Below are 72,089 nucleotides of genomic sequence, written 5' to 3'. Positions count from 1 at the left end.
TCTAGGGTATCTGGGATTTGGAGTTTGGCAGGGATGAGGTTGGTGTCGGCCTCCTTGTGGGAGTGGCCGATTTATAAAACTGTTAGTTGTGAGATCAGCATGGCACACTGTTAGTGTCAATTTGCTGGTGGACAAGACCTAGTTTTGGAGCAGCTGACTGTGGGTCCTTGGGGGCTCATGGTTAGTGTCAGCCCCTGTTTTAAAGACTAGTGGCGGAGGTAAAAGAAGACATTTTCCTACTCAATTGTTCTTGTGGTAGAATGAGCTCCCCAACGTGGCTTTGGCCATCTACTATGCCTCCATAAGAAGTCTCAGTTGCTTTCTTCCTGTCTAGGGGGCTCTCCAAGATCAGCAGTTGGGTCTGAAAGGCTTCTTTTTTTGTTACTTTTTTTTTTTTGATTGGAGGCTAATTACTTTACAATATTATATTGGTTTTGGCTTTTTTTTTTTTTAATTACTACTTCTTCACTAGGACTCAGGGCATGTGAGATTTTGCACATGTCCTTTAAGAGTAGAGTATCTGTTTCCTAAAATCCTCTTACTCTGTATATGGAAGCCCTGCTCATCTTCAAAGTTAAGCATTCTGGCGGCTCATATTTATGTTTCAGGTCCTCATGCAGGTGTAGAGAACCTGACATGGATCTCCAATCTCTCATTCCTTAGAGAGAACCTCTGCAGTTGTGATTATTCTCCAGTTTGTGAGTCTCTTATCTGGAAGTCTAGTCTGGACTATACATTGTCTCTGCCTTCTTTTGTCTGTCTCATTGTGGTTACTTGATCTTTAACTGTGGAAATATTTTCTGTTAGTCTTCTAGTCATTCTCCTAAATATTTACTTTATAAATATTTGTAATTTTAATGTGTTCATGGGGAAGGAGGTAGGCTCGGGCTCTTTCTACTCTTCTGTCTTGGCCACACATGTTTATGATTTCTTCTGACTTTAACAGAGAAATTGAAATTCAAAGTTTGCACATTATACTTTTGACATTAAAAGTTGTTTCTAAACTTAAATAAATTTATTCCAGTATTAGTCAGCCTGGTGACACATCATACTCATTTCTCAACATTCCTTTTCCTCAAACCATGCATTCTGTCTTCCTTATCTACTTTTAATATACAGTTGTTTTCTTTTACCCTTATTTCAGTAATTTTATTTTTACATATTGTTTCCAAATTATGAAAATAGTGAAAGTGAAAGTCACTCAGTTGTATCTGACTCTTTGCAACCACATGGGCTATATTGTCCATGAAATCCTCCAGGCCAGAATACTGGATTGGGTAGTCTTTCCCTTCTCCAAGGGATATTTCCAACCCAGGGATCCAACCCAGTTCTCCCATATGGCAGGCAGATTCTTTACCAGTTGAGCCACCAGGAAAGCCCAAGAATCCTGGAATGGGTAGCCTATCTCTTCTCCATCTTATCTTCCCCACCTAGGAATTGAACCAGGGTCTCCTGAATTGCAGGCAGATTCTTTACCAGCTAAGCTACAGAGGAGTATAACTGATAGTAAATAATATTTGCTTTTTGATTAAAGCTAGAAGTAGGTCCTTGTGAAATGTCTACCATATAATAACATTTTTAGTAAATTATTGAATTTATAAATATATTTTATAATATTGCAAGTATATTATTTCAAAGTGCATATCTATGTTGCCGCAAAGTCACTTCAGTCGTGTCCGACTCTGTGCGACCTCGCAGACGGCAGCCCACCAGGCTCCCCCATCCCTGGGATTCTCCAGGCAAGAATACTGGAGTGGGCGGCCATTTCCTTCTCCAATGCATGAAAGTGAAAAGTGAAAGTGAAGTGAAGTCGCTCAGTCATGTCCAACTCTTAGCAACCCCATGGATTGCAGCCTACCAGGCTCCTCCATCCATGGGATTTTCCAGGCAAGAGTACTGGAGTGCGGTGCCATTGCCTTCTCTGGCATATCTATGTTACACGAGTATATTTTTAGTAGATTAAAATGTTTTATCTCTATATAATATGTTAAAAATCCTAAAGTAGATAAATTTGTTTGGCATTTAAAGTTTACCTTATTTGGAAATAGTTTAAATATTCAATGAATATAAATTTTCAATTTATCTTGTTTTAAACATTTATATTATTTACATTTATTTAGCTTACTTGCTTTTAATAATTATGCTTCATTTAGACAGCAAACAGCTAGCTAACATTTTAAATTATTATTTTGCTAAAAAATTCTCATGACATTTTTGCTTTTATTAAACCAGCAAACTTAAATTATCTCTCATTTATCAAAGTTTGTCCTAGATGATATTAACTTGATAAAACACTTGGGTTAGTTTCTATATTTCTGAGAATATGCCTAATTTATACAAATACTTAATTTTCTTGAAGTTAATTAAATAAAAGTCTTTAAAAATTAATTTTGGCCAAGCTATTTGAGGTAAAATGATACCAAATATCTATAATATACATTTGTAAACATATACAAACATAGAGACACACACAGAGATCTGTTAGCTTTTCTCCTAAAATTGCAGCCATGTGTCAATTATAAAACTCATAATAGTTGCTTCAAAAGTGTGATTCTGGCACATCAACTAAGTTAATGTTATCTGCTCAGTTGGCTCAGACATTAACAAATTTTTATTAAAGATTTTTTTTTGTTGGTTGGTTTTTTAAATTTACTTTCATGCTGCAAAGATTCTTTTAGAGCTGTGTTAGACTGTGTGTATATATATATATATATATATATATATATATATATATATATATCATGCATAATAGCCAAGCATGTGTTCCATTGTCTCTGGAGTTTGGTAAATCTATTTTGCATTGGTACCAATTAAGGTGGACTTATCTAAATTAAAGTTTCATAGAAATACAAGTTTGCATCAAGAAACAAGAGACATATCAAATAAATAACCTACTTTTACACATAAAGCAGATAGAAAAACAAGAAATGTAGAACCCCAAAGTTAGTAGAAGGAAAGAAATCATAAAACGTTTCTCCAAAGTGGCTACTATAATTCTAAAATTTCATCCGTTTCCCAAAAAGGCATAGGATTCTACTCAGACCACCAAGAACCCATATTTTCCTTTAGATTTCCAAAGGCATCTTAACTATGAGTGGTCCTTTTTTCAACATTTCTTCCTAAATGAAAGGAATCACATATCTCCCCCTTTTGGAGCAGAATAGGGAGATTAAAAAGAACTTTTAGCAAAGAAAATACAGGTAGAGATAATAATATTAGAGATCTCAAAATCCAAAGACAGAAAAGCTCACATCTAAGATAGACTTACACTTAGAGTCCAGGGTCAGTGAGCACAATGATCCCTTTGGGTACCAGTATCTGTTTGCTCAGTGGACTTGAAATTATTGGGGGTCTTTTATTGGATCCCACTTCTTATAACATATAATGTCAAAGTTTATAAATAACATAAGTATACCAAACAACCATCGAAGTGCTAATTACTGAAATTTGTCATGCACACACCAAAAAGAGAGTTTGCAAGCCAGGAGCACTCAAACCAAAATGTAAATGAAGCTAAAGTATATATCCTTATGAAGCAGCTTATGCAGTGAGAAATTAATGACAGTTTATCCTTCATGATTATTCATCATAATTTTTTTTTCTAAAATGATAGGGAATTGATCAGTGAATAACTCATACTAATTTTGGAAAACTTCAAGATTTGGTTATAATTTCCAGAGGTATAAACACGAAATGAACCAGGTCATGTTTGTTTGGCAAGCTAAATCAAGTTTTGCTTGTATTACTGAACGGATATTGTCTGCTCAGGGAATTTTCAAGTTTTGCCTTTATGGACTTTTGATTTTAACAGTGTTAATGTCTAAAATACATCAATAACTCATATAACCCATTAAAAACCTGATTAAAAATATGTAGAGGACAATTTCCAAAATAAGACATCCTTATGGCTAACGGATTCATGAAAAGATGCACAATATTACTAATCATCACAAAAATTCAAATAAAAACTTTAGTGAGATATGACCTCATATCATTTAGAATTACAATAATAAAAAGGCAAGAGATAACAAGTTGGTGAGAATGTGGAGTAAAGGGAACCACTGTAACCTGTTCGGGGAAATTTAAATTGGTTCACCCACTGTGGAAAACATTTTGGAGATTCCTCAAAAAATTAAAAATGGAATCAAAACATGCTATGCTCTACAGAGAAACAAAATCAATATTTAATACCAAAGGCAGTGTGATGACAGAATTTCTTTTTTCTCTGGATATATATATCTTATTCTGTTAAGGACATTGACAGATTGGATGAGATCCATCCACATTTGGAGTGTAATCTGCTTTAGTAAAAAGTTTCTATTTCATTGTTATTAAAAATTAGCAAAGCATCTAGAATAATGTTTGAACAATTATCTGTGCATTAAGACTTTGCAATTTGATTCATAATTTTAAGAAAAGAGAATAACAGGATATTATAAACCATATAAAACAAGCAGACATATATAGACCGCCTCATTTAGAAACAGCACAATACATATTTTTCTCAAGTGCATGTAAATTATTCTCCATAATAGACCACATATCAGGTCACAAAACAAGTATTAATATATTTAAATCTTGAAAATGTAAAAAAAACAAAAACAAAAAAAAACACCTTTTTCAAATTATAAGAGAATGAAGCTCTGATAACGAGGTAAATTTGAAAATACACAGGTATGTGGAAATTAAATGACATCTTCTCAATCAACAAATGGATTATAAAAAAAAAGTGGGGATTTTTTTTAAAAGTATTTATTTATTTATTTAAAATTTATTTATTTATTTTAATTGGAGGCTAAACACTTTACAATATTGTAGTGGTTTTTGCCATATATTGACATGAATCAGCTATGGTTGTACATGTGTCCCCCATCCTGAGTCCCCCTCCCACCGCTCTCCCCATCCCATCCTTCAGGGTTGTCCCAGTGCACCAGTTTTGAGTGCCCTATTTCACGCATTGAACTTGGACTGGTGGTCTATTTCACATATGGTAATATACATGTTTCAATGATATTCTCTCAAATCATCCCACCTTTGCTTTCTCCCAGAGAGTCCAAAAGTCAGTTCTTTATATCTGTGTCTCTTCTGCTGTCTTGCATATAGGGTCATTGTTATGATCTGTCTAAATTCCATATATATGCATTAATATACTGTATTGGTGTCTTTCTTTCTGACTTACTTCACTCTGAATAATAGTCTCCAGTTTCATCCACTTCATTAGAACTGATTCAAATGCATTCTTTTTTAATAGCTGAGTAATATTCCATTATGTATTTGTACTACAGCTTTCTTATCCATTCGTCTGCTGATGGACATCTAGGTTGCTTCCATGTCCTAGCTATTGTCAACGGTGCTGCAATGAACATTGGGGTACAGGTTTCTCTTTCAATTCTGGTTTCCTTGTTGTGTATGCCCAGCAGTGGAATTGCTGGGTCATATGGAAGTTCTATTTCCAGCTTTTAAAGGAATATCCACACTGTTCTCCATAGTGGCTGCACTAGTTTACATTCCCACCAACAGTGTAAGAGGGTTCCCTTTTCTCCATATCCTTTCTACCATTTATAGTTTAAAGACTTTTGGATAGCATCCATTCTGACCAGCATGAGGTGGTACCTCATTGTGGTTTTGATTTGCATTTCTCAAATAATGAGTGATGATGAACATCTTTTCATGTGTTTGTTAGCCATCTGTATGTCTTCTTTGGAGAAATGTCTGTTTAGTTTTTTGGCCCATTTTTTTGATTGGGTCGTTTATTTTTCTGGTATTGAGCTACATGAGCTCCTTGTATATTTTTGAGACTAATTATTTGTTAGATGCTTCGTTTGCTATTCTTTTCTCCCATTCTGAAGGCTGTATTTTCACCTTGCTGATAGTTTCCTTTCTTATTAAAAAGCTTTTAAGTTTAACTAGGTCCAGTTTGTTTATTTTTGCTTTTATTTCCATTACTCTGGGAGTTGGGTCATAGAAGATTTTACTGTGATTTATGTCAGAGAGTGTTTTGCTTACGTTTTACTCTAGAAGTTGTATAGCTTCCGGGCATGCATTTAGATCTTTAATCCATTTTGAGTTTATTTTTGTATATGGTGGTAGAAAATATTCTAGTTTCATTCTTTTACAGGTCGCTGACCAGTTTTCCCAGAATCACTAGTTTAAGAAATTGTCTTTTCTCCATTGTATAGTCTTGCCTCCTTTATCAAAGATACACTGTTCATAGGTGCATGGATTTACCTCTGGGCTTTCTATTTTGTTCCATTGATCTATATTTATGTATTTGTGCCAGAACCATACTGTCTTGATGACTGTAGCTTGGTAGTATAGTCTGAAGTCAGGCAGGTTGATTCCTCCTGTTCCATTCTTCTTTCTCAAGATCACTTTGGCTATTCAGGGTTTTTTGTATTTCCATATAAATTGTGAACTTCTGTGAAAAATACCATTAGTAGATTGATAGGAGGAGAAGGAAATGGCAATCCACTCCAGTATTCTTGCCTGGAGAGTTCTGTGGACAGAGGAGTCTGGTGGGTTGCTATCCATGGGGTCGCATAGCGTTGGACAGGACTGAAGTGACTTAGCATTCATGCATGCATTAGAGAAGGAAATGCAACCCAATCCAGTATTCTTACACAGAGAATCCCAGGGACAGAGGAGCCTGGTCGGCTGCCATCAGTGGGCTTGCACAGAGTGGGACACAACTGAAACAACTTAGCAGCAGCAGCAGCAGCAGCTTGATAGGTATTGGTATTGAATCTATAGATTGTTTTGGGTAGTATACTCACTTTAACTATATGATTTTTCCAATCCATGGACATGGTATATTTCTCCATCTATTTTTGTCATCTTTGATTTCTTTCATCAGTGTTTTATAGTTTTCTATATATAGGTATTTCATTTCTTTTTCTGTTTTGTTTTTTAATATAAATATATTTATTTTAATTGAAGGTTAATTATTTCACAATATTGTATTGTTTCTTTAGGTAGATTTATTCCTAATTATTTTACCCGATAACTGGAACCTGAGCAGCTTAGACCTAGAAAGTGCACCAATTGCAGGGCCCACTTTTGACAGTACCCTTGCAGAGGAACCTGGAGCCTAAGCAGTGTAGACATGAAAATCACATCCTGCCCTGAGCTGGGGCAAACCCAGTGTGGTCCATACAGTGCAGAGCAATCCCCACATATGCCAGTGATATTTGTTTGCAGTGTTCCTCCCTCCCCACAACACAACTGAACAAGTGAGCCTAAATAAGTGACCACCTTCACCCCCTTGTGTCAGGGCAGCAATTAGACACTGAAAAGACTTGAAAACAGAGGAAGACAAAATAAAAAAAGAAGAGGGAACCACTCTGAAAGTGACAGGGGCAACAGATTAAAACCATGTATGTAATGTTGACTAAGCATTGGAAGGGGCCTATAGACCTTGAAAAAACGTATATGCTGGATCAGGAAACTATCTGAAACTGAACTGACTCCATAATGCTCATAACAGCTCCACAGAAATTTCTAGATACATTGTTATATATATATATATATATATATATATATATATATATATATATGTATATATACACATATATTTTATTTTAAAGTTCTTTATTTTTAATTGAAGGATACTTGCTTTACAGTATTATCTTGGTTTCTGCCATCAGTTTAGTTCAGTTCAGTTTCTCAGTCGTGTCTGACTCTTTGTGGCCTCATGAATCGCTGCATACCAGGCCTCCCTGCCCATCACCAACACCCAGAGTTCACTCAAACTCACATCCATCGAGTTGGTGATGCCATCCAGCCATCTCATCCTCTGTCGTCCCCTTCTCCTCCTGCCCCCAATCCCTCCCAGCATCAGAGTCTTTTCCAATGAGTCAACTCTTCGCATGAGGTGGCCAAAGTATTGGAGTTTCAGCTTTAGCATCATTCCTTCCAAAGAAATCCCAGGGCTGATCTCTTTCAGAATGGACTGGTTGGATCTCCTTGCAGTCTGCAGTCCAAGGGACTCTCAAGAGTCTTCTCCAATACCACAAACACAGTTCAAAAGCATCAATTCTTTGGCACTCAGTTATCTTCACAGTCCAAATCTCACATCCATACATGACTACTGGAAAAACCATAGCCTTGACTGGACGGACCTTTGTTGGCAAAGTAATGTCCCTGCTTTTGAATATGCTATCTAGGTTGCTCAAAACTTTCCTTCCAAGGAGTAAGTGTCTTTTAATTTCATGGCTGCAATCACCATATGCAGTGATTTTTGAGCCTACCAAAAAATAAAAGTCTGACACTGTTTCCACTGTTTCCCCATCTACTTCCCATGAAGTGATGGGACCAGATGCCATGATCTTCATTTTCTGAATGTTGAGCTTTAAGCCAACTTTTTCACTCTCCTCTTTCACTTTCATCAAGAGGCTTTTTAGTTCCTCTTCACTTTCTGCCATAAGAGTGGTGTCATCTGCATATCTGAGGTTATTGATATTTCTCCTGGCAATCTTGATTCCAGCTTGTGCTTCTTCCAGTCCAGCATTTCTCATTATATACACTACATGTAAGTTAAATAAACAGGGTGACAATATACAGCCTTGACATACCCCTTTTCCTATTTGAAACCAGTCTGTTGTTCCACGTCCAGTTCTAACTTTTGATTCCTGACCTGCTTTGTTTCTGCCACACATAAACATAAATCATCCATAATCCATAAGTATACATATGTCACCTCTCTCTTAAACCTCCCTCCCACCGCATCCCATCTCTCCAGGTTGTCACAGAACCCCAGTGTGAGTTTCCTGAGTCATAGAGAAAATTCTCATTGACTATTTTACATATATTAGTCCATTGAATCCACAAGAGAGTCACGTATGACTTAAAGACTAAACAACAATAAGTTCAAGAAGCAAAGCCCTCATGAATTGAATCAGTGTCCTTTTAAAAGAGATCCTGCAGAGCTTCCTCATCCATTCTATCATGCAAAGAAACACTGAAAAGAGCGCTCTTGATGAGTCATGAAACTGGATCTTTTCAGACATGGGAACTGGCTCACAATTTGATTTTGGGCTTCATAACCTTTGTTACTGCGAGAAATAATTTGATATTGCTTATCAGCCACCCAGATATGGTATTCTAAAGTAGCAGTTCAAATTGACTAAGGAATTAGTGGGGGGAAAGACAAAACTAAACTCACATCTGTGGCTCAGTGGTAAAAAAGCCACCTGTCAATGCAGGAGATGTGGGTTCAATCCCTGGGTTGGGAAGATCCCCTGGAGTAGGAAATGGCAATCTGTTCCTGTATTCTTGCCTAGAAAATTCCATGGCACAGGACTCCATGGTGTCATGAAGAGACAGACACTACTGAATAACTCAGCACACATACACACAAACTCAAATCTAGCGGAAGGAAATAATAGATATGTGATGGAAAATAACAAGAAAAAAAATCAACAAAACAGCATATTGTTTTTTGAAAGGATCAATAAAATTTTCCAAATGTTAGCTAGGTTGAATAAGAAAAATGAGAGCAAAATCATTACCTGAAATCAGAAATTAATGTGGTGTTATCACCACCAATTTGAAAAAATAAAATATATTACAAAATAATTCTTTGGACAATTGTATCTCAATGATTTGGATAACCTAGATCAAAGGGACAAATTCTTCAAAACAACCTATCAAGACTGAATCATGAATGGAAAATCTGAATAGATGTATAACTGACAAGGAGTTTGGATAAATAATAATAATAAAAGCCTAGGACCAGATAACTAAAAAGGTGAATGATGCCAAATATATGTTGTTGCTGTTCCGTTGCCCAGTTGTGTTTGACTCTTTGAGACCCCATGGACCACAGCATGCCAAACATATAAAATAAACAATATGAATTAGTCTGAAACTCTTCCAAAACTTGAAGAGAGAACAAGTCTTAACTCAATCTATGAGGCCAGTTTTACCCTAAACCTAAAGCAAGACAGACACTACAAGAAAAGTTGAGACCAATATCCTTGTTCAATATTAAGGCCAAGACAATAAAAAATTACTAGAAAAAATAATCCATAAAAATTAAAAGTTTCATATCCTGTGTCCAAGTGGGATTAATTCCTGGAACACAGAGATAGTGTCAATATATAAAAACTAATCAAAGAAATATACAGAATTAGCAGAACTGAGAAAAAACACAGCTCTTTAAGATGACGCATAAAAGCATTTGACAAAAGTTGACACTCATTCATGACAAAAGTACTTAATAACAGAAACATAGTAAGACATTTTCTCAACATATGAAAAATTGCATAAGAAATTTCTCAAATAATAAAATGCTCGGTGGTGGAAGATTGAAAGCTGTTACCCTGAATCAAGATTAAAACAAGAATGTTCACCTATACAACCCCTGTCCAACATTTTTTTAGAAGTTTTAATTAGGGCATTTAAGTAAGAAAATAAATTAAAGGACAGTTTAGAAAGAAAGAAGCTAAATTATCTTAAAAAAAAAAAAAAAGAATATACGATTGATATATAGAAGACACTAAAAACTTGGGTGGAACATGGCTATTAGACCTAAGAAACATTCAGTAAACTAACAGAACACAAATGTAACTGTCAGAAATCAGTTGTGTTTTTGTATAGTAAAAATCATCATTCCAAAAGGGAAGCCAAAAAAATAATTTCACTTTTGGTTGGATTAAAAAGAAAAAACACCATTTATTAGAGAATAGTTTATTTAAAATGTTGTTTCAGTTCTAGCTATACAGCTAAGCTAAATAGTTATATGTATACATATATCAACACATTTTTTTATATTATTTCCCGTATATGTCATTACAGAGAATGATTTCACTTTCTTTATTAGTTAATTAATTTATTTTTGTCTGCACTGGATCTTTGTTGGTTCATGTGGACTTTCTCTAATTGTGGCTACCAGGGCTATTCTTTGTTTCAATGTGTGGGCTTCTCACTGTGGTGGCTTCTCTTATTGTGGTGCACAGGCTAAGTGTGGGGATTTCAGTATGTGTAGCATGTGGACTCAGTAGTTCTGGCTCATTTGCTCTAGAATATAGGATCAGTAGCTTTGGAACATGGACTTAGATTGCTTCATGACATATGGGAACCTCCTGGATCAGGGTTAAACTCACACCCCGAACACTGGCAGGTAGATTCTTAATTTCTAGACCATCAGGGAGAACCTTGTTTCACTTTTGATTAAAAAAAAAAGAAGAAGAAGAAAAGAATACACTGTTTAGGAGCAAATTTAACCAAAGCAGCAAATAATATATATTATGAACAGAAAAAAAAAGGAAACCTCTGAAAGAAATGATCAAAAACATGAATGGAAATATATTGCACATTCATACATGGAAGACTATATTCTTACGATGCCAATAGTACTCAGATGATCTACAGCTTAATGCAACTGCAACCAAAATCCTACTATTTTTGATGGAAATAGGGAAAACAAATCCTAAAATTCACATGTAACCCCAAAAGAGTTTTATCAGCTATAAAAATCTGGAAGAAGGAAAGTTGTTGAACTCACACTTATTTCAACTCTTGCTACAAATATGCAGTAATCAAAACAACCTAGCAAAGGAATGAGGAAAGACATAAAGATCGTTTGGAAATTACAGTTAAGACATATATATATATATATATATATATATATATATATATATATATGGTTAAATAATATCTTCCAAGAGTGTTTAGACAATTCAATAGGAAAAGGACCATCTTCTCAAATAGTGCTCAGAAAATTGCCTACATGCAAAACACAGAAGTTGGGTTCTTTTCTTATACTTTATACAAAAATTAAGTCAAAATAAGTCAAAGACCAAAACATAAAAGGGAAATCACTTGGAGGAAAAAGTTAACGAATTTGAATTAAGCAGTGGTTTCTACAATGTAACAATAAAAGCATATACAACAAAAAAGAATAGTTTAACAAAATTTTAAAATTTGATGCAATAAGAGACACTAGCAAGAGAGTAAAAGACAATATGGGAGACACTATTTGTTATGGAAAGAATTGTGTTCCTTTGAAATTCATATATTGAAGGTCTGAATCTCAGTGCCTCAGTGCCTCAGTGAAAATAGGGTCTTTAAAGAGGCAATTAAAGTTAAATGATTGCCTTTGAGGGGTCTGTTGGTAGAAATGTGAACTTTATAGGTGATTCTAGAAAAGAATAAGAAAGAAAAGAGATTTATAGAAAAAGGTTCTATCTTCATAAATAATCATGAAGAAAATGTTGGTAGATACAGGAATGTTAAAAGTGCCTCTGATGAGATCTCAGAATGAAATGAAAAGCATGTTAATGGAAACTGTGGGAAAGTTGACACTTTTTATGAAGTGGCAAATATAACTTGCCCAAACTGTGTTCTATTTTATGGAAAATAGGTTTTTTTTTTTTAAATGATAAACTTAGACATAAGTCTGAAAAACTTTGGAACAAAGTATTAGAAGTATGGCCTAATTTCTCACTTCTTAGATTGAAGTGCAAGAAAAAATAGCCAAAGTGAAGAGTAAGTTGTTAAGAAAGGGAGAGGAGAAAAGATGGCAAATTAGAAGGGTATGAACTCACCTCTTTGATGTAAAAAACAAAATCCAAATTAACTGTTAAATAACCATCAATAAAAGCAAACACTGGAACTTAAAAAAAAAATTCCTATATCCAAATAAAAATAAGCCAAAAGGAGATGGTAGGATGGGTTCAACTGTGATAAATCAAATCCCATACACAATAGGCGAGCAACTCACAAACTGGAAAATAGTTATAACACAGAAGTTCTCCTAAAGGAGTGAAATGTCTGAACCCCATATCTAGCTTTCTAGGTTGGGGATATGGCAATGGGAAGAGGAGACAATAGAGAGTCTGATTTTGAAGGACAGTGAAGTTATATCACAGGAATTTCATAGAACTGTGGAAAACAGAAAATATACTCCTACAGGATGTTCACAGGGTCTCATATGAACTAAGACCCAGGAAAAATAATTGTTGTTGTTCAATTACTAAGTTATATCTAACTCTTTTGTGACACCATCAACTACAGCAGCCAGGTTTTCCTGTCCTTCACCATTTCCTAGAATTTACTCAGACTCATGTCCATTGAGTTGGTGATGCCATCCAACCATCTCATCCTCTGTCATCCCCTTTTCCTTCTGCCTTAAATATTTCCCAGCATCAGAAGAGTGGTGGTCTCATGAGAGACTGGGCCAAAATTACCTGTAAATATTGAAGGGACTCCTGTGGAGGTGGGAGACAGCTGAGGCTCACTGAAGAGACAAAGACATTTGAAGAAATAGTTCTGGAATGTATTCACTGGAAAGAGCCCTCTTGGAGGGCCCTCCTGACAGCCCATGTGAAAAGGGCTGGGATGCCTCAGGCCAAGCAACCAACAGGATGGGAACACATCCCCACCCATCAACAGAGAGCTGACTAAAGTCATCCTTAGTACATGGCTGTCAAGTCTACACACTTCTTACATGATCCTGTTCACCATTAGGACATGACCCACCTTCACCCATCAATGATAGGTATCAGTCCCTCCAAGCAGGAAGCCTGAAAAAGCCTTTTAGAGAGTCTCATCCACCAGGGAGCAAGGAACAGAAGCTAAAACCACAACACAGCAGCCTGCAGAATAAAAATTACCCACCACAGAAAGTTAGACAAAATGAGATGTCCAAAAAGAATATGTCTTACATGAAGGAACAAGAAACATATCCAGAAGAACAATTAAGAAAAATGGATATTAACAATATACATGGAAAAGTATTCAGAGTAATGAAAGCAAAGATGATGCGAGATCTTGGAAAAATAATGGAGGAACAGATAAAGAAGATACAAGAAATGATGTTTAACAAAGACCTAGAAGAAGTAAAGAACAAACAGAACTGAACAATACAATAAATGAAATGAAAAATACACAAGAAGGAACCAATAGCAGAATAACTGAAGCATAAGAAATGAGCTAGAAGGTACAATGGTGAAAATAACTGCTGTAGGACAGAATAAAGAAAAAATGAAATAATAACAACAAATGAGGACAATCTAACAGTCATACAGGAAAATATGAACTGCACCAAAATGTATATTATAGGGTTCTCACAAAGAGAAAGGAACTGAGAAGATACTTCAAAAGATTATAGTCAAAAACATTCCTAACATGGTAAAGGAAACAGTCATCCAAGTCCAGGAAGTGAAGTGTCCCAGACAGGAAACTCAAGGAGGAACATGCTGAGACACATAGAAATAAAACTGACAAATAAAGACAGAGAAAAAATATTAACAACAACAAGGTAACAGTAACAAATAACATAAAGGGAATCTGCACAAGGTTATCAGCTGATTTCTTCATGGAACGTCTGTAGAATAGAAGAGGCATGATATATTTAAAGTGATAAAAGAAAAATCCACGACAGTTAATACTTTACCCAGCAAGGCTCTCATTCCCATTCAATGGAGAAATAAAAAACTTTACAGACAAGAAAAAGTTAAGAGAAGTAAAGGAAAAGTGCAGACCAGCTTTGCATCAAATGCTGAAAAGAGCCTGAGCAGAAAAGAAAAAGCCACAACTAGAAATAAGAAAATTACTACCAGAAAAGCTCATCAGTAAAGGCAAATAAACCATAAATATTGGAAATCATCCACACAAAGATATTACATCAAAACCAACAAATGTGAGCAGCATACAATGCTTGATATTGTAAGTGAATTTGAAATTAAGAGACCAGCAGCTTAAAACAAACTTGTAAATATGTAAACTACTATATAAAAACCTCATGAAAATCACAAACCAAAAATCTTTAATAGATATACACATGAAAAGGGAGAAAAGAGAATCTAAACATAACACTAAAGAGAGTCATCAAATCACAAGAGAGGAAAACAAGAGGAACTGAAGAAAAACAGCAACAAAACAAATTCAAAACAATTAACAAAATGGCAATAAAATTGTATCTATTGATAATTACCAAACCATAAATGGATTAAAAGCCCCAACTATAAAACATAGTCTGGCTCAAAGAATACAGCAGCAAGACATGTATGTATGCTAAGAGATCCACTTCAGATCTAGAGCCAAACACAAATCTAACTGAGGGAATGGAAAATATATTTCACTTAAATGGAAATCAAAAGAAAATCACAATACTCATACCATACAAAATAGACTTTAAAATAAAAACTGTTGCAGGCTTTATCCCAGGGATGCAAGGATTCTTCAATATCTGCAAATCAATCAATGTAATTCACCACATTAACAAATTGAAAAATTATTATCTCAATAGATGCAGAGAAGGCCTTTGACAAAATTCAACATCCATTTATGATAAAAACTCTCCAGAAAGAAGGAATAGAAGGAACATACCTCAACATAATAAAAGCTATCTATGACAAACCCACAGCAAACATTATCCTCAGTGGTGAAAAATCAAAAGCATTTCCCCTAAAGTCAGGAACAAGACAAGGGTGCCCACTTTCACCGCTACTATTCAACATAGTTCTGGAGGTATTGGCCACAGCAATCAGAGCAGAAAAAGAAATAAAAGGAATCCAAATTGGAAAAGAAGAAGTAAAACTCTCACTGTTTGCAGATGACATGATCCTCTACATGGAAAACCCTAAAGACTCCACTAGAAAAATACTACAGCTAAGCAAGGAATATAGTAAAGTTGCAGGATATAAAATCAACACACAGAAATCCCTTGCATTCCTATACACGAATAATGAGAAAGTAGAAAAAGAAATTAAGGAAACAATTCCATTCACCATTGCAATGAAAAGAATAAAATACTTAGGAATATATCTACCTAAAGAAACTAAAGACCTATATATAGAAAACTATAAAACACTGATGAAAGAAATCAAAGAGGACACTAATAGATGGAGAAATAGACCATGTTCATGGATTGGAAGAATCAATATAGTGAAAATGAGTATACTACCCAAAGCAATTTACAAATTAAATGCAATCCCTATCAAGCTACCAGCCACATTTTTCACAGAACTAGAACAAATAATTTCAAGATTTGTATGGAAATACAAAAAACCTCGAATAGCCAAAGCAATCTTGAGAAAGAAGAATGGAACTGGAGGAATCAACTTGCCTGACTTCAGGCTCTACTACAAAGCCACAGTCATCAAGACAGTATGGTACTGGCACAAAGACAGACATATAGATCCATGGAACAAAATAGAAAGCCCAGAGATAAATCCACACACATATGGACACCTTATCTTTGACAAAGGAGGCAAGAATATACAATGGAGTAAAGACAATCTCTTTAACAAGTGGTGCTGGGAAAACTGGTCAACCACTTGTAAAAGAATGAAACTAGATCACTTTCTAACACCGCACACAAAAATAAACTCAAAATGGATTAAAGATCTAAATGTAAGATCAGAAACTATAAAACTCCTAGAGGAGAACATAGGCAAAACACTTTCAGACATAAATCACAGCAGGATCCTCTATGATCCACCTCCCAGAATTCTGGAAATAAAAGCCAAAATAAACAAATGGGATCTAATTAAAATTAAAAGCTTCTGCACAACAAAGGAAAATATAAGCAAGGTGAAAAGACAGCCTTCTGAATGGGAGAAAATAATAGCAAATGAAGCAACTGACAAACAACTCATCTCAAAAATATACAAGCAACTTCTGCAGCTCAATTCAGAAAAATAAACGACCCAATCAAAAAATGGGCCAAAGAACTAAATAGACATTTCTCCAAAGAAGACATATGGATGGCTAACAAACACATGAAAAGATGCTCAACATCACTCATTATTAGAGAAATGCAAATCAAAACCACCATGAGGTACCACTTCACACCAGTCAGAATGGCTGCGATCCAAAAATCTGCAAGCAATAAATGCTGGAGAGGGTGTGGAGAAAAGGGAACCCTCCTACACTGTTGGTGGGAATGCAAACTAGTACAGCCACTATGGAGAACAGTGTGGAGATTCCTTAAAAAATTGCAAATAGAACTACCTTATGACCCAGCAATCCCACTGCTGGGCATACACACCGAGGAAACCAGAATTGAAAGAGACACATGTACCCCAATGTTCATCGCAGCACTGTTTATAATAGCCAGGACATGGAAACAACCTAGATGTCCATCAGCAGATGAATGGATAAGAAAGCTGTGGTACATATACACAATGAAGTATTACTCAGCTGTAAAAAAGAATTCATTTGAATCAGTTCTGATGAGATGGATGAAACTGGAGCCGATTAGACAGAGTGAAGTAAGCCAGAAAGAAAAACACCAATACAGTATACTAACACATATATATGGAATTTAGAAAGATGGCAATGACGACCCTGTATGCAAGACAGGGAAAGAGACACAGATGTGTATAACGGACTTTTGGACTCAGAGGGAGAGGGAGAGGGTGGGATGATTTGGGAGAATGACATTCTAACATGTATACTATCATGTAAGAATTGAATCGCCAGTCTATGTCTGACGCAGGGTGCAGCATGCTTGGGGCTGGTGCATGGGGATGACCCACAGAGATGTTATGGGGAGGTAGGTGGGAGGGGGGTTCATGTTTGGGAACGCATGTAAGAATTAAAGATTTTAAAATTTAAAAAATAAAAAACTAAAATTAAAAAAAACAAAAACAAAATGTTACTGTGAACTACCCCCCCCCCAAAAAAAATCACTTTCTTTTAAAATAAAAATAAAAAAAAACAAACAAACAAAAACTGTTGCAGGAGACAAAGTCATTGCATAATTATCAATTCAATAAGATAGAACAATTGTAAATATATAGTTACCCAACATAGGAGCACTACAATATGCAAAGCAAATACTAACAACCATGAAAGGAGAAATCAATAGTAACACAATAATTGTGGGAGACTTTAGAACTTCACTTTCTTGAACGAACAGATCATCCAGACAGAAAATTAACAAGGAAGCACAGGTCTTAAGTGACACAGGTCAGATGTACTTAATGGATATTTATAGAACATTCCATTCAAAAGAGACAGAATACACATTCTTCACAAGTGCATATGGAACATCCTCCAGGACAGATTTCCTATTAGGCCAGATAGCTAGCCGTCACAATTTTAAGAGAATTGAAATCATATCAAGCATCTTTTCCAAACAGAATGCTATGAGATTAGAAATTGATTACAAGTCAAAGAAAACAATGTTAAAACCCACAAACAGTTGAAGGCTCAATAATAGGCTATTAAATAACTAATGAATCACTGAATAAATCAAAGAGAAGAGGAAGAAGAAAAAAAAAAGACATGAATTGGGTTTCCCAGGTGCCTCTAGTAGTAAAGAACCTGCCTACCAATACAAGAGATACAAGGGATGTGCTTTTGATCCCTGGATCAGGAAGATTCCCAGGAATTGAGCATTGCAATCCACTGCAGTGTCCTTGCCTGGAGAATCCCATAGACAGAAGGGCCAGGCAGGTTATGGTCCATAGGGTTACAAAAGAGTCAGACATGACTAAAGTGACTTAACACACAACAGATATGAACTAACAGAAAACACAATCATCCCAAACTTATGGGATACAGCAAAAAAAAAAAAAAAAAGGAAAGAAAAAAATTTCTAAGAGGGACGTTCATAACAATGCAACCTTACTTCAGGAAGCAAGAAAATTTTCAACTAAACAACATTTTATATGTAGCTGTCAAGTTTTCCCAGCCACATTTATTAAAAAGGCTTTTGTATTCTATTGCTTATATTGTTGTTTCTTTTGTCATAGGATTAGGTGATCATATATATGTGGGTTTGTCTCTGGGATTTCTACCTTGTACCTGGTCAATATTTCTGTTTTTGTGGCAGTGCCATATTGTCTTGATTGATATAGCTTTGTAGTAATGTCTAAATTTAAGGAGTCTGATTCCTCCAGCTCCATTTTTCTTTCTCAAGATTGCTTTGACTATTCAGGGTCTTTTGTGCTTCCATAGAAATAAGATTTTCTATTCTAGTTCTGTTAAAATTGAGATTAGTAATTTAATAGAGATTGCAATGTATCTGTAGAGTGCCTGTGGTAATATAGTCATCTTCACAATATTAATTCTTCCAATCTAAGAATATGGTATATCGATCTGTCTGTTTGTATCATGTTTGATTTCTCTCAACAGTATCTTGCAGTTTTCTGCATACAGGTATTTTGCCTCCTTATGTAGATTTATCCCTTGGTATTTTATTTGTTTTTGTTGCAATGGTAAATGGGATTGTTTCCTTAATTTCTCTTTCTCATCTTTCATTGTTAGTGTCATTGTTAGTGTGTAGGAATCTAAGAGGATTTTGTAGATTAATTTTACTTCCTGCAATATTACCAAATTCATTAACTCTAGTAGTTTTCTGATGGCAGACAGCTTTAGGATTTTCCATGTATAGTATCATGTCATCTGCAAGCAGTGACATTTTTTACTCCTTTATCAATTTGCATTCCATTTATTTTGTATTTTTCAGTGATTGCTGTGACTGGGGCTTTCAAGACTTTGTTGAATAATAGTGGTGAGGATGGACACCCTTGTCTTGTTACAGATATTAAAAGAAATGCTTTCAGTTTTTCACAATTGAGAATAAGGTGTGCTGTTGATTTGTCATATATGGGCTTTATTATGTTGAGATAGGTTCCCTCTTTGCCTACATTCTGGAGAGTTTTATCACAAATGGGTTTTGAATTTTGTCAAAAGTTTTCTCTTCATCTACTGAGATAATTAAGTGTTTTTTCTTCAATTTTTAAATATGTTGCATCCCATTGATTGATTTGTCTATACTGACGAATCTTTGCATCAATGGAATAAATCCCATTTGACCATGTTGTGTGATGATTTTAACAGCTACATTCATAAGAATGAAATTAGAATAATCCCTAACACCATACAAAAGTAAACCAAAAATGGATTAAAGACCTGAATGGAAGGCCAGACACTATAAAACTCTTAGAGGAGAACATATGCAGTTGATTCTTTGACACAAATCACATCAGGATCTTTTTTGACCCAATTCCAAGAGTAATGAAAATGAAAACAAAAATAAACAAATGGTAACTAAGCAAACTTAAAGCTTTTGCCCAGCAAAGGAAACCATAAACAAGATGAAAACACAACCCTTATAATGGGGAAAATGGTATTTGCAAAGAAAGAAATTGACAATAGATTAATCTCCAAAAGATACAAATAGCTTATGCAGGTTAATTAAAAAAAAAAAAAAAAGCTCAATCTAAAAATGGTCCAAAAGCCTAAATAGACAGTTCTCAAAGAAGACATACAGGTGACCAACAAATACAGGGAAAGATGCACAAGGTCAGCAATTATTTTTAAAATGCAAAGTAAAACCACAAAAAGGTATCACCTCACACCTGTCAGAATGATCATCATTTTAAAAAAAATCTGCAACAATAAATGCTAGAGAGGATGTGGAGAAAAGGGAACCTGCTTGCACTGTTGGTGGGAGTTTAAGTTGATACAACCACTATGGAGAACAATATGAAGGTTCCTTGACTCAAAAAAAAAAAAAAAAAGTAGAACTAACATATTGCCCAGAAGTGCCACTACTGGGTATATACCCAGAGAAAATTAATTAAAAAAAAATTCACCACCCCAATGTTCATTGTAACACTATTTGCAAGAGTCAAGATAAGGAAATACTTAATGTTATCAACAGAGGAGTGGTTAAATAAGGTGTGTGGTGTGGTGCACGTATATTACTCAGCCAAAAAAAAAAAAAAAAGGAACAAAATTTGATTATTTGTAGAGATATAGATGGACCTAGATACTACTATAGAGAATGAAGTGAGTCAAAGAGAGCAAACCAAATGCTGTGTATAAACACATATATATGCAGTCTATAGGGGTTTTCCCAGTGGCTCAGCAGTAAAGAATCCACCGGCAATGCAGGTCAAGAAGACACTGCAGGAGGGCATGGCAGCACACTCCAGTATTCTTGTCTGGAGAATCCCATGGATTGAGAAGCATGGCAGGCTATAGTCCATACAGTTGCAAAGAGCCAGACAAGACTGAAGTGACTGAGTGTGCACGCACAGGCAACCTAGGGAAAAAAATGATATAGAGGTTCTTGTTTTCAAAGGAGAAATATAAACACAGGCATAGAGATCAAATTTAAGGTTACCAAGTGGGTAGGGTGTGGGGTGTGAAGAATTGGTAGACTGAGATTGACATATACACACTATTGATGCTGTATATAAAATAGATTACTAATGAATATCTACTGTAAACCTCAGTGAATCCTACTCAGTTCTCTATGTTGACCTAAATGGGAAGGAAACTCACAAAATAAGGGATATATGTGTAGATAACGGTGATTCAAATGGCTGTACAGTAGAAATTCACTCTACATTGTAAAGCTACTATATTTCAGCAAAATTTCACTAAAATACCATAATCTTATACCTAAAGCAACTATTAAAAAAAAGACAGACAAAATCTAAAATTAGGAAAAGGAAAGAAATCATAAAGATCATAGTAGAAATAAATGAAGTAGAGACAAAGAAGCCAATAGAAAACATCAATGAAATGAAAGGCTGGTTCTGTTAAAAGATAAACAAAATTGATGAACCTTTAGCCAGACTAATTAAGGAAAAGAGAAAGAACACTCAAATCATTAAACTTAAAAATGAAAAGGAGAAGTAACAACAGAAACCACAGGGAAAAAAAAAAAAGGATCATGTGACTACTACATGCAAACACATGTCAAAAAAAATGGACAAATTGGAGGAAATGAACACATTCTTAGAAAATTGCAATCTCCAAGGAATGAACCAGGAAGATCACTGGTTTGATGGTTCACTAAAAGAACCATCAAAATCACTGGTGAAATGGAAAATATAAAAAAAAAATTAATCACAGGTACCAAAATTGAAATTATTATTAAGAAACTCCAACAAACAAGAGTCCAGGAACAGATTGCTTCATAGGTAGATTTTATCAAACATTTAGAGAGGAGTTAATGCTTAGTCTTCTGAAACTATTCCAAAAATTGCAGAGTAAGGGGCATTCCCTTACTCATTATATGAAGCCACCATAATCCTGATACCAAAATCAGACAGATACACCAAAAAAAAAAAAAATCAAACGCCAAAATCACTGATGAACATATACTCATTGATCAAGCAACAGTCATCTCAGTGATGGAACAGCTTTTCAACATTCTCAAATCAATTAGGGTGATACACCATATCAACAAATTGAAGAATAAACACCACATGATCATTTCAATAGATGCAGAAAAAGCTTCTGACAAAATTTAACACACATTTATTATAAAAGCTCTCCAGAATGTGAATAGAGAGGGAATCTACCTCAACATAATAAAGATCATATAACAATAAATTCACGGCAAATTTCATTGTCAATAGTGAAAAACTGAAAGCATTTTCTCTAAGATCTGGAAAAAGTGAGAACTGTTCACGCTAGATGAATTCAGTTAGGTTCAGTGACTCATTCATGTCTGACTCTTTGTGATCTCATGGACTACAGCACTCCAGGCTTTCCTGTCTATCACCAACTCTTGGAGCTTGCTCAAATGCATGTCCATCAAGTTGGTGATGTGGTCCAACAATCTCATCCTCTGTTATCCCCTTTTCCTACTTCCATCAATCTTTCTGAGCATCAGGGTCGGGTCTTTTTCCAATGAGCGAGTTCTTCACATCAGGAGGCCAAAGTATTGAGCTTCAACTTCAGGATCAGTCCTTCCAATAAATATTCAGGGTTTATTTCCTTTAAAATTGACTGCTTTGATCTCCTTAGAGTCCAAGGGACTCTCAAGAATCTTCTCCAATACCACAGTTCAAAAGTATCAGTTCTTCCATGCTCAGCTTTCTTTATGGTCCAACTCTCACATCTACACATGACTACTGGAAAAGCCAGAGCTTTGACGATATGGACTTTTGTTGGTAAAGTAATGTCTTTGCTTTTTAATATGGCCTCTAGGTTTCTCAAAGCTTTTCTTCCAAGGAGCAAGTGTCTTTTACTTTCAAGGCTGCAGTCACCATCTGCAGTGATTTTGGAGCCCCAAAAGTAAAGTCTGTCATTGTTTCCATTGTTTTCCCATCTATTTGCCATTAAGTGATGGGACCACATGCCATGATCTTAGTTTATTGAATTTTGAGTTTTAAGCCAGCTTTTTCACTCTTCTTTTTCATTTTCATCAAGAGGCTTTTAGTTCCTCTTTGCTTTCTGCCATAAGTGTTGTGTCATTTGCATATCTGAGGTTATTGGTAATTCTCCCTGCAATCTTGATTCCAGCTTGTGCTTCATCCAGCCTGGCATTTCACATGATGTAACCTGCATATAAGTTAAATAAGCAAGGAGACAATATTCAGCCTAGAAGTACTCCTTCCCAATTTGGAACCAGTCCAGGTTCCACATCCAGTTCTAAATGTTGCCTCTTGACCTGCATACAGATTTCTCTGGCGGCAGGTACAATCTGTTGTGATCCACCCAGTCAAAGACTTTAGCATAGTCAGTGAAGCAGAGGTAGATGTTTTTCTGGAATTCTCTCTCTCTTTTTTTTTTTTTTTTAATCATCCAGCAAATGTTGGCAATCTGATCTTTGCTTCCTCTGCTTTTTCTAAATCCAGCTTGAATATCTGGAAGTTCCCAGTTCATGTACTGTTTAATCCTAGCTTGGAGAATTTTGAGCATTACTTTGCTAGTGTGTGAGATGAGTGCAAACTTTCAATAGCATGAATAATCTTTGACAATGACTTTGTTTGAGAATAGAATGAAATTTGATCTTCTCCATTCCTGTGGCCACGACTGAGTTTTCCAAATTTACTGTCATATTGAGTGCAGCACTTTTGCAAAATCATCTTCTAGGTTTTGAAATAGTTTAACTGGAATTTCATCACCTCCACTCACTTTGCTCATAGTGATGTTTCCTAAGTCCCACTTGACTTTGCATTCCAGGATGTGTGGCTCTAGGTGAGTGATCACACCATCCTGGTTATCTTGGTCATTAAGATCCTTTGTGTATAGTTCTTCTCTGTATTCTTCCCACATCTTCTTAATATCTTTTGTTTCTGTTAGGGCCATACTATTTCTATCCTTTATTGTTCCCATTGCTGCATGAAATGTTCCCTTGGTATCTCTAATTTTCTTGAAGAAATCTCTAGTCTTTCCCATGCTATTGTTTTCCTCTATTTCTTTCCACTGATCCCTAAGGAAGGCTTTCTTATCTCTTCTTGCCATTCTTTGGAACTCTGCATGCCTTTGACTTCTCTTCTTTTCTCAGTTATTCGTAAGGCCTCCTCAGACAACCATTTTGCCTTTTTGTATTTATTCCTGGGAATGGCTTTGATCATAGCCTCCTGTACACTGTTATGAACCTCCAGAGTTCTTCAGACACTCTATCAGATTTAATCCCTTGAATCTGTTTGTCACTGCCACTGTATAATCATAAGGGATTTGATTTAAGGCATACCTAAATGGACTACCAGTTTCCTCTACTTTCTTCCATTTAAGTCTGTATTTTGCAATATGCTGTTCATAATCTGAGCCACAGTCAGCTCCTGGTCTTCTTTTGCTGACAGCATAGAGCTTCTCCATGTTCACCGCAAGCAGTATAATCAATCTGATTCCTGATTAATCTTCTGGTAATATCCATGTGGTTGTCACCCTGCTTATTTAACTTATATGCAGAGTACATCATGAGAAACGCTGGACTGGAAGAAACACAAGCTGGAATCAAGATTGCCGGGAGAAATATCATTAATCTCAGATATGCAGATGACACCACCCTTATGGCAGAAAGTGAAGAGGAGCTAAAAAGCCCCTTGATGAAAGTGAAAGAGGAGAGTGAAAAAGTTGGCTTAAAGCTCAACATAAAAAAAATGAAGATCATGGCATCTGGTCTCATCACTTCATGGGAAATAGATGGGGAAACAGTGGAAACAGTGTCAGACATTATTTTGGGGGGCTCCAAAATCACTGCAGATGATGACTGCAGCCATGAAATTAAAAGACGCTTACTCCTTGGAAGAAAAGCTATGATCAACCTAGATAGCATATTCAAAAGCAGAGACATTACTTTGCTGACTAAGGTCCGTCCAGTCAAGGCTATGGTTTTTCCTGTGGTCATGTATGGATGTGAGAGTTGGACTGTGAAGAAGGCCGAGAGCCGAAGAGTTGATGCTTTTGAACTGTGGTGTTGGAGAAGACTCTTGAGAGTCCCTTGGACTGCAAGGAGATCCAGCCAGTCCATTCTGAAGGAGATCAACCCTGGGATTTCTTTGGAAGGACTGATGCTAAAGCTGAAGCTCCAGTACTTTGGCCACCTCATGCGAAGTGTTGACTCATTGGAAAAGACTCTGATGCTGGGAGGGATTGAGGGCAGGAGGAGAAGGGGACGACAGAGGATGAGATGGCTGGATGGCATCATGGACTCGATGCACGTGAGTCTGAGTGAACTCCCGGAGATGGTGATGGACAGGGAGGCCTGGGGTGCTGCGATTCTTGGGGTCACAAAGAGTCGGACACGACTGAGTGACTGAACTGAGAGTCATCTCTTGTGTTGTTTGAAGAGTTTGTTTGCTATGACCAATGCGTTCTCTTGTCAAGACTCTGTTAGCCTTTACCCTGCTTCATTCTGTACTCCAAGGCCAAATTGGCCTCTTATTCCACGTATCTCTTGAATTTTTATTTTTGCATGCCAGTCCCTTGTGACAAAAAATACATCTTTTTGTGGTGTTGATTCTAGAGATCTTATAGGTCTTCATAGAACTATTTGACTTCAGCTTCTTCAGCCTTAGTGTTTGAGGTATAGACTTGGATTATTGTGATATTGAATGGTTTGCCTTGGAAACGAACAGAGATCATTCTGTTGTTTTTGAGAGTGCACCCAAGTACTGCATTTCAGACTCTTTTGTTGACTAAAAAGGTGACTCCATTTTTCCTAACAGATTATTTCCCACATTAGTAGATATAATGTTCATCTGAGGTTAAATGTGCTTGTTTCAGTCCATTTTACTGCACTGATTCCTAAAATGTTGTTGTGCATTCTTGCCATCTTTTTGACCACTTCCAATTTACCTTGATTCATGGACCTAACATTCCAGGTTCCTATGCGATATTGTTCTTTACAGCATCGGACTTTTCTTCCATCACCAGTCACATATATAACTGGGCATTGTTTTTGCTTTGGCCCAGCCTCTTCATTCTTTCTGAAGCTATTTCTCCAGTCCTCTCCAGTTGCATATTTGGCACTTACCGACCTAGGGAGCTCATCTTTTTCTGTAATAACTTCTTGCCTTTCAGTGGCACATCTTTTTGCCTTTTCACTCTAAATACTTTTATTCAACATAAATTTGGATTTTCAGTCATTGTAACCAGAAAAGGAATATAAACAAAGGGAATCCAACTTGGAAAGGAAGTAAAACTGTTCCTATGTGCAGATGACATGTTACTATATATAGAAAACTTTAAGGATGCTACCTGAAAGATACCAGTGCTAATCTTTGAATATAATAAAGTTGAAGAAGACAACATTCATACTTAGGAATCTGTTTCATTTCTACGCATCTAAAAGAAAATTTCAGAAAAAGAAATTAAAGAAACTAACCCTTTTACTATCACACCAAAAGGAATAAACCTACCTGAGGAGGCATAAAACCTGTACTCTGAATGCTATAAGATGCTGGTGCAAGTAATCAAATACAACACAAATGGATGGAAAAATATGCTATGTTCTTGATTGGAGGAATCAATATTGTCTAAATGATTGCACTATCCCAGGCAACATATGATATCAATGCAATTCTTATCAAATTAACAATGACATTTTGCTGGATACCTAGAAGAAAACTTCCTAAAATTTGTATTTAAATACAAAGAGCCCAAATAGCAAAAGCATCTTGAGAAAGGAAAACAACTGGAGGAAGCAGACTCCCTGACTTTAGACTATACTGCAAGGTACATTCATGTAAACAGTATAGTATGGCATAAAAACAAAAATATAGATTGATAGAACAGAATAAAATCCCAGAAATAAACCCAAAACCCCATGGTCAATTGATCTATGACAAAGGAGACAAAGCTGTACAATAGAGAAATTATATTCTCTTCAATAATGAAATTTGAAGATTTAAATCATACATAAAAATAAACTCAAAATGTATTAAATACCTAAATGTAATTCTAGATACTATAAAACTGTTAGAGGGAAAGTTAGGCAGTATATTTTTTAACATAAATTGCAGCAGTGATTTTTGTGGATCCATCTCCTTGAATAATGGAATGAAAAACAAAATTAGGCACATGGGACATAATTAAATTCAAAAAGCTTTGCACAGCAAGAGAAATGATAAACAAAGTAAAAAGACCACCCACAGAATGGGAGAATGTATCTTCAAATGATACAAAAGACAAGAGTTTAATCTCAAAAATTTACAACAGTTCATGTGGCACAATGTAAAACAAACAAATTAAAAATGGGCAGAAGACCTAAATAGATATTTCTTAAAAAAAATTACATATGATCATGAGGCACATGAAAATATGCTCAATATCATTAATTATTAGAGAAAAGGACATCAAAACTATAATGAGATATCACTTCACAAGAGTCAGAACAGCCATCATCAAAAATTTTACAAAAAAAAAAAATACTGGTGCGGGTGTGGAGAAAATAGAACTAATCTACAGTGTTGGGGAAATGAATGTTGGTACAGTCATTATTGAAAATGGTATGGAGGCTCCTTAAGAAACTAAAAATGGAGCTCCCACATGATCCAGAGAGCCTAGTGGGCCCCAGGGCATTTATCCAGAGAAAAATTTGATTCAAAAGTATACACGCACCTCATTGTTCACTGCAGTGCTGTTTACAATGGCCAAGACATGGAAGAAACCTTAATGTCCATCAACAGATGAATGGATAAAGAAGATATGTACATATAAACCATGGAAGTTAACTGAGCCATTAAAAAGAATGAAATAGCAGCATTTGTAACAACATGGGTGGATCTGAAGATTATCACACTAGTGAAGTATGTCAGACAGACAAATTTCAAATTATATCAGGTATATGAAGAATCGAAAATAAAAGTGATACTAATGAACTTTCAAAACAGAAACAGACTCAACATTTTAGAGAACAAATTTATGATTATCAGAGTGCATGGATAAGGGGAGGGACATATTGGGACTTTGGTATTCATATGTGTATGTTTCTACATTTAAAATAAATAACCAAGAAAAACCTATGGTATAATACAGGGAACTCTGCTCAATATTCAATAAATAGGAAAACAATTTGAAAATGAATAAACACATATTTTCCTGTATACCCCAAACTAACACACTGTTGTTAATAAAATATATTCCAACATAAAATAAAAATGAAACAAAAAAGGAAAAACTAAAATAAAATTGAAAAATGTTAAGAAAAGGGAACAAAAATGAAGATTTGGTAAATTGTCATTCTACTTGTATTGCAGAAAATAAAAGAAAAGCCATGCTTTAGAGAGAACACTAAGGTTATAGCAGAAAAACATTTGCTGAACAGATAATAGCCTTGTGACTTATGGATCCAAGCATCCATTTCATCCGAAGCAACAAACAGAAATGGTGTTATAATAGTACATCACTTCCAGCTTGAACTGAAGAGGAGAAAGCTAAAATAAAATAAACATAACTGTTAGACTTGTATACATATAAAACAAGAAGATTAAGACAAAGACACACAGAATGAAAGGAGCATATAATGGCAGTAAGATACTGTGTCCAACTAAAAACCAAGGAGAGAAGCCTCAAATAAATTATCCCTACTGGCACCTTGATCTTGGACTTCTAGGCTCTAGAACAGTGAACAAAATATATTTTTGTTTTTTAAGTCACCCAGTCTGTGGTACTATAATGTTAGCCTTAGTAAACTAGTACACAACATTTTTTGTTTGTTTGTTTGTTTTAAACGTGGCACATTTCTTTTGGGGTAAAAAATCAGCAAAATTTAATAATTTCAATATTCCAAAACAAAATTTTGGCTATGCTTTTCCCCCAAATATGTTTAGATTTTTTTTTTTTTGAAGTATCAGTTCAGTGCAGTTGCTCAGTCGTGTCTGACTCTGAAACCCCACGGACTTCAGCACACTGAGCTTCTCTGTCCATCACCAACAGTTGGAGTTTGCTCAAATTTATGTCTATCGAGTTGGTGATGCCATCCTACCATCTCATCCTCTGTCGACCCCTTCACCTCCCGCCTTCAATCTTTGCCAGTATCAGGGTCTTTTCCAATGAGTCAGTCCTTCATATCAGGTAGCCAAAGTATTGGAGCTTCAGCATCAATCCTTTCAATGAATATCCAGGACTGAATTCTTTCAAGATTGACTGGTTTGATCTCCTTGCAGTCCAAGGGACTCTCAAGAGTCTTCTCCAAAACCAAAGTTTAAAAGCATGGATTCTTCGGCATTCAGTTTTCTTTAGGGTCCAACTCTCACATGACTACTGGGAGAACCATAGCTTTGATTCTAAAGACCTTTGTTGGTAAAGTAATATCTCTGCTTTTTAATATTCTGGTAGGTTGGTGATAGTTTTTCTTCCAAGGAGCGAGAGTCTTTTAATTTCATGGCTGCAGTCAGTATTGGCAGTGATTTTTGGCGCCCCCCCCCCAAAAAAAAGTCTCTCACTGTTTCATTGTTTCCCCATCTATTTTTCATGAAGTGATGATCTTAGTTTTCTGAATGTTGAGTTTTAAGCCAACTTTGGCAATCTCCTCTTTCACTTTCGTCAAGAGACCCTTTAGTTTTAGTTGTTCACTTTCTGCCATAAGGGACATGTCATCTGTATATCTGAAGTTATTGGTGTTTCTCTCAGCAATCTTGATTCCAGTTTGTGATTCATTCAGCCTGGTATTTTGCATGATATCTTCTGCATATAAGTTAATGAGCAGGGTGACAATATACAACCTTGATGTACTCCTTTCTCAACTTGGAACCAGTCTGTTGTTCCATGTCCAGTCCTAACTGCTGCTTCTTGGCCTGCATAAAGATTTCTCAAGAGACAAGTCAGGTGGTGTGGTGTAGCTTCTGTTTAAGAATTTTCCACATTTTGTTGTAATCTATATAGTCAAAGGCTTTGGCATCATCAATAAAGTAGAATTAGATGTTATTTTGTGAAACTCTCTTGATTATTTGATGATCCAACAAATGTTGGAAATTTAATCTCTGGTACCTCTGCCTTTTCTAAATCCAGCTTGAACATCTGGAAGCTCTCGGTTCATGAACTGTTGAAGCCTGGCTGGGAGACTTTTGAGCATCACATTTCTAACATGCATGATGAGTGCAGCTGTGTAGTAGTTTGAACATTCTTTGGCGTGGCCTTTCTTTGAGGTTTGAATGAAAACTGTCGTTTTCCTGTCCTATGGCCACCGATGAGTTTTCAAATTTTACTAGCATATTGAGTGCAGCACTTTCACAGCATCATCTTTTAGGATTTGAAATAGTTCAACTGGAATTTTTTCACCCCCACTAACTTTCTTCTTAGTGATGCTTAGTATTGCCCACTTAAATTCGCATTCTAGGATGTCTAACTATAAGTGAGTGATCACATCATCATGGTTATCTAGGTCGTGAAGATCTTTTGTGTATCAGTTCAGTTCAGTTCAGTACCTCAGTCGTGTCTGACTCTTTGTGACCCCATGAATCGCAGCATGCCAGGCCTCCCTGTCCATCACCAACTCCTGGAGTTCACTCAGATTCACGTCTGTTGAGTCAGTGATGCCATCCAGCCATCTCATCCTCTGTTGTCCCCTTCTCCTCCTGTCCCCAATCCCTCCCAGCATCAGAGTCTTTTCCAATGAGTCAACACTTCGCATGAGGTGGCCAAAGTACTGGAGCTTCAGCTTTGGCATCATTCCTTCCAAAGAAATCCCAGGGCTGATCTCCTTCAGAATGGACTGGTTGGATCTCCTTGCAGTCCAAGGGACCCTCAAGAGTCTTCTCCAACACCACAGTTCAATAGCATCAATTCTTTGGCACTCAGTTTCCTTCACAGCCCAACTCTCACATCTATACATGACCACTGGAAAAACCATAGCCTTGACAAGACAGACTTTTGTTGGCAAAGTAATGTCTCTGCTTTTCAATATGGTATCGATATTGGTCGTAAATTTTCTTTCAAGGAGTTAGAGTCTTTTAATTTCATGGCCGCAGTCACCATCTGCAGTGATATTGGAGCCCAAAAAAATAAAGTCAGCCACTGTTTCCACTGTTTCCCCCATCTAGTTCCCATGAGGTGATGGGACCAGATGCTGTGATCTTCGTTTTCTGAATGTTGAGCTTTAAGCCAACTTTTTCACTCTCCTCTTTCACTTTCATCAAGAGGGTTTTTAGTTCCTCTTCACTTTCTGCCATAAGGGTGGTATCATCTGCACATCTGAGGTTATTGATATTTTTCCCAGCAATCTTGATTCCAGCTTGTGCTTCTTCCAGCCCAGCGTTTCTCATGATGTACACTGCATATCAGTTAAATGGCAGGGTGACAATATACAGCCTTGACATACTCCTTTTCCTATTTGGAACCAGTCTGTTGTTGCATGTCGAGTTCTAACTGTTGCTTCCTGACCTGCATATAGGTTTCTCAAGAGGCAGGTCAGGTGGTCTGGTATTCCCATCTCCTGAAGAATTTTCCACAGTTTATTGTGATCCACACAGTCAAAGGTTTTGGCATAGTCAATAAAGCAAAAATAGATGTTTTTCTGGAACTCCCTTGCTTCTTCCATGATTCAGCAGAAGTTGGCAATTTGATCTCTTGTTCCTCTGCCTTTTTCAAAACCTGCTTGAACATATGGAAGTTACAGTTCACATATTGCTGAAGCCTGGCTTGGAGAATTTTGAGCATCTCACACGCTTACTTTACTAGTATGTGAGATGAGTGTAATTGTGCGCTAGTTTGAGCACTCTTTGGCATTGCCTTTCTTTGGGATTGCAATGAAAACTGACCTTTTCCAGTCCTGTGGCTACTGCTGAGTTTTCCAAATTTGTTCCCATGTTGAGTGCAGCACTTTCACAGCATCATCTTTCAGGATTTGAAAGAGCTCAACCGGAATTCCATCACCTCCACTAGCTTTGTTTGTAGTGATGCTTTCTAAGGCCCACTTGACTTCACATTCCAGGATGTCTGGCTGTAGATGAGTGATCACACCATCATAATTATCTTGGTCTTGAAGCTCTTTTGTGTACAGTTATTCTGTGTGGTCTTGCCACCTCTTCTTAGTATCTTCTGCTTCTGTTTGGTCCAGACCATTTCTGTGTTTTATCGAGCCCAACTTTGCATGAAATGTTCCCTTGGTATCTCTAATTTTCTTGAAGACATCTTTAGTCTTTCCCATTCTCTTATTTTCCTCTATTTCTTTGCATTGATCACTGAGGAAGGCTTTTTTTTTTTCTCTCCTTGATATTCTTTAGAACTCTTCATTCAGATGCTTGTATCTTTCCTTTGGTTCTTTGCTTTTTTCTTATTTTCTTTTCACAGCTATTTGTAAGGCCTCCACAGACAGCCATTTTGCTTTTTTTGCATTTCTTTTCCATGGGGATGTTCTTAATCCCTGTTTCCTGTACAATGTCACAAACCTCATTCCACAGTTCATCAGGCATTCTATTTATCAGATCTAAGCCCTTAAGTCTATTTCTCACTTCCACTGTATAATCATAAGTGATTTGATTTAGGTCATTCCTGAATGGTCTAGTGGTTTTCCTTACTTTCTTCAATTTGAGTCTGAATTTGGTAATAAGGAGTTCATGGTCTGAGCCACAGTCAGCTCCTGGTCTTGTTTCTGTTGACTGTATAGAACTTCTCCAACTTTGGCTGCAAAGAATGTAGTGAATCTGATTTCAGTGTTGACCATCTGGTGATGTCTATATGTAAAGAGATCTCTTGTGTTGTTGGAAGAAGGAGTTTGCTATGACCAGTGCATTTTCTTGGCAAAACTCTATGATCCTTTGCCCTGCTTCATTCAGTATTCCAAGGCATAAATTGCTTGTTACTCCAGGTGTTTCTTGACTTCCTACTTTTGCATTCCAGTCCCCTATAATGGAAAGTACATCTTTTTTGGGTGTTAGTTCTAAAAGTTCTTGTAGGTCTTCATAGAACCGTTCAACTTCAGCTTCTTCGTCGTTACTGGTTGGGGCATAGACTTGGATTACTGTGATATTGAATGGTTTGCCTTGGAAACGAACAGAGATCTTTCTGTTGTTTTTAAGATTGCATCAAAGTACTAGTTCTGTGTATTCTTGCCACCTCTTCTTAATATCTTCTCCTTTAATTAGGTCCATACCATTTCTGTCTTTTATTGTGCCCATCTTTGTATGAAATATTCCCTTGGTATCACTAATTTTCTTGAAGAGATCTTTAGTCTTTCCCATTCTATTTGTTTCTTTTGTTTCTTTGCTTTGATCACTGAGGAAGTCTTTCTTATCTGTCCTTGCTATTATTCTTTGGAACTCTGTATCCAAATAAGTATACCTTTCCTTTCATCCTTTACATTTGGCTTCTCTTCCTTTCTCAGCTATTTGTGGGGCCTCATCAGACAATCATTTTGCCTTTTTTGCATTTCTTCTTCTTTGGGATGGTCTTGATCACTGCCTCCTGTATAATGTTTCAAGCCTCCATTTTTAGTTTTTCAGGACATCTAACAGATCTTATCCCTTGAATCTCTTTGTCACTTCCACTGTATAAATGATTTGATTTAGGTCATACGTGAATGGTCTTGTGGTTTTCCCTTCTTTCTTCAATTTAAATCTGTATTTAGCAATAAGGAGTCCATGATCTGAGCCACAGTCAGCTGCTGATATTGTTTTTGCTAGCAGTATAGAGCATCTCCTTCTTTGGCAGGAAATAATATAATGTCTGATTTCAGTACTGACCGTCTGGTGATGTCCATGTGTAGCATCTTCTCTTGTGTTGTTGGAAGAGTTGTTTGCATATCTGAGGTTATTGATAGTTCTCCCTGCAATCTGGATTCAAACTTGTGCTTCATCCAGCCTGGCATATCACATAATGCACCCTGCATATAAGTTAAGCAAGGTGACAATATCTAACCTGGACGTACTCCTTTCCCAATTTGAAACCAGTCTGTTGTTCCATTTCCAGTTCTTACTCTTGCTTCTTGATCTGCATACAGATTTCTCAGGAAGCCGATAAGGTGGCCTGGTATTTTCATCTCTTTTAGATTTTTTCACAGTTTGTCCTTGAAGTATAGTTAAGTTACAATGGTGTTTAGTTTAAGGTGTATAGCATAGTGATATACATACATACATACATATATGTTATTTTGTTTTATAGGCCATCAAACATTGGATATATTTTCCCTATTGATTATGCACTTTGTATATAGTAGTGTGAATGTTAATTCAAAACTCCTAATTTACAACTCCTTTTCCACATTGGTAACCATAAGCTTATTTTCTCTATCTGTGAGTCTACTCTTGTTTAGTAAATGAATTTACTGTTATCCTTTTTTTAATCCACCTATATGATATCATAGAATATTTGTCTTTCCCTGTCTGACTTGCTTCACTTAGTATGATAATCTCTAGATCTATCCATATTGCTTCAGATGACATTTATTTCCTTTTTTCTGGCTGAATAATATGCTTGGAAAGATTTAAGGCAGGAGCAGACAGGAGCAACAGAGGATGAGGTGGTTGGATGCCATCACTGACTCAATGGACATGAGTTTAAGCAAGCTCCGGGAGGTGGTGAAGGACAGGGAAGCCTGGCATGTTGCAGTTCATGTGATAACAAATATTCAGACATGATTGAGCAAGCAAACAACAATACATGTGCATAAGTGTGTGAGTGTGTGTGTGTATATATATATAGTCTCCTTTAGTCATGTGGTGATGGACATCTAAAGTAATCTCATATCTTGGCTATTGTAAATATTTCTGGAATGAACTTCAGAGTGAATGTATCTTTTTCAGTTATGGTTTTCTATGAATGTATACAAAGGAGTGGGATTGCAGGATTATACAGAAATTAGCTTTTTTAAGGAAACTGCATGTGGTTCTCTATAGTGGCTGTACTAATTTTCATTCCCATCAACAGTGTAGGATCATTTATTTTACTCCACATTGTCTCTAGAATTTTTTTGTTATTAGATCTTTTGATGATGGTCATTCTGATTGGAGTTAGATGTAAACTTGTCTTAGTTTTACTTTGCATTTCTTTAGTAATTAGTAATGTTAAACATAATTTCATGAGGTTTTTGGCGATCACTATGTCTTTTTTGGATATACATCTATTTAGATAATCTGCCATTTTTAACTGGGTTGATTTTTTTTATTGTTATTTATAAACTGTTTCTATATTTTGCCAGTCTTAATTTTTTGAAAATATTTTCTCCTGTTCTGTAGGCTGTCTGATTTGCTTTTGGTTTCATTTGTTGCACAAAACCTTTTAAGTATAATTAGATTCAGTTATTTATTTTTGTTTTTGTTTCCAAACTCTGTAATATGGATCCAAATAGATATTGTCGCTATGTATGTCAAAGATTGTTCTGTTTATGTTTTCTTTTAGGAGTTTTTATCTTTTATTATTTTTATTTTTTAAATTAATTAATTTATTTATTTTACTTTACAATATAGTATTGATTTTTCCATACATTGATTTGAATTTGCCATGAGTGTACATGTGTTCTCTATTCTGAACCCTCCTCTCACCTCCCCCCTCCACGTCCCATCCCTCTGGGTCATCTCAGTGAACCAGCCCCGAGCACCCTGTCTCATGCATCAAACCTGGACTGACGATTCGGTTCACATATGATATTTTACATGTTTCAATGCCATTCTCCCATATCATCCTGCCCTCGCTCTCTCCCACAGAGTCCAAAAGACTGTTAGGTACATCTGTGTCTCTTTTGCTGCCTCTCATACAGGGTTATCATTACCTTCTTTTTAAATTCCATATATATGTGTAAGTATACTGTATTGGTGTTTTTTTTTTTTCTGGCTTACTTGACTCTGTATTATAGGCTCCAGTTTCATAGACCTCATTAGAACTAATTCAAATGTATTCTTTTTAATGGCTGAGTAATACTCCATTGTGTATATGTACCACAGCTTTCTGATCCATTCATCTGTTGATGGGCATCTAGGTTGCTTTCATGTCCTGACTATTATAAACAGTGCTGCAATGAACACTGGGGTGCATGTGTCTCTTTCGATCTGGTTTCTTCAGTGTGTATGCCCAGCAGTGGGATTGCTGAGTCATATGGCAGTTCTATTTCCAGTAATTGAACTATATTTGATTTTTTGGAGAAGGAAATGGCAACTCACTCCAGTTTTCTTGCCTGGAGAATCCCATGGACAGAGGAGCCTGGCACACTGTAGTCCATGGGGTTTCAGGAGTTGTACATGGCTTAGCGACTAAACCACCATATTTGATTTATAGCATTGTGTTAATTTCTACTGCACAGCAAACTCTAGAAGCTGTATAATATCTAGTATTTAGTGCCTTTTGAGTTTACTTTGTATGTGATGTTAGAGAACTTTCCAATTTCATTCTATTACATGTAGCTGTCCATTGTTCCAGCAGTACTTATAGAAGAAATACCATTTTTCCACTGTATATTCTTGCCTACTTTCTCATCAATTAATTCATCTTAGATGTATGGGTTTATTCCAAGGCATTCTATCCTGTTTTACTGAAGTATGTGTTTACTTCTGTGCTACTACCATACTGTTTACATGACTGTAGCTTTATAGTACTGCCTGAAATCAGGGAGCCAGATTACTCCGGCTTCATTTTTCTTAATATTTCTTTGGCCATTCAGGGTCCTTTGTGCTTCCATACAAATTTTAAGATATTTTCTTCGAGATCTGCAAAAGAAAAAATGCCATTGTTAATTTGATATAGATTGCATTGAATATGCAGTTTACCTTAGGTAGTACAGTCATTTTAACAATACTGAGTTTTTCAATCCATGAATATGGTATATATTTCCACCTGCTTGTGCTGTCTTCAGTTTCTTTCATCAATGCTTATTGTTTTCCCAATACAGTCCTTTTTTTTTTCCTACAACAAAAGAAACTTTATTTTAAAATATTTTTTACAGACATGGGTGCCTGAAAAAGTCTTTAGTTAACATTAGTATAACAGAACTTCTAAGCATTAATATATTGGCAAAACAAAATTGACTTAAAATGAAAATGACTCTTAAAGCTCTGCTATTCTCTGTAAGAATATTTACCTTCTTTTTTATTCTAGACAGATGAGAATGATTAAATACTGCTAATATAATTTTTTTATATTGACACATTTATAAAATAGTCCACAAAAATCTCATCTAAGGTTTCATTTTATGTTTAACACTGATATACAAATGGGACTCTTCATTCTGGAGAAAGCATCAAGTTCTCTCAAGCCCCACACAGGCCAAGAATGTCAAAATCCTGAATAAAGGAGGACTTTGAAAAGAACTGTTTTTATCTCCCAATTCTTTATAAAGTTAAAGGCAAGAAAGAACTGAGAAGAGGGAAAGACTTGTCTTGTCTTTATGCTGGATCCTGAACTGGCCTAGACCTCCTGCCTCTCTCTTAAGACTAGGCTTTCCTTTCATTTGAAAACTTCAGTCGTAGAGCATTAAGCAGATAGTGCCTCCGCAGGGGTGTTTTCCCCTGGGCAGGGCAGCAAGGACCACATACCAGAACAGAAGCCTGTCCTCAGTATGGTTGCCACTGTAGGTTTCAACAACAACAAAAGTTTTCTGTATAATGATGTTTTACTTGTATCTGTCCCAGTACAGTTCTTTTTCCTTCCTAGGTCCATTTATTCTAAGGTATTTTATTTTTGATACAATAGCAAATGGGATTGTTTCCTTAATTTCTCTGATATTTCATTTTTTTAATTTTTTTTAGTTTTTTATTTTTTTAAATTTTGAAATCTTTAATTCTTACATGCATTCCCAAACATGAACCCCCCTCCCACCTCCCTCCCCATAACATCTCTCTGGGTCATCCCCATGCACCAGCCCCAAGCATGCTGATATTTCATTTTTATTGTATAGGAAAGAAACTGATTTCTGTGTATCAATTTTTTATTCTCCAATTTTGCTGAAATTATTGATGAGCTCTAGTAGTTTTCTAAAAACAAGGTTTCTCAAATGGGCAAGAAATTGAACAAATATTTCTTCAAAGATTTCAAAAAGCTAATAAGTACATTAAAAATGCTGAAATGACTAGTCAATAGGGAAATGTAAATCAAAACCACAATGAGATAGCACTTTGCAACTATAAAAAATATTGGAAAATAGAAAGTGTTGGTGATGATGTGGAGAAATTAGAAACCTTGTTCACTGATGGTTGGAATGTAAAATGTGCAGCTTTTGCATAAAACAGTGGGACAGTTCCTCAGAAAATAAACCATAGTGTACCTTGTGTGTGTGCTGAGTCTCTCAGTTATGTCTGACTCTTTGGCGACCCGCATGGACTGTAGCGCGCCAGACTCCTCTGTCTAGGAGATTTTCCCAGCAAGAATACTGGAGTGGATTGCTATTTCCTTCTTCAGGAGGTATTCCTAATGCAGGGTTCGAACCACATCTACTACATATCCTGTATTGACAGGTGGATTCTTTACCACTGAGCCACCTGAGCCATATGATACATCAATTCCATTTGAATATATATAGCCAAAGAATTTAAAGTGGGGCCTACAAAATGATGAAAATCCATGTTTATAACAGCATTGTTCATCAGAGCCATAAAATATAATTAACTCACATGTCCATGAATAAATGAACAGATAAGCAAATTGTGGCATATACATAAAGATGATAATTTTCAGTCTTAAAAATGAATAAAGCATTGTGCTACACAATACAGCATGGATGAATACTGAAAATAACTATGCTAAGTAAAATAAGTCACTCAGTAGTGTCCAACTCTTTGCAACTGCATGGACTGTAACACGCCAGGTTCCTCTGTCCATGGGATTCTCCGGGCAAGAATACTGGAGTGGGTTGCCATTTCTTTCTCCAGGGGATCTTCCCAAACCAGGGATCGAACCCCGGTCTCCTGCCTTGCAGGCAGACGCTTTATCCTCTGAGCCACCAGGGAAGCCCCTAAGTAAAATAACCCAGACACTAAATGGCAAACATTTTATTATTTCACCTATATTAGGTATATAGAATAGTCAAAGTTGTAGAGACATAAAGAAAATTATCTGGGTACAGTAGAGAATAGAGGTTTCCAGGAGTTGAATGGAATATATATTATAATGGAGTTATCATGTACTATGTGCAAAATTCCTGTTTAGTTTAATATATTTTGGAGATGTATTGTGATGGTTGCACAATATTGTGAATGATGTCAATACCACTGAGCTGTACAAACAAAAATGGTTAAAATTGAAATTTATGTATATTTTATATATACTATAAAAATAAACTAGATTTCTAGAATTTATATCTATACATTTGATATGTGGATTTATATTTGGATTCTCATTTTTATTCTATTCTATGTCTAGCCAAATGTCAATACCACACTGTTGTTTACAATGACCTTGAGGTATTGATCAATATAAATGTTGATATTGGAAACAATATTCTACTTTTGTTGTTCTGTTTCAAATTTGTTTTGTTTGTGTTTGCTTGTAATTCCATAGGAATTTTAGGATTAGTTTTTCAAATTTTGAAAGAAAACACAACTATCAAAAATTTATTTATTTTAATTGGACTATAATTATTTTACCATATGGTGATGGCTTTTTGCCATATCTCAGCATGAAAGGGCATTAGTATAAATATGTCCCCTCCCTCTTGAAACCCTCTCCTTTCTCCCTCCCCATCCCAAACCTCTAGTTTGTCACAGAGCACTGGCTTTGCCTTCCCTGTGTCATGTATTGAACTCCCACTGGCTATCTATTTTACATATGGTAATGTATGTGTTTCAATGCTATTCTTTCATATCATCCCATCCTCTCCTTCCTTCACTGTGTCCAAAATGTCTTGTCTCCTTTACTGCTCTCCAAGTAGGATCATCAGTACTGTTTTTCTAGATTCCATACATATGTGTTAATATAAAATATTTGCCTTTCTGACTTACTACACTCTGTATAATAGGCTCTAGACTTATCTACCTCATTAGAATTGACTCAAATGTATTATTTTTTTATGGTTGAGTAATAGTCTACTTTGTATATGTACCAAAACTTCCTTATCCATTTATGCATCAATAGATCCATCATTGAAGTTGCTTCCATGTCCTCGCTATTGTAAATAGTTCTGCAATGAACACTGGGGTACATGTGTCCTTTTCAATTTTGATTTCCTCAGGGTATATGTCCAGTAGAATGATTGCTGGGTTATATGGTACCTTTATTTCTAGGTTTGTAAGGAATCTCCATAGTGGCTATATAAATTTGCATTCCCACCAACAATATGAGAGGGTTCGCTTTTCTCCACATCATCTCTAGCATTTATTGTTTGTATGATGATGCCCATTCTAACCAGTGTGAGATGATATCTCATTATAGTTTTGATTTGCATTTCTCTAAAAATGAGAGTTGTTGAGTATCTTTTCATGTGTTTGTTAGCCATCTGTATGTCTTCTTTGTAGAATGGTCTGCTTAGATCTTCTGTCCAATTTTTGATTGGATTGTTTGTTTTTCTGATATTGGGCTGTATGTCTTGCTTGTATATTTTAGAGATTAATTTTTTGTCAGTTTTGTTTGCTCTTAATTTCTCCCATTTTGAGGGTTGCCTTTTCACCTTGCTTCTAGTTTCCTTTGTTTTGTAAAATCTTTTAAGTGTAGTTAGGTACCATTTGTTTATTTTTCTTTTTATTTCCATTATTCTAGGAGGTGTGCCATAGAGGATCTGGGTGCAACTTATGTCAGAGAGTGTTTTGCCTGTCTTTCAAAATTTCTGGTCTTACATTTGGGTCTTTAATTCATTTTGAGTTTATTTTTGTGTATGATGTTACGAGTGTTGTATTTTCATTCTTTTACAAATAGTTGATCCATCTTCCCAGCACCACATGGTGAAGAGATGATCTTTTCTCTATTGTATACTTATGCTTTCTTTGTCAAAGATAAGGTGCCCATAGGTCCATGGACTTATGTCTAAAGTTTTAGTTTTGCTCCATTGGGTCTAAATTCCTGATTTGGGAGAATGGCATTGAAACATGTATGCAGGATACAGCATGCTTGGGGTTGGTACATGGGAATGACCCAGAGAGATGTTATGGGGAGAGAGGTGGGAGGGGGGTTCATGTTTGGGAACGCTTGTACACCCGTGGTGGATTCATGTCAATATATGGCAAAAACCAATACAGAATTGTAAAGTAAAATAAAGTAAAAAAAAAAAAAAAATCCTGTTTTTGTGCCAGGACCATATCGTCTTGATGACTATAGCTTTGTAGTATAGTCTGAAGGCAGGAAGGTTGATTCCAACATTTCTATTCTTCTTTTTAAAGATTGCTTTGGCTATTTGATGTCTTTTGTGTTTCCATAAAAATTTCAAAATTATTTGTTTTGTGAAAAATACCATTAGTAGTTTGATAAGGATTGCGTTGAATCTATAGATTGCTTTAGGTTGTATCCTCATTTTCACTATATTGATACTTCCAATCGCAAAACATGGTGGATTTCTCCATCTATTTGTGTCATCTTTGTATTTTTTAATCAGTATCTTATGATTTTCTGTATACAGGTCTTTTAAAGTATAATTGATTTACAATATTTCAGGTGTATGGCAAGTTGATTCAGTTATACATATATTACTTTTGAAATTATTTTCCATTTGCCTCTCCCACTTTCTTTGGTCTACATTTGCGTGAAATATCATTTCCCATGCCTTTAGTTTCAGTCTGTATGTGTCCCTAGGTTTGAAGTGGGTTCCTTGTAGACAGCATATATAGGAATTTTCTTTTTGCATCCAATTGGCCAGTCTTTGTTTTTGGTTGGAGCATTTAATGCATTTACCTTTAAGGAATTATTGGTAAGTATGATCCTGTTATTATTTACTTTGTTGTTTGGGGTTTGTTTTAATAAACCTGTTCTGTGATTCCTATCTAGAGAAGATATTTTAGCGTTTTTTGTGAAGAGTTTGTTTGGTGGTGCTGAATTATCTCAGCTTTTACTTGTTTACAAAGCTTTTGATTTCTCTTTCAAATCTGAATAAGATCCATGCTGGGTAAGTTAATCTTGGTTGTAAGATTTTCTTTCATCACTTTAGCTATGTCCTGGCATTCACTGCTCTCTTGAAGAGTTTCTATTGAAAAACCAGCTGTTATTCTTGTGGGGATCTCCTTGTATGTAATTTATTGTTTTTTTCCATACTGCTTTTAATATTTGCTCTTTGTGTTTAATTTTTTTTAAATTTGGTTAATATATGATTTGGGGTGTTTATCTTTGGGTTTATTCTGTTTGAGACTCTCTGGATTTTTGGATTTGGGTGGCTATTTCCTTCCTCATTTTAGGGAAGTTTTTGGCTATTATCACCTCAACAGTATTTTCTCATGGCCTTTCTTTTTGTCTTCTTCTTCTGGGACACCTATGATTTGAATGTTGGGGCATTTAACATTGTCCCAGTGATTTCTGAGGTTGCCCTCATTTCTTTTTTCCACTCTGCTTAAATTATTTCCAACATTCTATCTTTCAGCTCACATCCTTTTTCTGTCTCAGTTGCTATACTCTTGGTTCCCTCCAGAGTGATCTAGTTATTGCATTATTCATTATTGATTGAGTCTTCTTTATTTTTTCTAGGTCATTGTTAAACATTTCTTACATCTTCTCAATCCCTGTCTCTAGTCTATCTACCTGTAACTCCATTTTGTTTTGAAGATATTGGATCGTCTTTACTATCATTATTCTGAATTCTTTTTCAGGTAGACTCCATATCTCCTCCTCTATAGTTTTGTTTGGTGGGTTTTTATCATATTCCTTCACCTGCTGGATATTTCTCTGCTTTTTCATTTTGTTTAGATTGCTGTGTTTTGGCATCCTTTTTGCACACTGAAGAGTCATGGTTCCTCTTAATTGTGGAGATTTCTCCATGTGGGTGGGGATAGATCAGTGGCTTGTCAAAGTTTTCTGGTTGGGGGAACTTGTATCTGTGTTCTGGTGGATGGAACTGAATCTCCTCTCTCTGGAGTGCAATGGAGTGTCCAATAGTGAGGTTTGGTGTGTCTATGCATTTGGTATGGATTTGGGCAGCCTGCATTTCAATGTTTAAGGTTGGGTTCCAGTTTTGTTGGAAAATTAGTGTGGGTTGTCTTGAAATGAAGCTTATTTTTGTTTTTATCTGGTACTTTCCTCTATGGAGTATTCATTTCTTCACTCTAGTATTCTTTTAGTGAAATTTTTGAGAATGTATAGAATCATCTCATTTACACTGACAGTTTTCCTTCTTTCTTTTCAGATTTGAAGTCCTGTTTTCCTTTTCCCTCCTAATTTTCTGGCCAGAAATTCTAAAGCGATGAAAAATAACAAGAGTGAATGTAACGTGACTCTATGTGTTCTGGACTTAAGAGGAAAGGTTTCAGCCACTCAACATCCAGCCTGAGGTTTGTTATGAGTTTTTCACATATGTCTTTGTCTGCTTGAGGAAGATGAGGAAGATTTTTTTTTGCTTGTTTTCTTAATTTTCTGAGTGTATTTATTGTGAAAGTGTTTGAATATTTTTCCAATGAAATATTTTATTATTTGAGATGATTTTTTCTTTACATTTTATTAATGTATTATGTTGCACTGATTTTGCTATGATTAAACAACTTTGCATTCCTGGGATAAATACCGCTTGTATAAGCTGTATAATATTTTCAATATAATCTTATGTTTGCTAGCATATTGTGGATATTTTTTGTATCTATATTTATAAAAGGTATTGGTATCAGTTCAGTTCAGTCACTCAGTCATGTCCGACTCTTTACAACTCCGTGAATTGCCAGGCCTCCCTGTCCATCACCAACTCCAGGAGTTCAAACAAACTCATGTCCATCAAGTCGGTGATGCCATCCAGCCATCTCATCCTCTGTCCTCCACTTTTCCTCCTGCCCCCAATCCCTCCCAGCAGCAGTCTTTTTCAATAAGTCAACTCTCTGCATGAGGTGGCCAAAGTATTGGAGTTTCAGCTTTAGCATCATTCCTTCCAAAGAAATCCCAGGGTTGATCTCCTTTAGAATGGACTGGTTGGGTCTCCTTGTAGTCCAAGGGACTCTCAAGAGTCTTCTCCAACACCACAGATCAAAAGCATCAATTCTTTGACACTCAGCTTTCTTCACAGTCCAACTCTCACATCCATACATGACCACTGGAAAAACCATCGCCTTGACTAAATGGACCTTTGTTAGCAAAGTAACGTGTCTGCTTTCCAATATGCTATCTAGGTTGGTCGTAAGTTTTCTTCCAAGGAGTAAGTGTCTTTTACTTTCATGGCTGCAGTCACCATCTGCAGTGATTTTGGAGACCCCAAAAATAAAGTCTGACACTGTTTCCACTGTTTTCCCATCTATTTCCCATGAAATGATGGGACCAGATGCCATGATCTTCATTTTCCGAATGTTGAGCTTTAAACAAAGTTTTTCACTCTCCTCTTTCACTTTCATCAAAAAGTTTTTTAGCTCCTCTTCACTTTCTGCCATAAGGGTGTGTCATCTACATATCTGAGGTTATTGATATTTCTCCTGGCAATCTTGATTCCAGCTTGTGCTTCATCCAGCCCAGAGTCTCTCATGATGTACTCTGCATATAATTTAAATAAGCAGGGTGACAATATACAACCTTGACATACTCCTTTTCCTATTTGGAACCAGTCTGTTGTTCCATGTCCAGTATCTGACTATGGTATCAGGGTAATGCAATGCTACCCTTACAAAAGGTATTAAGAATTGTCTTTTCTCCATTTTTAGAAGAGTTTGTGAAATATTGGTGTTTTTAAATATTTGATAATATTTGCCATTTGATTCTGGACCTACTTATTGTTTTTAGTGGCGGCTAGTTTTTAATTACTGATTTACTCACTTCAGTTGTTGTTGTTGTTGTTGTTTTTTAGCATAGTACTTGTTTTATTTTTTTATTATTAATTTTTATTTTTACTTTATTTTACTTTACAATACTGTATTAGTTTGAAAAGGCACAGTCTTTCTGCATTTAATTATATTGTCATTCTTCAAAAATCACTTGGACATATATGGAAAGATATAGGGAGGGCTTATATGTACTATTCCTACGGTCTATATATGTTTAAATGGAAATATCAGACATTTGATTATTATTATTTGCATTGTTTTTAACTTAGGAAGGCTAAGACTTTCAAAGTTTTTATTGTTTTTCAAGATTATTTTGACTATTTGACATTTCTTATAATTCCTCTTGAATTTAGGATGGATTTCTGTGTTTTTGTCTAAAAAGCTATTGAATTTTAATAGAGATTAGATTGAATCTATAAAGTCTTTGTGTTGTTGTCCAGTCACTCAGTCAATCTGACTCTTTGTGATCTCATGGACATTAAGCCACACTTCTCTGTTCTTCATCTCCTGGAGTTTGCTCAAACTCATGTCTGTTGAGTCAGTGATGCCATCCAATCATCTCATTTTCTGTCAACCCTTCTCCTCCTGACCTCAATCTTTCCCAGCGTCAGGGTCTTTTCCAATGAGTCAGCTCTTTGCATCAGGTGACCAAAGTATTGGAGCTTCGGCTTCATCATCAGTACTTTAAAAGAATATTCATGGTTGATTTCAGTTTTGACTGGTTTGATCTCCTTGTAGTCGAAGGAACTCTCAAAAGTCTTCTCCAGATCCACAATTCAAAGTACCAATTCTTCAGAGCTAATTGTCTTTTTTATGATCAATCTCACATACATATATGACTACTGGAAAAAACCATAGTTTTGACTACACAGACATTGGTTTGCAAATGGGTTATTACTACACTGTCCTTGTTTGTCATAGCTAGCTTTTCTTCCAAAGAGTGAGAGTTTTAAATTTCATGGCTATAACCATCATTTGCAGTGACTTTGGAGTCCAAAAAAGTAAAATCTTTAACTCTGTCCATTTTTTCCCCAACTGTTTGCCATGAAGTGATGGGACTGGATGCCATGATCTTCGTTTTTTCAGTGTTGAGTTTTAAGTCAACTTTTTCGCTCTCCTCTTTCACCTTCATCAAGAGGTTGTTTAGTTACTCTTCAATTTCTGTCATGAGGATGGTGTAATATGTATTCCTGAGGTTATTGTATTTCTTCCTGCAATGTTGAGTCCAGCTTGTGCTTAAGCTAGCCTCCCATTTCACATGATGTACCCTGTGTATAAGTTAAATAAACAAGGTGACAATATACAGCGTTGATATATTCCTTTCTGAATTTTGAACCAGTCCATTGTTCCATGTCTGGTTCTAACTGTTGCTTCTTGATCTGCATACAGGTTTCTCAAGAGATGTGTAAGTTGGCCTGGTAGTCCCATTTCTTTAAGAGTTTTCCAGAGTTTGCTGTGATGCACACAAAGTTTTTATTGCAGTCAATGAAGCAGAAGTTGATGTCTTTCTGGAACTTTCTTGTTTTTTTTCTATGACCCAGTGGATGCTGGTAATTTCATCTCTGGTTCTGCTGCCTTATCTATATACAGTTTGTACATCTGGAAGTTGTCAGTTTACATACTGTTAAGGCCTAACTTGAAGGATTTTGAGCATTACCTTGCCATCATGTGAAATGAGTGTAATTTTGCCTTACTTTGAACTATTTTTGGTATTGTCTTTTTCTGATATTGTTATGAAAGCTAATTTTCCTACACCTGTGCCCATTGGCAAATTTTCCAAATTCACTGGCATATTGAGCACAGCACTTTAACAGCTTGAAATTTTAGATTTCCATTTGCATGGAATATATGTTTCCATCCTCTAACTTTCTGTCTATATGTGTCTTTAGATCTGAGGTCATGGTGGAGAAGTCTGACAGAATGTGGTCTATTGGAGAAGGAAATGGCAAACCACTTCAGTATTCTTGCAGAGAACCCAATGAACAGTATGAAAAGGCAAAATTATAGGATACTGAGAGAGGAACTCCCCAGGTCGGTAGGTGCCCAATATGCTACTAGAGATCAGTGGAGAAATAACTCCAGAAAGAATGAAGGGATGGAGCCAAAACAAAAACAATACTCAGTGGTGGATGTGACTGATGATAGAAGCAAGGTCCGATGCAGTAAAGAGCAATATTGCATAGGAAATGGGACTGTTAGGTCCATGAATAAAGGCAAATTGGAAGTGGTAAAAGAGGAGATGGCAAGAGTGAATCTCAACATTCTAGGAATCAGCGAACTAACATGGACAGGAATGGGTGAATTTACTCAGATGACCATTATATCTACTACTGTGGGCAGGAATCCCTTAGAAGAAATGGAGTAGCCATCATGATCAACAAAAGAGTCCGAAATGCAGTACTTGGAAACAATCTCAAAAACGACAGATGATCTCTGTTCGTCTCCAAGACAATACATTCAATATCACAGTAATCCAAGATGATGCCCCAACCAGTAACATTGAAGAAGCTGAAGCTGAACGGTTCTATGAAGACCTACAAGGCCTTTTAGAACTAACACCCCAAAAATATGTTTTTTTTTTTAATTATAGGGGACTGGGATGCTAAAGTAGGAAGTCAAGAGACACCTGGGGTAACAAAAAATTTGTCCTTGTAATACAGAATGAAGCAGGGCAAAGGCTCATACAGATTTGCTAAGAAAATGCACTGGTCATAGCAAACACCCTCTTCCAACAACACAAGAGAAGACTCTACACATGGACATCATCAGATGGTCAACACTGAAATCAGATTGATTATATTCTTTGCACCCAAAGATGGAGAAGCTCTATACAGTCAGCAAACACAAGACCAGGAGCTGACTGTGGCAAAGATCATGAAACCCTTATTGCCAAATTGATATTTAAATTGAAGAAAGTAGGGAAAACCACTAGGCCATTCAGTCATGACCTAAATCAAATCCCTTATGATTATACAGTGGAAGTGAGAAATAGATTTGTGGAACTAGATCTGTTAGACAGAGTGCCTGATGAACTATGGGCGGAGGTTCATGGCATTGCACAGTAGATTGGGATGAAGAACATTCCCATGGAAAAGAAATGCAAAAAAGCAAAATGGCTGTCTGGGGAGGCCTTACAAATAGCTCTGAAAAGAAGAGAAGTGAAAAGCAAAGGAGAAAAGGAAATATATAAGCGTCTAAATGCAGAGTTCCAAAGAATAGCAAAGAAAGATAAGAAAGACTTCCTCAGTGATCAATGCAAAGAAATAGAGGAAAACAACACAAGGGGAAAGACTAGAGATCTCTTCAAGAAAGTTAGAGCTATCAAGGGAACATTTCATGCAAAGATGATTCTGATAAGGGACAGAAATGGTATGGACCTAACAGAAGCAGAAGATATTAAGAAGAGGTGGCAAGAACACACAGAAGAACTGTACAAAAAAGGTCTTCATCAAGATAATCACAATGGTGTGATCACTCACCTAGAGCCAAACATCCTGGAATGTGAAGTCAAGTGGGCCTTAGAAAGCATCACTACGAACAAAGCTGGTGGAGGTGATGGAATTCCAGTTGAGCTATTTCAAATCCTGAAAGATGATGCTGTGTAAGTGCTTCACTCAATATGTGAGCAAATTTGGAAAACTTCGCAGTGGCCACAGAACTGGAAAACATCAGTTTTCATTCTAATCCCAAAGAAAGGCAATGTCAAAGAATGCTCAAACTATGGCACAATTAGACTAATCTCACATGCTAGTAAAGTAATGCTCAGAATTCTCCAAACCAGGCTTCAGCAATACATGAACCGTGAACTCCCTGATGTTCAAGCTGGTTTTAGAAAAGGCAGAGGAACCAGAGATCAAATTGCCAACTTCTGCTGGATCATAGAAAAAGCAAGAGTTCCAGAAAAAAACATCTATTTCTGCTTTATTGTCTATGCCAAAGCCTTTGACTTTGTGGATCAAAATAAACTGTGGAAAGTTCTGAAAGAGATGGAAATACCACACCACCTGACCTGTCCCCTGAGAAACCTATATGCAGGTCAGGAAGCAACAGTTAGAACTGGGCATGGAACAACAGAGTGGTTCCAAATTTGAAAAGTAGCATGTCAAGGTTATGTATTGTCACCCTGCTCATTTAATTTATATGCAGAGTACATCATGAGAAATCCTGGGCTGGAAGAATCACAAGCTGGAATCAAGACCGACAGGAGAAGTATCAATAACCTCAATTATGCAGATGATATCACCATTTTGCAGAAAGTGAAGGGGAACTAAAAAGCCTCTTGATGAAAGTGAAAGAGTAGAGTGAAAACGTTGGCTTAAAGCTCAACTTTCAGAAAACGAAGATCATGGCATCTGTTCACATCACTTCATGGGAAATAAATGGGCAAACAGTGGAAACAGTGTCAGACTTCATTTTTTGGGGCTCTGAAATCACTGCAGATGGTGATTGCAGCCATGAAAATGAAAGACACTTACTTTTTGGAAGGAAAGTTATGACCATCCTAGATAGCATATTCAAAAGCAGAGACATTCCTTTGCCAATGAAGGTCCGCCTAATCAAGGCTATGGTTTTTCCAGGGTCATGTATAGATGTGAGAGTTGGACTGTGAAAAAAGCTGATCTCCGAAGAATTGATGCTTTTGAAATGTGGTGTTGGAGAAGACTCTTGAGAGTCCCTTGGACTGCAAGGAGATCCAACCAGTCCATTCTAAAGGAGATCAGCCCTGGGTGTTCTTTGGAAGGATTGATGCTAAAGCTGAAACTACAATACTTTGGCCACCTGATGTGAAGGGTTGACTCATTGGAAAACACTCTGATGCTTGGAGGAATTGGGGGCAGGAGGAGAAGGGGACGACAGAGGATAAGGTGGCTGGATGGCTCACTTACTCGATGAACATGGGTTTGAGTGAACCGTTGGAGTTTGTGATGGACAGGAAGGCCTGGCTTGCTGTGGTTCATGCAGTTGCAAAGAGTTGGACACTACTGAATTGAACAGAACTTATATATGTATACATGTATATGTATATGTGTCTGTATATATATATATATATATACACACATATATATATATACACACACACATATATATATATATATATATACACACACACACATATATATATATATATATATGTATGTATTCCTATTGCCATTGTCTGAATTGTTTGGAGTTTGCTTTTGTATGTCTTTTTGTTCTCTTGTATTTTCCATCTAAATAAGTCTCTTAACTGTTGCTTGTCCATAAAACTCTTTATTTCTTCTTCAATTTTGAATGAGATCCTTCCCAGTTTGAGTAATCTTCATTACAAATTTTTCCCTTTCAATATTTTAAATAAATCCTGCCAATTTTCCCTAGCCTACAGAGTTTCTTCTGAAAGGTCAGCTGTTAAATCTGTTGGGTTTCCCTTGTATGTTACTTGTTGCTTTTCCCTTGCTTCTTTTAACATTCTTCCTTTGTGTTTAATCTTTGTTAGTTTGCTTAGTATGTGTCCTGCCATGTTTCTCCTTGGGTTTATCCTTCATGACACTCTGCACTTTTTGGACTTGAGTGACTATTTTTTTTCCCCCATGTTAGGGAAATTTTCAAGTATAATCTCCGAAAATGTTCTCATATTCTTTCTCTTCTTTTTCTGGGACCCCATAGTTCAAATATTGGTGCTTTTAATATTGCTGCAGAGGTCTCTGAAGTTGTCCTCATTTCTTTTCTTTTCTTTCTTTTTTTTTTTTTGCTTTTTTCTCTTCTTCAGCAGTTATTTACAATGTTCTATCCTCCACCTCTATTTTCCATTCTTCTGCCTCAGATATTTTGGTGTTGGTTACTTCTAGAGTATTTTTAATTTCAGTTATTGTGTTTGTCTCTGTTTGTTTATTCTTTATTTCTTCTAGGTCTTTGTTAAGTGTGTTAATTGATTCTTGAATTTTCTCCATTCTGTTTTCTAGGTTTTGAATTATCTTAAGTATCACTACTCTGCATTCTTTTTCAGGTAATTTTCCTATTTTCTCTTCACTTATTTGGACTTGTGTGCTTCTTTGTTGTTTCTTCAGCTGCTCAATATTTCTCTGCCTTTTCAATTTTTTTTAACTTATTGTGCTTAAGGTCTCCTTTCCCCAGGCTTCAAGGTTGAATTATTTGTTCCTTTTGGCTTCTACCCTCAGTGTGTAAGGTTGATCATGTGGTTTGTGTAAGCTTCATGTAGAGTGTGACTTGTGCTTGAATTCTGGAGGAAGGAGGTGAGTTGTTTATTTTATTTGTTTTTTTTTTTTTCCTCTGATGGACAGTAATGTTGTCTGCTGATGACTGGGTTTATATTTTTACCTTGCTTGTTGTTTGGATAAGGTGTCCTTTACAGTGCTACTGGCAGTTTGGTGATGCCAAATCTTGTATACAGGTGGTTGCCTTTGTGCAAGTTCTCACTAATTAATACTCCCTAGATTTAGGAGTTCCCTGGTTGTCTAGCATCTTGGAGTCAGCGCTCCCCTTCCAAAGTTTCAGGGACTGATCTCTGGCTAGGGAATGAAAATTTCACAGGTGGTTTGTTATGGCATTGAATGACATGAAAACAAACAACAAAATACACACCCAAGACAAATGGCAGTTATAAAATCAGGCAAATAATAACTAAAATAATTGTATAAATACACATACATATACACCCATAAACAAAACCAAAACAATCCAAAAAATATAAAATGTAATTGATTGACCTGGGGAGCAAAGGAAACCAAAAATGATATCAACTAGTTAAAAACAAAAATAATTAAAGTACAAACTGAAAACAAAACTAAAGCAAGGTGTCAACTGGAGAATAAAGGAACAAAATCACAACAAACTAATTAACATGATGAGAAAAAGAACAGAAAGAGGAGAAATGCGAAGATAGTAGTAGACAAAGAAGATTTATATACATTTAAGAATAACTACAATGGGGAAAAATAGTAGGAAGAGAAAACAAGATAATAAATGTAGAAAACTTGTTTGCAAGCATTTTCTTATGCTATCCTTATGCAATTCCTTCTGCTATCCTTTTTGTTTTGTCAACGATTTCATCTGCTATGCAAAAGCTTTTAAGTTTAATCAGGTCACGTTTGTTTAGCTTTGCTTTTGTTTCCATTACTATAGGAGATGGATCAAAAAAAATATTGTTGTGATTTTTGGCAAAGATTATTTTACCTATGTTTTCATTTAAGTGGTTCATAGTATCCAGTCTTATATTTATGTATTTAAGTCATTTTAATTTTATTTTCATATTTGGTTAGAGAATGTTTTAATTTCATCTTATTGAAGAAATTGTCTTTTCTCCATTGTATATTTTTGCCCACTTTGTAATGAATTAAATGACCGTGAGTGAGTGGGTTTCTTTCCTGGCTTTCTATCCTGTTCCATTTTCTTATGATTCTGGTTTTGTGCCAGGACCATAGTGTTTCGTTTATTGTGGCTTTGTAGTATAGTCTGAACACAGAAAGCTTCATTCTACTACTTCTGTTCTTTCTCAAGTTTATTTTAGCTATTCTATATATATATATATATATATATATATATATATATATCAATTATATATATATTTCAATTATATATATATTTCAATTATATATATATATTTCAATTATATATATATATTTCAATTATATATATATTTCAATTTTCCTGCAAAATTTAAAATTATTTGCTTCAGTTTTGTGAAAAATGCCATTGGTAATTTTCATGTGGATTGGATTAAATTGGGAGGTTACCTTGGGTATTATGGTCATCTTAACAGTATTGTTTCTTTTCTTTTTTTAATTTTTTTTTAATTGGAGGCTAATTACATTACAATATTATAGTGGTTTTTGCCATTCATTGATATGAATTAGCCATGGGTGTACATATGTCCCCCATCCTGAACCCTCCTCCCACCTCTCTCTCAATCCCGTCCCTAAGGGTCATCCCAGTGCTCCAGCCCTGATCACACTGTCTCATGCATCAAACCTGGACTGGCAATCTATTTCACAGATGATAATATACATGTTTCAAAGCTATTCTCTCAAATCATCCCACCCTCACCTTCTCCCAAGAGACCAAAATTCTGTTCTTTACATCTGTGTCTTTCTGCTGTCTCGCATACAGCGTCATCATTACCATCTTTCTAAATCTCATATATATGCATTAGTGTACTGTAATGGTGTTTTTCTTTCTGACTTACTTCTCTCTCTATAATAGGCTCCAGTTTCATCCACCTCAATAGAACTGATTCAAATGAATTCTTTTCAACAGCTGAGTCATATTCCATTGTGTATATATACAACAGCTTTCTTATCCATTCGTCTGCCGATGGACATCTAGGTTGCTTCCATGTTCTAGCTACTGGAAATATTGCTGTGATGAAATTTGGAGTACATGTGTCACTTTCAGTTTTGGTTTCCTTGATGTGTATGCCCAGCATTGCTAGTTTGCATTCCTGCCAACAGTGTAAAAGGGTTCCCTTTTCTCCACACCCTTTCCAGCATTTATTTCTAGACATTTTTTTATAGCAGACATTCTGACCAGCATGAGATGGTACCTCATGTGATATTGATTTCCATATCTCTGATAATGTGTGATGTTGAGCATCTTTTCATGAGTTTGTTAGCCGTCTGTATGTCTTCTTTGCAGAAATATCTGTTTAGTTCTTTGGTTCATTTTTTTATTAGGTTGTTTATATATATATATATATATATATATATTTTGGAATTGAGCTGCAGGACCTGCTTGTATATATATTTTTTATTTTTATTTTTTATTTTTTTTTACATGATAGTATACATGTTAGAATTCCCATTCTCCCAAATCATCCCACCCTCTCCCTCTCCCTCTGAGACCAAAAGTCCGTTATACACATCTGTGTCTTTTTTCCTGACTTGCATACAGGGTCGTCATTGCCATCTTCCTAAATTCCATATATATGTGTTAGTATACTGTATTGGTGTTTTTCTTTCTGGCTTACTTCACTCTGTATAATTGGCTCCAGTTTCATCCATCTCATCAGAACTGATTCAAATGAATTCTTTTTAACGGCTGAGTAATACTCCATTGTGTATATGTACCACAGCTTTCTTATCCATTCATCTGCTGATGGACATCTAGGTTGTTTCCATGTCCTGGCTATTATAAACAGTGCTGCAATGAACATTGGGGTACATGTGTCTCTTTCAATTCTGGTTTCCTCGGTGTGTATGCCCAGAAGTGGGATTGCTGGGTCATAAGGGAGTTCTATATTTTTTAAATTATAAGTTTATTTAAATTGGAGGTTAATCACTTTAAAATATTGTATTGTCTTTGCCATACATCAACATGAATCAGCCACAAGTATACACGTGTTCACCATCCTGAATACCACCTCCCTCCTCCCTGGAACCTATTATACAGAGTGAAGTAAGCCAGAAAGAAAAACACCAATACATTATACTAACCTGCCTCTTCAGAAATCTGTATGCAGGTCAGGAAGCAGCAGTTAGAACTGGACATGGAACAACAGACTGGTTCCAAATAGGAAAAGGAGTGCTTCAAGGCTGGATATTGTCACCCTGCTTATTTAACTTATATGCAGAGTACATCATGAGAAACACTGGACTGGAAGAAACACAAGCCGGAATCAAGATTGCCGGGAAAAATATCAATAACCTCAAATATGCAGATGACACCACTCTTATGGCATAAAGTGAAGAGGAACTAAAAACTTTCTTGACAAAAGTGAAAGCGGAGAGTGAAAAAGTTGGCTTAAAGCTCAACATTCAGAAAACGAAGATCATGGCATCTGGTCCCATCACTTCATGGGAAATAGATGGGAAAACAGTGGAAACAGTGTCAGACTTTATTTTTTGGGGCTCCAAATCACTGCAGATGGTGACTGCAGCCATGAAATTAAAAGACACTTACTCCTTGGAAGAAAAGTTATGACTAACCTAGATAGCATATTCAAAAGCAGAGACATTACTTTGCCGACTAAGGTTCATCTAGTCAAGGCTATGGTTTTTCCAGTGGTCATGTATGGATGTAAGAGTTGGACTGTGAAGAAGGCTGAGCACTGAAGAATTGATGCTTTTGAACTGTGGTGTTGGAGAAGACTCTTGACAGTCCCTTGGACTGCAAGGAGATCCAACCAGTCCATTCTGAAGGAGATCAGCCCTGGGATTTCTTTGGAAGGACTGATGCTAAAGCTGAAACTCCAGTACTTTGGCCACCTCATACGAAGAGTTGACTCATTGGAAAAGACTGATGCTGGGAGGGATTGGGGGCAGGAGGAGAAGGGGATGACAGAGGATGAGATGGCTGGATAACATCACTGACTCGATGGGCGTAAGTCTGAGTGAACTCCAGGACTATGGTGGTGGACCGGAAGGCCTGGTGTGCTGTGATTCATGGGGTAGCAAAGAGTCGGACATGACTGAGTGACTGAACTGAACTGAACTGAACTGAACACGTATATGTGGAACTTAGAAAGATGGTAACAATAACCCTGTATGCGAGACAGCAAAAGACACAGATGTATAGAACAATATTTTGGACTCTGTGGGAGAGGGAGAGAGAGGCGGTGGGATGATTTGGGAGAATGGCATTGAAATATGTATAATATCACATATGAAAAAAATCACTAGTCTGGGTTCAATGCATGATATTGGATGCTTGTATATTTTTGAGATTAATTCTTTGTCAGTTGCTTTGGTTCCTGTTACTTTTCTCATTCACCTTGCATATAATTTCCTTCATTTTGAAAAAGCTTTTAAGGTTAATCAGGTTTCATTTGCTTATTTTTGCTTTTATTTCCTTTACTCTGGGAGCTGGGTCATAGAGGATCCTGCTGTGATTTATGTCAGAGTGTTTTGCCTGCTTTCCTCTAGGAATTGTATAGTTTCCGGTCTTACACTTAGATCTTTAATCCATTTTGAGTCTATTTTTGTGTAAGGTGTTAGAAAGTGTTCTCAGTTTAGTTCAGTTAAGTTCAGTCACTCAGTCGTGTCCGCCTCTTTGGAACCCCATGAATTGCAGCACGCCAGGCCTCCCTCTCCATCACCAACTCCCGGAGTTCATTCAGACTCATGTCCATCTAGTCGGTGATGGCATCCAGCCATCTCATCCTCTGTCGTCCCCTTCTCCTCTTGCCCTCAATCCCTCCCAGCATCAGCGTTTTTTCCAATGAGTCAACACTTCACATGAGGTAGCCAAAGTATTGGAGTTTCAGCTTTAGCATCAGTCCTTCCAAAGAAATCCCAGGGTTGATCTCCTTCAGAATGGACTGTTTGGATCTCCTTGCAGTCCAAGGGACTCTCAAGAGTCTTTTCCAACACCACAGTTCAAAAACATCAATTCTTCAGGTTTCAGCTTTCTTCGCAGTTTAACTTTCACATCCAAAGTGTTCTAGTTTCATTCTTTTGCAAGTGATTGACCAGTTTTCCTAGCACCACTTGTTAAAGAGATTATCTTTTCTCCATTGAATATTCTTGCCTCCTTTGTCAAAGATAAAGTGCCCATAGGTGCGTGCATTTATCTCTGGGCTTTCTATTTTGTTCCATTGGTCTATATTTCTGTCTTTGTGCCAGTACCATACTGTCTTGATGACTGTAGCTTAGTAGTATAGTCTGAAATCAGGCAGGTTGATTCCTCTAGTCCCATTCTTCTTTCTCAAGATTGTTTTGGCATGCGAGGTTTTTTGTATTTCCATAAAAATTGTGAAATTTTTTGTTCTAGTTCTCTGAAAAATGCCGTTGGTAGCTTGACATGTATTGCATTAAATCTATAGATTGTTTTGGGTTGTATACTCATGTTCACTATATTGATTCTTCTGATCCATGAACATGGTATATTTCTCCATCTATTTGTGTCATCTTTGACTTCTTTCACCCGTGTTTTATAGTTTTCTATATATAGTTCTTTTGTTTCTTTAGGTACATTTATTCCTATATATTTTATTCTTTTTGTCACAGTGGTGAATGGAATTGCTTCTTTAATTTCTCTTTCTGTTTTCTCATTGTTAGTGTATAGGAATGCAAGGGATTTCTATGTGTTAATTTTATATCCTGCAACTTTACTATATTCATTGGTTAGCTCTAGTAATTTTCTGGTGTTTTCTTTAGAGTTTTCTATGTAGAGGATCACAACATCTGCAAACAATGAGAGTTTTATTTCTTCTATCTAATCTGAATTCCATTTATTTCTTTCTCTTCTCTGTTTGCTGTACCTAGAAATTCCAGAACCATGTTGAATGATAGTAGTGAAAGTGGACACCCTTGTCTCATTCCTGGTCTGAGTGAGAACGCTTTCATATTTCTCCATTGAAAACAATGTTTGCTGTTGATTTATCATATATGGCCTTTACTATGTTAAGGTAGGCTCCTTTTATGACCAAGAGTTGAAGAACTTTAATGGTAAATGGATGCTGATTTTTTTCAAAGACTTTTTCTCCATCTATTGAGATTGTCATGTTTTTTTTAATGTTTTGATATGTTAATATTGTGTATCACATTAATTGATGTATATATTAAAGAATTCTTGCATCCTTGGAATAAACCCAGCTTGTTCATGATGTATGAACTTTTTGATATGTTGCTGAATTCTGTTTGCTAAAATTTGACTGAGGGTTTTTGCCTTTATGTTCACTCGTGATATTGTCCTGTAATTTTCTTTTTTGTGTGTGTTGTATTTGTCTTGTTTTGGTATCAGGGTCATGGTGGTCTTGTAGAATGAGTTTGGAAATGATCCTTCCTCTCCAATTTTTGAAAGACTTTTAGAAGGATAGGCATTAGCTCTTTTCAAAATGTTTTATAAAATTCTGCTGTGAAGCCATCTGGTCCTGGGCTTTTGTTTTTTGGAAGATTTTTTTATCACAGTTTCAGTTTCAGTGCTTGTGTTTGGGTTGTTCATAATTTCTGTTTCTTCCTGGTTCAGTCTTGGAGATTGAACATTTCTATGACTCTGTCCATTTATTCCAGTTTATCCATTTTATTTTCATATAGCTGCCCATAATAATCTCTTACACTCCTTTGTATTTCTGCACTGTCTGTTTTAACCTCTCATTTTTATTTCTAATTTTGTTGATTTGATTCTTCTCTCTTTTTTCTTGATGAGTCTGGCTAAAGGTTTGTCAATTTTGTTTATGTTCTCAAAGAACCTACTTTTAGTTTTATTAATTTTTACTAATGTTTCTTTCATTTCTTTTACTTTTCTTTCTGTTCAGACCTTTATGATTTCTTTTCTTCTACTAATTTTGGGTTTTATTATTATTATTATTTCTGTTCTTTTTACAGTTGTTTTGGCTGTAAAGTTAGGTTGTCTATTTGATATTTTTCTTATTTCTTGAGGTAGGGTTTTATTGCTATAAACTTCCCTCTTAGAACTGCTTTTGTTGCATCCCATATGTTTTGAGTTGTGTTTTCATTGCCATTTGCTTCTAGAAATTTTTTGATTTCCCTTTTGATTTCTTTCATAACTTGTTGGTTACTTAGAAATGTGGTGTTTAATCTCGATGTGTTTGTGTTTCTTACCTTTTTTTTTTCTTTTTTTTTCTTTTTTTCCCTTGTGAATGATACCTAGTCTCATAGAATTGTGGTCGCAGAAGATGCTTGATAAAATTTCCATTTTCTTAATATTACTGATGTTTGATTTGTGACCCAAGATATGGTCAATCATGGAGAATGTTCCATGTACACTTGAGAAGAAGGTGTATTTTTCTGCATTTGGATGGAACGTACTAAAGATGTCAATGAGATCCATCTTATCTACTCTATCATTTAAGACATGTTTCTTCATTAATTTTCTGTTTTGACGATCTGTCCATTGGTGTGAGTGGGGTGTTAAAGTCTCCAACTATTATTGTGTTACTGTCAGTTTCTCCTTTTATTTCTGCTAGTGTTTGTCTTATGTATTGAGGTGTTCCTATGTTGAGTGCATATATATTTACAATTTTTATGCATTCCTCTTGGATTGATCCATGATCATCATGTAGTGTCCTTCCTTATCTCTTGTAATCTTCTTTATTTTAAGGTCTATTTTTTCTGGCATGTGAATTGCTACTCCAGCTTTCTTTTTTTCCTTCCATCTGCATGGAATATATTTTTCCATGCTGTCTCTCTCAGTTTATATGTGTCTTAAGTTCTGAAGTGGGTTTCTTGTAGACATCATATATGTAGATCTTGTTTTTGTATCTATTCAGCCAGTCTGTCTTTTGGTTGGAACATTTAATCCATTTATATTTAAAGTAATTATTGATATAGTGTCCCTATTGTCTTTTTCTTAAATGTTTTGGGTTGATTTTATAGATCTTTTCTTCTTCTGTTGTATTTCTGAACTATATAAGTCCCTTTAACATTTGCTGTGGGGCTTCCCTGGTGGTTCTGAGGGTAAAGTGTCTGCCTGCAATGTAGGGGACCTGGGTTAGATCTCTGGGTTGGGAAGATCCCCTGGAGAAGAAAAAAGGCAAGCTTATTTGGTGGTACTGAATTCTCTTAACTTTTGCTTGTCTGAAAAGCTTTTTATTTCTCCATCAAATTTGAATGAGTTCCTTGATGGGTACAGTAATCTTGATTGTGGATTTTTCCCTTTCAGTAATTTAAATATATCCTGACATTCCCTTCTGGCCTGTAGAGTTTCTGCTGAAAGATCAGCTGTTAAGGATATGGGCTTTCCCTTGTATGATACTTATTTCTTCTCTCTTGCTGCTTTTAATATTCCTTCTTTGTGTTTAGTCTTTGTTTGATTAGTATGTGTCTTGGCATGTTTTTCCTTGTGTTTATCTTGTGTGGGACTCTTTGTGCCTCTTGGACTTAAATGACTGTTTCCTTTTCCATGTTGGGGAATTTTTCAGCTATAACCTCTTCAAAAATTTTCTCATAGCCTTTCTTTTTCTCTTTGTCTTCTGGAACACCTATAATTCAAATTTTGGCGCATTTGATATCACCCCAGAGGTCTCTGAGACTGTCCTCAGTTCTTTTCATTCTTTTTACTTTATTTTGCTCTTCAGAAGTTAATTTTGCCATTTTATCTTCCAGTTCACTGATTCGTTTTTCTGCTTCAGATATTCTGCTATTGATTCCTTCTCAAGTATTTTTAATTTCAGTAATTGTGTTGTTTGTCTCTGTGTGTTTATTATTTAATTCTTCTCTGTCTTTGTTAATTGATTCTTTCATTTTCTTCATTTTATTTTCAAGATTTTTTTTTAAATATAAATTTATTTATTTTAATTGGAAGTTAACTACTTTACAATATTGTATTGGTTTTGCCATACATCAACATGAATCTGCCACAGGTATACACGTGTTTCCAATCCTGAACCCCCCTCCCCCATCCCTCCCCATACAATCCCTCTGGGTCGTCTAAGTGCACCAGCCCCAAGCATCCAGTATCACGCATCAAACCATCTTTACTATCATTATTCTGAATTCTTTTTCAGGTAGTTTGTCTATTTACTCTTCATTTGTTTGGACTTCTGTGTTTCTAGTTTGTTCCTTCCTTTGTGCAGTATTTCTCTGCCTTTACATTTATTTTTTTAAGTTATTGTGTTTGAAGTCTCTTTTATAAGGCTTCAAGGAAAGTTGAATTCTTTCCTTGAAGAAGGTTGAATTCTTTCTTCCTTTTGGTTTCTGCCCTCGTAAGATGGGTCCAGTGGCTTGTGTGAGCTTTGTATAGGGTGAGATTCATTCTGAGTTGTTGTTATTGTTGTTGTTTGTTTTTCCTCTGATGGGCAAGGCTGAATGAGGTGGTAATCTTGTTTGCTGATAATTGGGTCTGTATTTTGTTGTTGTTGTTGTTAGATGAGGCATCCTACACAAGGTGCTACTGGTGGTTGGGTGATGAAAGGTTTTGTATTCAAGTGCTTTTGTTTTTTTGGGAATTCTCACTATTTAATACTCCCTAGGGTTTGTTGTCTGGTATTCTAGGGTCTTGTAGTCAGTGTTCCTTCTCTAAAGGCTCAGGCTTGATCTCTTTGTGGTAAAGATTCATTGGCAGAGGCACAAGGGAACCTTCTGAGGAGCTGGTCATGTTCTGCGTCTTGATAGTAGTTTAAGATCTGTCCATTTCACAATAATTAAATACTATCTGACTAAAAAAAGACTCAGCCACGAAACTTTCTGAAACTTTTCAGTCTCTTTCACAATCCAGTTTTTAGAAAGTACATTAAAAAAAAAAAAAAAAAAAAAAAAAAAACCTTATAATGACTTAACAGGACAGAGTCCTGGATGATTCGAGTTCTTTTTTTTTTTTTTTTTATTCGAGTTCTGATTCACCTCCGTGGTGAAGATGGTTGGAACCAACATGGCCGATTCCAGTCTTTCCATTTTATCTTATCTCTAGTTGCATTGTTTTCAGGCAGATTTCAAATCAGAGAACAAGAGTAGATTTCCTATACAGCTGGGTGTACTTGAATAAAAATAGTGCCCCCCTTTTTTTTTTCATTCTGCTTGCTTTTTTGAAATTACTGTTCGTATGTATCTGAGTGAATGTTTTCCAAAGCATAAGGAATTTAAAAAAAAATCAGAAATATTAATCTGTAAGCAATTAAAATGTTATTTTACCTATGAAAAGAAAAAAGATTTAGTTTCCACCTAGTTGAATATAAAAATAATTTCTTTTAAGCTATGTTTTAATTGTATGCCTTCACATGTTAGAGTTAACTTAAATGGACACTTTGCTAATTTTAAGATATCTGTGTATTCTCATTCCAATTTTACTATACCTCCTGGCTATATTCAGGGGCTTTATATCTTGAGGACTCCTGACCTATTCAGGAGTTCTTCAACACCTATCTTGGTATGTGACACTCAGAATATAAATCTGAAAAGTATTTTGCTTGATGCCATATTTGGTTGGTATAAGTAGGAAATAATAAAACTTTTGCAAAACAATAATTCACTTAATTCATATTTTTTCTATGCAGTTTGCTTCTTTTGTGCATTTATTGACTGAGCACAATGTTTGTAAGCTCAAGAATCATTTCCATGTTTTAATGAGCATGTTTATTTATAATGTCCCCTTTAGTCCTGTAGTTATATTAGGGAGGATAAATGGATCTATATTTTATGGCAAACTAAAACATTATTTTGTTCCAGGTTCAAAGAAATGCAATTAAAGTTTATATATGATCAACAAGAGATGCACTGAAGAAACATGAAGATTGGAAAAATGGCCAAATTTAGAAATTACTTTTCATACAGAAGCATTTTTAGAAATCTCATTGCATAAGTGAGGCTCATTTAAAAAAGTACATGACTTTGAAATCAACCAGACCAATTACATTATTTGTCTTGAAAATATTCATGAAACATTGGAAGATCCCATTTATGTTGTATCTGTGATTGTGAATGCAAATTGTGTTGAATTTTTTAAAGTAAAACTGTTTGAAAAGATATATCTTTGTTTTAAAAAGGAACAACTTTTTTCAGTGCAATTTATTTTCATTTTAAAGAAGTATCTTTACTGAAACAAGTTTTAATCTGCCCCTTCTTGCTACATTTTAATAAGAAATATTTGGCATACAATGTTGTATAATATTACTGTATATAATATATTGATTTGATGCATTTATGTTGCAATATGTGGTATTTTTTAATACCTGTATCACATCAGAAAGCTATTTCTTCTAGCATTGGGAGCAATTAATATCTATAAAACTTTTTAATACAGCTTTGTTTTCCATAATCACTTTAATGTGTATTAGCTTTCCAGAACTTATTTATCTACTTCTTGCAAGTAAGTACCCTTAAATATTCCATTCCTTTACCCCCCATACCCTGGTAATCATCATTTTACTGTTGGCTTGTATCACTAAAATCTATTTAATTTCACATATAAGAGAGAGCATATGGTGTTTGTCTTCATTGACTGACATATCTCACTCAGTAAAATGTCCTCAAGTTCTGTCCATGTTCTTTTATACAGCAGAATATCCCTTTTTTTCATGGGTGAATAGTTGTATGTATATGCCATAACTTTTTTGTTTATTCATTTATTGATAGACAAGTTGTTTCAATACTTCAGCTACTATGAATAACACTGCAAAAAACATGGGATTGCACACACCTCATTGGCAGCCTGTTTTCATTTCCTTTGTGTATACACCCAGAAGTGGGATTGCTGGATTATGTGGTTTATATCTTTTTAATTTTCAAGCAATCTCCATATTGTTCCTCATAGTGTCTGGACCAGTTTACAATCTCATCCACAAAGCACTAGGGTTAGTTTTTCACTGCATATTTCTCTACTCTTTTCATCTCTTGTTTTATTAATTTCGCCAATGTTACAGGTGCAGAGTGATATCTCATACTAATTTTGAGTTTTATTTTTTTAATGATTAGTAATGTTGAGCACCTTATCATGTACCTGTTGGCCATTTGGATGTCTTTGGGAAAATGTCTAGTTCTTTTGCCCATTTCAAAATAGTATTGAAGGGATTGTTATTCAATTTTATAAGTTCTGTATGTTTTGAATATTAACCCATTATCCAATATGAGCTTCTAAAATGTTCTTCCTTTCTAGAGAATGCCTTTTAATTATTTGATTGTCTCTTTTGCTGTGTAGAAGGTTTTAAGTTTGATGTAGTCCCATTTATTTATGTTTTTCTTTTGATATCTGTGCTTATGATATCATAGGCAAAATAAAATGTCATTGACAAGACCAATGTTGAGAGGATTCTTCCCTGAGTTTTCTTCTATGAGATTTATGATTTCAGGTTTTATGTTTAAGACTTTGTTACATTTTGACTTTACTGTTGTGAGTGGGGCAAGAGATGGGTCCAGTTTCATTTATCTGCATGAGGTTGTCAAATTTTCTCAATACCGTTTCTTGAACATATTATCCTTTCCTCTGGATATTACTGACAATTGACTATATATGGGGGAGGGACGGTTAATTCTGGTTTCTCTATTCTGTTCCACTGTTCTACATGATTATTTTTATGCTGAAGAATTGATACTTTTGAACTGTTGTATTGGAGAAGACTCTTGAGAGTCCCTTGAACTGTAAGGAGATCTAACCAGTCCTTCCTAAAGGAAATCAGTACTGAATATTCATTGGAAGGGCTAGCAGGGCAAGGACTAATAGAGTTTTGCAAAGAAAATGCACTGGTCATAGCAAACACCCTCTTCCAACAACACAAGAGAAGACTCTACACATGGACATCACCAGGTGGTCAACACCAAAATCAGATTGATTTTATTCTATACAGCCAAAGAAGGAGAAAATCTATACAGTCAACAAAAACAAGAACAGGAGCTGACTGTGGCTCAGATCATGAACTCCTTATTACCAAATTCAGACTTAAAGGGAAGAAAGTAAGGAAAACCACTAGACCATTCAGGTATGACCTAAATCAAATTCCTTATGATTATACAGTGGAATTGAGGAATAGATTTAAGGGCCTAGATCTGATAGATAGAGTGCCTGATGAACTATGGAATGAAGTTCATGACATTGTGCAAGAGACAGGGATCAAGACCATCCCCTTGGAAAAGAAATACAAAAAAGCAAAATGGCTGTCTGGGGAGGCTTTACAAATACGTGTGAAGAGAAGAGAGGTGAAAAGCAAAGGAGAAAAGGAAAGATATAGGCATCTAAATGCAGTGTTCCAAAGAATAGCAAGAAGAGATAAGAAAGCCTTTTTCAGCAATCAATGCAAAGAAATAGAGGAAAACAACAGAATGGGAAATTCTAGAGATCTCTTCAAGAAAATTATAGATACCAGGGGAACATTTCATGCAAAGATGGGCTCGATAAAGGACAGAAATGGTCTGGACCTAACAGAAGCAGAAGATATTAAGAAGAGATGGCAAGAATACACGGAAGAACTGTAAAAAATAGATCTTCATGACCCAGATAGTCATGATGATGTGATCACTAATCTAGAACCAGACATCCTGAAATGTGAAATCAAGTGGGCCTTAGAAAGCATCACTACGAACAAAGCTAGTGGAGGTGATGCAATTCCAGTTGAGCTGTTTCAAATCCTGAAAGATGATGCTGTGAAAGTCTTGCACTCAATATGCCAGCAAATTTGGAAAACTCACCAGTGGCCACAAGACTGGAAAAGGTCAGTTTTCATTGCAATTCCAAAGAAAGGCAATGCCAAAGAATGCTCAAACTACTGCACAATTGCACTCATCTCACATGCTAGTAAAGTAATGTGCAAAATTCTCGAAGCCAGGCTTCAGCAATAGGTGAACCGTGAACTCCTTGACGTTCAAGCTGGTTTTAGAAGAGGCAGACGAACCAGAGATCAAATTGCCAACATCTGCTGGTCATGGAAAAAGCTAGAGAGTTCCATAAAAACATATATTTCTGCTTTATTGACTATGCCAAAGCCTTTGACTTTGTGGATCACAATAAACTGTGGAAAATTCTGAAAGAGGTGGGAATACCAGACCACTTGACCTGTCTCTTGAGAAATTTGTATGCAGGTCAGAAAGCAACAGATAGAACTGGACATGGAACAACAGACTGGTTCCAAATAAGAAAAGGAGTACGTCAAGGCTGTATATTGTCACCCTGCTTATTTAACTTATATGCAGAGTACATCATGAGAAACGCTGGACTCGAAGAAACACAAGTGGAATCAAAATTCTTGGGGGAAATATCAATAACCTCAGATATGCAGATGACATCACCCTTATGGCAGAAAGTGAAGAGGAACTAAAAAGCCTCTTGATGAAAGTGAAAGACGAGAGCGAAAAAGTTGGCCTAAAGCTCAATATTCAGAAAACGAAGATCATGGCATCTGGTCCACCCACTTCATGGGAAATAGATGGGGAAACAGTAGAAACAGTGTCAGAATTTATTTTTTGGGCTCCAGAATCACTGCAGATGTTGACTGCAGCCATGAAATTAAAAGACTCTTACTCCTTGAAAGAAAAGTTATGACCAACCTAGATAGCATATTCAAAAGCAGAGACATTACTTTGCCAACTAAGGTCCGTCTAGTCAAGGCTATGGTTTTTCCTGTGGTCATGCATGGATGTGAGAGTTGGACTGTGAAGAAGGCTGAGCACTGAAGAATTGATGCTTTTGAAGTGTGGTGTTGGAGAAGATTCTTGAGTGTCCCTTGGACTGCAAGGAGATCCAACCAGACCATTCTGAAGGTGATCAACCCTGGGATTTCTTTGGAAGGACTGATGCTAAAGCTGAAACTCCAGTACTTTGGCCACCTCATGTGAAGAGTTGACTCATTGGAAAAGACTCTGATGCTGGGAGGGATTGGGGGCAGGAGGAGAAGGGGACGACAGAGGATGAGATGGCTGGATGGCATCACTGACTCAATGGACATGAGTCTGAGTGAACTCCAGGAGTTGGTGATGAACAGGGAGGCCTGGCGTGCTGCAATTCTTGGTGTCGCAAAGAGTCGAACACGACTAAGCGACTGAACTGAACTGAACTAAACTGATGTTGAAGCTGTTAAAACTGAAACTCCAATACTTTGGCCACCTGATGCAAAGAGCTGACTCATTTGAAAAGACCCTGATGCTAGGAAAGGTTAAAGGGATTACAGAGGGTAAGATAGTGGGATGGCATGACTGACTCAATGGACATGAGTTTGAGTAATCTCTGGGAATTGGTGATGGACCGACATCCTGGCATGCTGCAGTCCATGGGGTCACAAAGAGTTGGACATGACTGAGCACCTGAACTGAACTGATCCATATTGTTTAAATTACTATAGCTTTCTAGTATGGTTTGAAATTGGAAATCACGTTTACTCTTGCTTTGTTCTTTCTCAAGATTACTTTGGCTGTCTGAGGTCATTTGCAGTTCCATAGAAATTTTAAGATTATTTTTTCCCACTTCTGTGAAGAATACCATTGGAATTTTTATAGGTACTGTATTTAATCCATAGATGGTTTGGGGTATTATGGCACTGGTATAACATGGCAGCAGTGGTCTGAAGAGGCAGCGGCAGCACAGGAAGTGGTTTTGCATAATTTACAGCAGAGGCAGAGGTGGAAACAAGGTAGTGATTGGTGTCCTGAGTTCCTAGCTTGATGGGGCAGAAGGTTGCAAAGCACTGTGCATCCCCATCAGGGCAGGTGGGCTCACCAGATCTGGACAATACCAAGGATTCTGAGGAGATGAAAGGTGGTGGCCAGACCTTGGCCATAGGTATGCCATGTGGGGAGCAGAATGGCTCCAATGTGTCCAGTGACAGTACTGAGGCCAGGGAGCCCTCCGCTTCTAGGCATGCCTCAACCTTGGCTCCAGCCTTTCCCACACCCCCATCCAGGCAATGCCAGCAGGGCCTTTGCCCCAGTCTCTAGGAAGGACGTTGACCAACACCTGATGGCTGGTAAGGTTTACACACTCAACGAGGACCAGCAGTGAGAAAATAGTGGCGCCACATTGGGCAGGTCATTGGGCTACTTGGAACAATTGAAGGGCATGTTCCTGCTAGTTAGGGCCTGACAAAATGTGTTTCACTGGAGAAATAAATTGCAAACCACTTCAGTATATTTGCCTTGAGAACCCCATGAACACCATGAAAAGGCAAAAAGATATGACATTGGAAGATGAGCCCCCCAGGTTGGTTGGTGTCCAATATGTTACTGGGGAGGAAAAGAGAAACAACTCCAGAAAGAATGAAGAGGCTTGGCTAATGTGGGGACATTTCTCAGTAGTGGATGTGTCTGGTGGTGAAAGTAAAGGCCAGTGTTGCAAAGAAAAATACTGCAGAGGAACCTGGAATGTCAGGTCCATGAATCAAGATAAATTTGATGTGGCCAAGGAGGAGAAGACAAGAGTGAGCATTAGCATTTTAGGGATCAGTGAACTAAAATGGATGGGAAAAGGTGAATTCAATTAACATGAACATTTTATCTACTTCAAATGATTTAAATGATTGGTTTTCCCATGGGATCTGAATCACTATATTTTGTATTCTTCCAGGTTAGTAAACTGATCTACTTATTACCAAATCTCTAGAGTCTAACAAAGTTTGCAAAACATAATAAATGTTAATAAATTCATTTATGGAAAGACTGAAAGAGCTGGAGTAGTGATAAAATTACTAAAAAGCATATTCTGACAAAACATATATGTGAGAAGAAATAAATATGTTATAAATAATGCAACACTTGAGAAATATATATGAAGAAACTAATCTGAACTTGAGAATGGATGAAAGACAAGAAAAGTCTTTTAGCCATATGATCTTGGAAATTAATTTTTGTTCTGCTTCCATATTTCTAAAATAAGAATTTTGATGTACAAAGATTTTCTTGCTTTTTAAATTTTATTAAATTTTAAAACATCATATATGCTTTTATTTGCCATGGAACAATTTTTTTTTCAAACTAAACCATATTCAGAAGCCTAATAAGATAATTTATCTTTAGCAGTCATTTGAAAACTCAAATTTGCAGTTTAAGAGAGGTTATGTTTAATCATATGTGTTTGACATTTAATATACAAGAAAAGAATGATGAGATCCTCCAGGTAAATTAAGAGGGGAAAGATGGTGATAATGCTAGGATATTACTAACTACTGAGAATTATCTGAAGAAATGTGTATTCTCACTGTAAAATTCTTAAATCTTCTGATTCCACCATGGAAGAAGTAATCATTTTCTTTTTTGGTATAAAAGCAAACATTTACTTAATATAAAGAAGAACTTATAGCAGATTATTTTTTTTCTATAAATAGTGACAAATACTTCTATGCAGCAAAAAATAATGTCACTGTAAAAGAGGTCTTATTTTTGTCCTTGGCTACTGGAAAGTGATCTAGGTTCTGTAATGCCTGATAAGACATTGCTATTTTTTGGCCTGAGGGCTTTGGCCACTAAATAGTCTGTCAACATAATTTATGATAGAGACTTTGGGCTGGTGACAAAAACATTTCCTCATATTGAAGTATATGTGAAATATATACAATGGAATCTTTAACAGTCTTTTGGATCATTTGGATTTTGAGTTAAAACAGTAGTCTTGGCTGGTAATGTATGTTTGACAATCATGCAGTTATACACAGGATAAAACTGAAGAAACAGGACTGAGGGAGACTAATTCAGGTAAGGATTATAAATAAGGACAGCAAGCATACAGTTATGGTAAGTGCTTAAGTATTGGTTAAATAAGCAGGCAGGAATCCTGATTAACTTTGTGAAAATTCAGTATGTAACCTCCCTGTTAAGTTTCCTCGTTTATAGATATATTAGTAGTATTCTCATAGGGTACTTAGTAAATGTTCTCTAAATTTTAAATCTTATAAACATCACTATTATTATTATCATCACTAAAGAAGAAGAAAAAGGAACATATAGGAAAGAAATGTAAAACCAGTTGAAAAGTCACAATCATTGAAGAAGAGGAAGATACAGTGAATATAGATAACTTTTTCAGATAGCTTCAAAGAAAAGTGAGGAAACAGAGCTTAAGGTAAAATGTGAAAAGAAGTCATGGTTGAACACCTTTGATTAACTTAAGAAAACTTCTCTGATCATTTTAGAGATATCTGATCAGCTCTGTAAGCTAAGTGATTATGTAAATAGAAAACAGAATGACGATATCTAAGACTCCATGGGACTAATTGCTGGAAGGAATGAGAAATAACCAAGTGGAAGATTGAATCTGGAAAAATAATGAACACTTCATTTCCTAGGACAAGAAAGTTGATTAAAAAAGTAGAGATGCAGATATTTGGAGATCTAAGTAAGTAAAGGCACATAACCTCTCATCAGAAGAATTTGATCTTCTTAGTAACAGACTGTACTAAAACAGAGATCACCTTTAGTAAGAGTGAAAGTTTGGATGAAGTTGAAAGACAGAAAAATATGATCAAATATGGACTTTCATATTTTACAATACAGGGGTTAGAACAGATGTGAGAGATATTGAGTTTTATGTGGCAGCTGGATAAACAGAGGTGCTGAGATATTTTAAGGCAGAAGTGACAAGTGCTGATTCAGCAAAAGGAAGCAATGAGAGGGAATGAAATAAGGCAGATACCTGCTCTGGCCAAGGATATTTCATAAAATCAATTAGATAAAAATAATTTCCTATTGTTTGATAACATGTGTTGAAATCATTAAAGAGCTTTAGAGTGGTGTGAGAGGAAATCAGAATTCACTCACTTTCGTTGATAAAAGAAGGAGCATGGTCACTAAAACACATAGGGTATTTGGGTGGGAAAAAAGAGGTTAGATGGCAGAAGAGTAGGTGGCAGAGGAGTACTTTTCTCCCCACGGATACGTCAGGAATACACCTTCAGACACAGAACTGTATGCAGAACACCAGCTGAGAGCAGACAGGAGTACTTGATCAGAGGAAAAGAATATATAGAACCTGCAAAACTAAGTAGGATGAAGTAACTAGGGGGAAAAACAGAAGTATTAGTAGGATTGGATCTGCCTATGGCAGGTGGGGTAATTGAAGCAGGGGTTGGATCCCCACATCAGGGCAATTGCCTGAGTCAGAGGAGAAATGTTTAAGGCTGAAAGTGAAACAGCTGATCTGTGGCAGCCTAAAGGGAATGCGAATCAGACAGTCCTTGCCACAGTCATACATAATCTGGACAGGAATGCTGGTCCCCTGGGAGGCTCAGTGGCTGGGAGCTGGAATTTAGAGATTGTGGAACAATCCCAGGGCAAGGGCTGCTGTTGACTGTGGAAAGAATTGAGGGAATGTGAGGCGGGAGACTATCATGGGAAATGCCTGTGGAGGAAAGCCAGATAGCCACAGAAGCAAGACAATACTGCTGAGTCATGCACAGGGGGTGGAGCTATTGCCATAACCTCTCTCTCCCCACATGCCAGCATCAGCAGCTAAATAATAGAGAGCCTGGCCCATCAAATGCCTGACGCACTAAACTACAGAGCAGGACCCCACCCAGGGGGCTCTTTTAGGTGACTGATGCTCCAAACTACAGAGGAAGACCACACCCAGGTGCCCCTTTAAGTGCCTGACATGTCCATCTAGAGTAGGACTCCAGCCGGGGGTGAGGGGGGAGGGGGGCCCTCTATGTGCCTGATGCACTGAACAGAGAAGGACCCCAGGCAAGCAAACCCTCTAAGTGCCTAAATGGATAGCACAATGGAGAAAGACTGGACAAAAAGGCCTTCTGATTACCAGCTACAAGAGGGTCAGAAAAAGACTCTGATAGTGCCATAACTATTGCAGTGGAGGCAGTTCATGTCCCTGCACACTTAGCACTGCCAGGATCCCCGCAAGCCAAGCACCTGTGCTACATTTATGCTCAACTCTCACTGGGGCAGAGCTTCCACAGGCAGAAAAAAAAAAAAAAAAATTCTTGCCTCTATACGTGCAGGGTCGCTTTAGTCACGTCCAACTCTTTGCGACCCTGAAGACTGTGGCCTGCTAAGCTTCTCTGTCAGGGGTTTCTCTAGGCAAGAATACTGGAGCATATTGGCCAATATTGGTTGCCATCCCCTTCTAGAGCACTATTTTTCTTGCTACCCTAGCTGCCAACTCCCCTGAGTACTTGGTTCAGCCAGATCCCCTGAGACCCAATCATCTGTATGATCCCCATACCAGGCCTCACAGGGGCAAACACAAGTCCTCCAGGGCAACCACAGGAGCAAACCCCCGTGTATGACCCACATGAAGAGATAGAAATAAAACCACAATTTAAACTCAGGGGCAGTGTGGCTAAGGAAGAAGACCCAAAACCTTCCCACAAGGAAGGTTTAATTTGTACAAGCTGCAAATTAAATCCATGTGATCAACTAAGCAAACTCTGTATCTATTGAGTATATAAAAGGTCATTGAGACCTCCAAAAAAAAGAAAATGTACTAGTTCTGATAGCTGTGAACATTGGAGGCAAGAAGACCAGGAGTAGCACCAAATTAGAATCTGAGCTGCCCCCACAGCATGTCCACAGATCAGCATAATGTTGGAGGGCATCCTAGGGAAGTGAGGTGGACTGTGACTCTCTGCGAGGGAAAGGACTCTGACAGCAGTGACTCAACAAAACATTTATTATTCTTATGTTTTGACTTGTTAAAGGATTCTTCAATATATGCAGATAAAGCAATGTGATACACTATATTAACAAACTGAAAGATAAAAACCATATGATAATCTCAATAGATGCAGAAAAAGCCTTTGACAAAATTCAGAACCCATTTATTATTAAAACTTTCAAAAAATGGGCATAGAAGGAGCCTACCTCAATATAATAAAGGTAGTAAAGGCTATATATGATAAGACTA

Source organism: Ovis canadensis, chromosome X (assembly GCF_042477335.2).
Source record: "Ovis canadensis isolate MfBH-ARS-UI-01 breed Bighorn chromosome X, ARS-UI_OviCan_v2, whole genome shotgun sequence".
Lineage (NCBI taxonomy): Eukaryota > Metazoa > Chordata > Mammalia > Artiodactyla > Bovidae > Ovis > Ovis canadensis.
The sequence above is the reverse complement of the archived record's forward strand: the minus strand, read 5'-3'. Positions refer to the sequence as shown.